Here is a 71,933-nt window from a genome sequence, read left to right as displayed (position 1 = left end):
CCCTTCATCCACACTCCCAATGGGACCTACACCTTCCCATTCACTCCCATCATCCATACACTCAATGCGACCTCACCGCTTCCCATTCACTCCCACTGTCCACGCTCCCATTGGATCCACACCCCTCCCCATTCACTCCCATTGTCCACACCCCAATGGGACCCACACCTTCCCATTCACTCCCACCGTCCACACTCCCAATGAGACCTCACCCCTTCCCATTCACTCCCATGGTCCATACATCCAATGGGACCCACCACTTCCCATTCACTCCCATCATCCATACACTCAATGCGACCTCACCGCTTCCCATTCACTCCCACTGTCCACGCTCCCATTGGATCCACACCCCTTCCCATTCACTCCCATCATCCACAGTCCAATAGGACCCACCCCTTCCCATTTACTCCCATCATCCATAATCCCAATAAAACCCACCGCTTCCCATTCACTCCCCCCGTCCACACCCCAATGGGTCCCACCCCTACCCATTCAATCCCACCTTCCACACTTCCAATGGGACCAACCACTTCCCATTCACTCCCATCATCCACACTCCCAATGAGACCTCACCCCTTCCCATTCACTCCCATGGTCCATACATCCAATGGGACCCACCCCTTCCCATTCACTCACATTATCCACACCCTTTGAAAGCTCACCCCTTCCCATTTACTCCCATCATAGACACTCCCAATGTGACCTCACCCCTTCCCATTCACTCCTACCATCCACACTCCCAATTGGACCTCATCCCTTCCCATTCACACCCACTGTCCACACTCCCAATGGGACCCATCCCTTTTCATTCACTCCCACTGTCCACACTCACAATGGGACCTCACCCCGTCCCATTCACTCCCATCATCCACACTCCCAATGGGACCCACCCCTTCCCATTCACTCCCACTGTCCACACTCCGAATGGGACCCACCCCTTCCCCTTCACTCCCACTGTCCACAATCCCAATGCGACCTCACCGCTTCCCATTCACTCCCACTGTCCACGCTCCCATTGGATCGTCACCCCATCCCATTCACTCCCATCATCCACAGTCCAATAGGACCCACCCCTTCCCATTCACTTCCATAATCCACACTCCCAATGGGACCTCACCCCTTCCCATTCACTTCCACCATCCACACTCCCAATGGGACCTCATCCCTTCCCATTCACTCCCACTGTCCACACACCCAATGGGATCCACCCCTTCCCATTCACTCCCATCATCCATACTCCCAATGGGACCTCACCCCTTCTCATTCACTCCCACCATCCACACTCCCAATTGGACCTCACCTCTTCGCATTCACTCCCATCATCCACACTCCCAATGGAACCCACCCCTTCCCATTCACTCCTACTGTCCACACCCCAATCGGACCTCACCACTTCCCATTCTCTCCCAACTTCCACACTTCCAATGGGAGCAACCCCTTCCCATTCACTCCCATCATCCACACTCCCAATGAGACCTGACCACTACCCATTCACTCCCATGGTCCATACACCCAATGGGACCCACCCCTTTCCATTCACTCCCATCATCCATACTCTCAATGGGACCCACACCTTCCCATTCACTCCCACCGTCCACACTCCCAATGGGACCCACACCTTCCCATTCACTCCCTCGGTCCATACTTCCAATGGGACCTCACCCCTTCTCATTCACTCCCACCATCCACACTCCCAATCGGACCTCACCCCTTCCCTTTTACTCCCGTCATCCACACTTCCAATGGAACCCACCCCTTCCCATTCACTCCTACTGTCCACACCCCAATCGGACCTCACCACTTCTCATTTACTCCCACCTTCCACACTTCCAATGGGAGCAACACCTTCCCATTCACTCCCATCATCCACACTCCCAATGAGACCTCACCCCTTCCCATTCACTTCCATGTTCCATACACCCAATGGGACCCACCCATTCCCATTCACTCCCATCATCCACATCCCATTGAGAGCTCACCCCTTCCCATTCACTCCCATCATCCACAATCCCAATGGGACCTCACCCCTTCGCATTCACTCCCACCAACCACACTCCCAATGAGACCTATACCTTCCCACTCACTCCCATGTTCCATACACCCAATGGGACCCACCCCTTCCAATTCACTCCCATCATACACACCCCATTGAGAGCTCACCCCTTCCCATTCACTCCCATCATCCACACTCCCAATGGGACCTCATCCATTCCCATTCAATCCCACTGTCCACACTCCCAATGGGACCCACCCCGTCCCATTCACTCCCACCAACCACACTCCCAATGAGACCTATACCTTCCCACTCACTCCCATGTTCCATACACCCAATGGGACCCACCCCTTCCCATTTACTCCCATCATACACACCCCATTGAGAGCTCACCCCTTCCCATCCACTCCACCTTCCACACTCCGAATGAGACCTTACCCGTTCCCATCCACTCCCACCGTCCACAGCCCAATCGGACTCACGCCTTCCCACTCACTCCCATGGTCTATACTCCTAATGGGACCTCACCACTTCACATTTACTCCCACTGTCCATAGTCCCAATGGGACCCACACCTTCCCACTCACTCCCACTATCCACACTCCCAACGGGACCTCACCACTTCCCATTCACTCCCACCATCCACACTCCCAATGGGACCCACCCTTTCCCATTCACTCCCATTGTCCACACTCCCAATGGGACCTACACCTTTCTATTCACTCCGATCATCCACACTCCCAATGGAACCCACACCTTCCCATTCACTCCTTCTGTCCACACCCCAATCGGACCTCACCACTTCCCATTCTCTCCCACTTTCCACACTTCCAATGGGAGCAACCCCTTCCCATTCAGTCCCATCATCCACAATCCCAATCAGACCTCACCCCTTCCCATTCACTCCCATGTTCCATACTCCCAATGGCACCTCACCCCTTCTCATTCACTCCCACTGTCCACATTCCCAATGGAACCCAACCCGTCCCATTCACTCCCATCATCCACAATCCCAATGGGATCTCACCCCTTCCCATTCACTCCCACCAACCACACTCCCAATGAGACCTATACCTACCTACTCACTCCCATGTTCCATACACCCAATGGGACACACCCCTTCCCATCATCCACACTCCCAATGGGACCTCATCCCTTCCCATTCACTCCTACTGTCCACACCCCAATCGGACCTCACCACTTCCCATTCACTCCCACCTTCCACACTCCCAATGAGACCTCACCCCTTCCCATTCACTCCCATGTTCCATACACCCAATAGGACCCACTCACTCCCATTCACTCCCATCATCCACATCCCATTGAGAGCTCACCCGTTCCCATTCACTCCGATCGTCCACACTCCCAATGGGACCTCATCCCTTCCCATTCACTCCCACTGTCCACACTCCCAATGTATCCCACCCCGTCCCATTCACTCCCATTATCCACAATCCCAATGGGACCTCACCCCTTCCCATTCACTCCCACCAACCACACTCCCAATGAGACCTATACATTCCCACTCACTACCATGTTCTATACACCCAATGGGACCCACCCCTTCCCATTCACTCCCATCATCCACACCCCATTGAGAGCTCATCCTTTCCCATTCACTCCCATCATCCATACTCTCAATGGGATCCACCCCTTCCCATTCACTCCCACCATCCGCACTCCCAATAGGACCCACCCCTTTTCATTCACTCCCATTGTCCACACTCCCAATGGGACCTCACCCCTTCCCTTTCGTTCCCACCATCCACACTCCAAATGGATCCTCACCCCTTCCCATTCACTCCCACTGTCCACACTCACAATGGGACCTCACCCCTTCCCATTAACTCCCACTGTCCACACGCCAATCGGACCTCACCACTTCCCATTCACTCCCATTGCCCACACACCAATGGACCCACACCTTCCCATTCACTCCCACCATCCACACTCCCAATGGGACTCACACCTTCCCACTCACTCCCATGGTGCATACTCCCAATGGAACTCATCCCTTCCCATTCACTCCCACTGTCCATACTCCGAATGGGACCCACCCCTTCCCATTCACTCACACTTTCCACAATCCCAATGCGACCTCACCGCTTCCCATTCACTCCCACCGTCCACGCTCCCATTGGATCCTCACCCCTTCCTAATCACTCCCATCATCCACAGTGCAATAGGACCCACCCCTTCCCATTCACTCCCATCATCCATACTCCCAAAAAAACCCACCCCTTCCCATTCACTCCCACCGTCCACACCCCAATGGGTCCCACCCCTACCCATTCACTCCCACCTTCCACACTTCCAATGGGACTAACCCCTTCCCATTCACTCCCATCATCCACACTCCCAATGAGACCTCACCCCCTCCCATTCACTCCCACTATCCACACTCCCAATGGGACCTCATCCCTTCACATTCACTCCCACTGTCCACACTCCCAATGGGATCCACCCCTTCCCATTCACTCCCACCGTCCACACTCCCAATCGGACCTCACCCCATCCCATTCACTCCCATCATCCACACTCCCAATGGAACCCACCCCTTCCCATTCACTCCTGCTGTCCACACCCCAATCGGACCTCACCACTTCCCATTCACTCCCACTGTCCATACCCCCAATGGCACCTCACCCCTTCTCATTCACTCCCACTGTCCATACTCCCAATGGGACTTCACCCCTTCCCATTCTATCCACCTTCCACACTCTCAATGGGACCTCACCCCTTCCCATTCACTCCCACTATCCACACTCCCAACGGGACCTCACCACTTCCTATTCACTCCCACATTCCGCACTCCCAATAGGATCCACCCCTTTTCATTCACTCCCATTGTCCACACTCCCAATGGGACCTCACCCCTTCCCATTCGTTCCCACCATCCACACTCCAAATGGATCCTCACCCCTTCCCATTCACTCCCACTGTCCACACTCACAATGGGACCTCAACCCTTCCCATTCGTTCCCACCATCCACACTCCAAATGGATCCTCACCCCTTCCCATTCACTCCCACTGTCCACACTCACAATGGGACCTCACCCCTTCCCATTCAGTCCCATCATCCACACTCCCAATCAGACCTCACCCCTTCCCATTCACTCCCATGTTCCATACTCCCAATGGCACCTCACCCCTTCTCATTCACTCCCACTGTCCACATTCCCAATGGAACCCAACCCGTCCCATTCACTCCCATCATCCACAATCCCAATGGGATCTCACCCCTTCCCATTCACTCCCACCAACCACACTCCCAATGAGACCTATACCTACCTACTCACTCCCATGTTCCATACACCCAATGGGACACACCCCTTCCCATCATCCACACTCCCAATGGGACCTCATCCCTTCCCATTCACTCCTACTGTCCACACCCCAATCGGACCTCACCACATCCCATTCACTCCCACCTTCCACACTCCCAATGAGACCTCACCCCTTCCCATTCACTCCCATGTTCCATACACCCAATAGGACCCACCCACTCCCATTCACTCCCATCATCCACATCCCATTGAGAGCTCACCCGTTCCCATTCACTCCGATCGTCCACACTCCCAATGGGACCTCATCCCTTCCCATTCACTCCCACTGTCCACACTCCCAATGTATCCCACCCCGTCCCATTCACTCCCATCATCCACACTCCCAATGGGTCCTCACCCCTTCCCATTCACTCCCACCAACCACACTCCCAATGAGACCTATACATTCCCACTCACTACCATGTTCTATACACCCAATGGGACCCACCCCTTCCCATTCACTCCCATCGTCCACACCCCATTGAGAGCTCATCCTTTCCCATTCACTCCCATCATCCATAATCTCAATGGGATCCACCCCTTCCCATTCACTCCCACCATCCGCACTCCCAATAGGACCCACCCCTTTTCATTCACTCCCATTGTCCACACTCCCAATGGGACCTCACCCCTTCCCATTCATTCCCACCATCCACACTCCAAATGGATCCTCACCCCTTCCCATTCACTCCCACTGTCCACACTCACAATGGGACCTCACCCCTTCCCATTAACTCCCACTGTCCACACCCCAATCGGACCTCACCACTTCCCATTCACTCCCATTGCCCACACACCAATGGACCCACACCTTCCCATTCACTCCCACCATCCACACTCCCAATGGGACTCACACCTTCCCACTCACTCCCATGGTGCATACTCCCAATGGAACTCATCCCTTCCCATTCACTCCCACTGTCCATACTCCGAATGGGACCCACCCCATCCCATTCACTCACACTTTCCACAATCCCAATGCGACCTCACCACTTCCCATTCACTCCCACCGTCCACGCTCCCATTGGATCCTCACCCCTTCCTAATCACTCCCATCATCCACAGTGCAATAGGACCCACCCCTTCCCATTCACTCCCATCATCCATACTCCCAAAAAAACCCACCCCTTCCCATTCACTCCCACCGTCCACACCCCAATGGGTCCCACCCCTACCCATTCACTCCCACCTTCCACACTTCCAATGGGACTAACCCCTTCCCATTCACTCCCATCATCCACACTCCCAATGAGACCTCACCCCCTCCCATTCACTCCCACTATCCACACTCCCAATGGGACCTCATCCCTTCACATTCACTCCCACTGTCCACACTCCCAATCGGACCTCACCCCATCCCATTCACTCCCATCATCCACACTCCCAATGGAACCCACCCCTTCCCATTCACTCCTGCTGTCCAAACCCCAATCGGACCTCACCACTTCCCATTCACTCCCACTGTCCATACCCCCAATGGCACCTCACCCCTTCTCATTCACTCCCACTGTCCATACTCCCAATGGGACTTCACCCCTTCCCATTCTATCCACCTTCCACACTCTCAATGGGACCTCACCCCTTCCCATTCACTCCCACTATCCACACTCCCAACGGGACCTCACCACTTCCCATTCACTCCCACATTCCGCACTCCCAATAGGACCCACCCCTTTTCATTCACTCCCATTGTCCACACTCCCAATGGGACCTCACCCCTTCCCATTCGTTCCCACCATCCACACTCCAAATGGATCCTCACCCCTTCCCATTCACTCCCACTGTCCACACTCACAATGGGATCTCAACCCTTCCCATTCGTTCCCACCATCCACACTCCAAATGGATCCTCACCCCTTCCCATTCACTCCCACTGTCCACACTCACAATGGGACCTCACCCCTTCCCATTCACTCCCACTGTCCACACCCCAATCGGACCTCACCACTTCCCATTCACTCCCATTGCCCACACACCAATGGACCCACACCTTCCCATTCGCTCCCACCATCCACACTCCCAATGGGACTCACACCTTCCCACTCACTCCCATGGTGCATACTCCCAATGGAACTCATCCCTTCCCATTCACTCCCACTGTCCACACTCCGAATGGGACCCACCCCTTCCCATTCACTCACACTTTCCACAATCCCAATGCGACCTCACCGCTTCCCATTCACTCCCACTGTCCACGCTCCCATTGGATCCTCACCCCTTCCTAATCACTCCCATCATCCACAGTCCAATAGGACCCACCCCTTCCCATTCACTCCCATCATCCATAGTCCAATAGGACCCACCCCTTCCCATGCACTCCCATCATCCACACTTCCAATGGAACCCACCCCTTCCCATTCACTCCTACTGCCCACACCCCAATCGGACCTCACCACTTCCCATTCACTCCCACCTTCCATACTTCCAACGGGACCAACCCCTTCACATTCACTCCCATCATCCACACTCCCAATGAGACCTCACCCCTTCCCATTCACTCCCATGTTCTATACACCCAATGGGACCCACCCCTTCCCATTCACTCCCATCATTCACACCCCATTGAGAGCTCACCCCTTCCCATTCACTCCCATCATCCACACTCCCAATGGGACCTCGCCCCTTCTCATTCACTCCCATTGTCCACACTCCCAATGGGACCTCACCCCTTCCCATTCACTCCCACCATCCACACTCCCAATGGGATCCACCCCTTCCCATTCACTCCCACTGTCCACACTTACAAACGGACCCACCCCTTCCCATTCACTCCCACCGTCCACACTCCCAATGGGACCCACCCCTTTCCATTCACTCCCACCGTCCACAGACCAATGGGATTCATACTGGAGAGAGAGGTGGAGCGAGGTGTCTGTAAGAGTAGCAGTAAAGAGTAAGATGAGTGAGTGACGGAGAGAGAGGAAGGACGAATGAAAAAGGAGAGGGGAAAGTGACAAGGAGAAGTCAAATCAATAGTTGGTGTAAGTTGAGGAGAGAAGAGAAGAGGAAGAGGGAAAGGATGGAGGGGAGAGGTGGTTGGAGGGAAGTGGAGGCAAGGGAAAATAAGTGGGGTATGGAGGGAGGGAGGAAGAGGTAAAGGAATAGAGGAGGCGGGAAGGGAGAAGAGGAAGTTTGGGAGGGATGGAGGGGAGAGGAGAAAGGAAGGGAGAAGTGGAGGAGTAGGGGATTGGAGGGGAGAGGAAGAGAGGATAGAGAAGTGGAGTATGGTAAATGAAGGGATGGGGAGAAGAGGAAGGGCAGGGAGAGGGAAGGGGATGGAGGGGAGAGGAGGAGGGATGGGGAGGAGGCATGGTAAGTGGTGATGGAGGGTGGAGGGGAAAGGAGAAGAGGAGGGACAAAGGGAAAAAGGAGACCAAGAGGTCTAATGAGGTTTTTTTTGTCGCAGGATCCACCGCAAAGGAAAAATCGAAAGGGGAAGTAGTTCTTACCGAATCGCCCTACCAGGTAGGTTTGGAGAAATAAGCTTAATGTCCGTGTCCATGGTGTCCTCAATGCCCTCCGGTCCTCACAGCCCTCACCGTCTGTAACCCCCTCCAGTCCCTGCACCTCCCCACGAACCCCTCTGACTTCTTCTCCCCTCCCTGTCTCTCTGATTGCCTATGCTGACTAAGAGAGGAGAGGTGAGATAGTCCCCGGTTCCTGGGACCAGTTGTACAGAATGTCGTCAACACCGTGATTTATTGTCACACAGACATCTGTGGGATTGCACTGTGCTCCATCTCCAGTTGCAGGTATTGGGCAAGTATTGAGGTGGTCACAGAGACGGGGAGGGGTGTAGGGACTGGAGGGGGTCACAGAGACGGGGAGGGGTGTCGGGGCTGGAGGATGTCACAGAGATGGGGAGGGGTGTAGGGACTGGAGGGGGTCACAGAGACAGGGAGGGGTGTAGGGACTGGAGGGGGTCACAGAGATGGGGAGGGGTGTCGGGGCCTGAGAGGGTCACAGAGACAGGGAGGGGTGTAGGGGCCTGAGGGGGGTCACAGAGAAAGGGAGGGGTGTAGGGACTGGAGGGGGTCACAGAGATGGGGAGGGGTGTAGGGAATGGAGGGGCTCACAGAGATGGGGAGGGGTGTAGTGGCTGGAGGGTGTCACAGAGAAAGGGAGGGGTGTCGGGGCTGGAGTGTGTCACAGAGACGGGGAGGGGTGTAGTGGCTGGAGGGTGTCACAGAGATGGGGAGGGGTGTAGGGACTGGAGGGGGTCACAGATACGGGCAGGAGTGTATTTCTCAGATTGTGCTGTGTCAGGGGGTCTGTATTTCTACACCCTTTACCTCCTCTCCTCACCCACCCCCCACAGGAACTGCAAGTCAGTGACCTGGGAGTGTACAGCGATCTCAAAACATGCAGATGAGGCTGACAGCTACGTCACCCTGGAGTGTCTCCTGGTACCCGATGTGGTCTCTTTCCCTCTGCCACACCTGTCTCTTCATGAGGCTGCACCGGAAAACCGTCCATTCCACCTCCCTCCGCCCGCGGGGTGGTGCAGTGGGGATGACCTGTGTGTCGCTCACCCCCGGAGATGTAACGTCCTGGTTTAATACTCAAGGTGATGTAATATCCTTTCTGTACTACACATCTGATGATGTAATATTCTGTGTTTAATACTCACGGTGAGGTAAATACCCTGTGTTTAATGCTCCCAGTGATGTAATATCCTGTCTGTAATACACTCACACTGACGTAACATTACATACTCCTGATGGTGTAAAATCCTGGGTGTAATGCTCCCAGTGATGTGATATTCAGCATGTAACAACCTCCTAGTGATGTAATATCCTATATGTAATACACACAGTGATGTAATGTCCTCTGTAACACACATCAGATGATGAAATATTGTGTTTGTAATGTTCCCATCCTGTATGCCACAATCTCTATGGAATATCCTCTTTGACATGTGCTTCCAGTGATGTAATACCCTGTGTGTAACACATTTGCAGTGGTGTAATACCCACACCATTTGCAGCGATGTATTCTACACTGTGCAGTACCCAGTCTTCCTGTACGCACCACACACTGCTCTCCCACCTGGCCCTTGCCTTTCATTTCTGCGACAGTACCTGGAAATTCACTCGTTCAGTATTTTGGTGATAAAAAGCTTCTGCAGATGATTCTGACTGAGTTATTTCTGAATAGAGAGCGCCGAACAAAGGAAGCTCCACATTCCCCATCTCCCTGCTTTTTTTATGCAGAGGGGGCGGTGAGGAGGAACACTGTGGGAGGGATTGAGGAGGGAGCGCTGTGTGAGGGGGCACTACACTTGTTTCCCTGCCCCTCCCCTATCATGCCTGACTGTCTCTCTCGCTTTTTCACCTCCCTCCCCCACACAGCTCAGCCCTGGCACCCTGGAACAAAACCACATCCTGTGGTCACTCTTTGGACACGGTGAGATGGGAAACAGTGGCTCACACTTGCCTATTGACCTACTTAGCTGACATTTCCTCTTCCTGTCTGTTCCACTTCATGCTCCCCTTAGCAGTTTGGCCAAGTGCAGCTGTCTGACTCAGCAAAGGACTCAGACATCTCCCCATTGCCCCAGATCCCAGGCGCTCCATCCAACGAAGCCCTGGTCCCTTCGTACATCTCCCGCACTAGTATGCTGTGTTTGGTGTTCACAAAGCAACCTCCTCTCTGCTGGAGGGACCCGAGGACATCATGAAGCTGGAAAGGGGGCAGGAAAGATTCACCAGGATGTTACCGGGACTGGAGGGTGAGCGTTATAAAGGGAGATTGGACTGGCTGGGATTATACAGGTTTTATAAAGATCACCCTCAGCCTTGCTGGAGTGAAGGAGGCTGAGGAGTCACCTTATAGAGGTTTATAAAACCATGAGGGGTGGTGACCAGTTTAAGGTGAGAGGGGAAAGATTTAAAGGGATGATATTTTTCACCCAGAGGTTGGTCTGCATATGGGTCAAGCTGCCAGAGGAAGTGGTTGAGGCAGCTACGTTAGCACCATTAAATTTGGACAGGTACATGAACAGGAAAGTTTTGAGGGATGTGGGGCAAATGCTGGCAAATGGGACTAACTTGAGTGGAGAATCCTGGCTGACAAAGGGCCTGGTATGTGCTGTAGTGCCCCCTTCCCTTATGGCAGCAGGGAGACTAGAACATGTTCCGGCTGGTGGGAGTATATGTTCACTTTACAACTGTACAAGACAATGGTGAGACTGCAGTTGGAGTACTGTGTGCAGTTCTGCTCGCCCAGGTACAAGGATGTCATTAAGCTGGAGGGGGTGCAGGAATGTGTCATCAGATGCTCTTCATATGACAAGCCCTTCAATCCTGAAATCATTTTCATGAACCTCATTTGATCCCTCTTCAGTTTCAGCACGTTTTTTAAGATGAGGTGTTCAAAACTGCTCGCAATACTCCGTGAGGCCTCACGAGTGCTTCCCAAAGTCCCAACATTACATCCTTACTTTTATACACTAGACCTCTTGGAATGAATGCTAACATTGCATTTGCCTTCCTCACCACCGACTCAACTTACAAATTAGCCTTTAGGGAATCCTGCCCAAGGATTCCAAGACCCTTTGCATCTCAGTTTTTAAAAATTTCCTCTCCATTTAGAAGATCATCAACTCTTTCATTTCTTCTACCAAAGTGCATGACCACACACTTCCCAACATTGTATTCCATCGGCCATTTCCCTAATCTGTCCTGCTGTAGCCTCTCTACTACTTGATCGTCCACCCAACTTCATATTGTCTGCAAACCTTGCAACAAGCCATCAGTTCCATCATCCAAATCATTGACAGAAGAATCCGCCCCAACACAGATCCCTGTGGAAACCACTGGGTGCCAACCAGAAAAAGCTCCTTTATTCCTACTCTTTACTTCCTGCCAATCAGCTACTGCTTTATCCATGCTAGAGTCTTCCCTGAACTCGATCATATTATGATCACTTTCCCCTAAGGGTTCTTTTACCTTAAGCTCTCTAATCAATTCTGGTTTATTGCACAACACCCAGTCCAGAATAGCTGATCATCTAGTGGGATCAACCACGAGTTGCTCAAAAAGCCATCTTGTAGGCATTCACCATCTGCAGAATTCCTGTTGTTTTTCATAGGCATTCTACAAATTCCCCCCTCTGGAATCCAGCACCAACCTGATTTTCCCCAATCTACCTACCTATTGAAGTCCCCCATGACTATTGTAACATTGCCTTTTTGGCATGCATTTTCTGTCTCCCATTGTAATTTGAAGGCCAAATCCTTCCTACTGTTTGGGGGTCTGTGTACAATTCCATTAGTCTTTTCACCCTTGCAGTTCCTTAGCTCTATCCCACAATGATTCAGCATCTTCCAACCCAGTGTCATCTCCAATGACTTGATTTCATTTTTTACCAATGGAGCAACACCACCCTGTCTGCCTTCCTGCCTGTCCTTTCAACCCACCTATAATCTTTCCCAGCTATGATTCAACGATGCCTACAGCATATCTGCAATGATACTGCAAGTTCATCGACCTTATTCTGTATACTGCACGCATTCAAATATAACATTTCCAGTCCTATATTCACCCTTTTCAGTTTGTCTGCCTTTTATGTTGCAACACATCCTGTTGACTGTAATTTTACTCTATCAGCAGCCTCCTCATGTTCAGCACTATTACCGGCCTTCTCCATAATACTTCTTGCATTGAAATACAGGCAGCTCAGAACACTAGTTGCGACATGCTCAAATTTTAGATTCCTAACTCTGTCTGAGGTCTTACCAACATCTGTCTCTGTAACCTCTCCACTAACTGTTCTAGCACTCTGGTTCCCATCCCCCTACAACTCTAGTTTAAACCCCACCTTGCAGCACTAACAAACCTTCCCACTAGGATATCAGTCCACCTCCAGTTCAGGTGCAAATCCTCCCTTCTGTACAGGTTCTACCTTCTCTGGAAGAGAGCCCAATGATCCAAATATCTTCTGCCCTCCCTCCTAAACCAACTCCTCAGCCATATATTAAACTGTATAATCTTTCTAGTTCTGGCATCATTAGCACATGGCATGGGTAGCAATCATGAGATCACAACCTCAGAAGTCCTGCCCTTTAATTTAGCACCTAACTCCCTATGCAGAACCTCATCACTTGCCCTACCCATGTCATTGGTACCTACTTCTGGCTGTTCCCACTTAAGAATGCTGAGGACTCAGAATGAGACATTCCAGACCCTGGCTCCTGGGAGGTAACTTACCATCCAGGAATCTCATTCTGGCCCACAGAACCTCTGCCCATTCCCCTATCACCACAGCATGCCTCTTCTTCCTCCTTCCCTACTGAGTCACAGAGCCAGGGACTTTCCTCCGTTAGGTCATCCATCTCCAAGTCCTGGCAGTGAGTTCCAGGCAGCCACAGCTATTTGTGGGATAAATGTTCCCCTCTCTCAACTTCAATTCATGCTCTCAAGTATTAGAAATTTCAAAGGAAAAAGATACCGACTGTCTACTCTTATCTATGCCTCCCATAATCTTATAAACCACTCAGGTCTCAGCTTCCAGAGAAAACAACCCAAGTTTGCCTAAATCCAATAGCTCATGCCCTCTAATCCAGACAGCATCCTGGTGAACCTCTTCAAAGTCCCCACATCCTTCAACCAGAATTGCACACGGTCCTCCAAGTGTGGTGTGACCAGCTGCAAACGTGACTTCCTGACTCTTGCACTGAGTGCTTCAACCGATGAAGGTGTGGGTGCTGCACGCAACGGAGAGTGTGAGAGAGACCAGCCGTCCACTCCGTTTGTGCCTCTCGCACTATTACAAACTTCTATCAGCTCTCTGCTGCTCGAGAGTAAAGAATCCCAATTAGTCCAAACTCTGCCAACACCTCATACCTTCTAACCCAGGCAGCACAGGTTAGAATGGCCGAACCCACTGGATTTGCCCCACACACGTCACACAGACAGCAACAAAACCTGACAAATTCCCTCTGCACCTCACCCTGGCCTTCCAGGGTCACAAGATCACCCAGTTACACAGCACAGCTGATCAAGGAGTCCATATAATGTATTTGCCCGTGCCTGGCCCTTATTCTGCAAAACCTTTCCTGCCAAACAACCCGTCCAAGAGTGTTTTAAATAACAGAACAGAGTGTTACAGCTGCACAGAAAGTGCAGAACAGGAAGAACAGCAAGGGGTGAGAGAGCTCTGCGGGAGGAAGGACGGAGAGTGAGGGAGCTCTGGAGCAGGAGTAGGGGGAGTGAGGGAGCTCTGCAGTGGGGGAGGGGGAGTGAGGGAGCTCTGCAGGAGGAACAGCAAGGGGTGAGAGAGTTCTGCGGGAGGAAGGACGGAGAGTGAGGGAGCTCTGGAGCAGGAGCAGGGGGAGTGAGGGAGCTCTGCAGTAGGGGGAGGGGGAGTGAGGGAGCTCTGCAGTAGGGGGCGGGGGAGTGAGGGAGCTCTGCAGTAGGGGTGGGGAGGAGTGAGGGAGCTCTGCAGGAGGAACAGCAAGGGGTGAGGGAGCAGCAAGTTGTGAGGGAGGTCTGAAGGATAGACAGTGAGTTGTGAGGGAGCTCTGCAGGAATGGTGAGGAGTGAGGGAGCTTTATAGGAGGGCTGTGGAGAGTGAAGGAGTGTAACATGGGGAAGGGAAAAAAGAGTAAGCTCTGCAGGGGACTGCGAGGGAGCTCCCTAGGAGGGGCAGCGAGGAGGAAGCTCTGCAGGAGGGGCAGAGAGGAGTGAGGAGGACACAAGTGTGGCATCATCCTCCTCTGCGGGAAAGGTGTTGAGGGAGGCCAGTGGCTGTGGGAGGAGTACTGATGAGGGCTGGAGGGAGTGCCCTGCTGTGTGAGGGTCAGCGAGGAGGAAGGGTAAGCCATCGCAGAGGGCTTCTGATGAAGGAGGGAGCACCCAGGAGGATGGTTGAGGGAGAGACAAGGTGAACTCCCGCAGTGTGCCACTTGCTCCTGGACTGGGTTGGGCCAAAACTGGCTCAGTCAATCAGGAGGAAGGATGCCCCCCCCCCCCACTGTCCCACCAACCCTTGTGCACTGGGATCTTGCTGTGCCTCAGGAAATCCCTTCTATCTCTACAGATGGGGTCCCGACAGATGCAGGTTGCCAAGTGAACACCTCCCCAGCGAATTCTGCACCCCCCCCATCCCGCTCTGCTTGTCCACGCTCCCGCATGGGACAGAAAGGAGTTTAAAGGGTCAGCCCCTCTTCCTCCTCTGACATACCAGTTTCTTTCTTCCTCTCCCCCCCCAACCCCATCACTCTTGACCTCTTCTTCACCCTCAAACCCCTCCCGTTATCCTCCAACTATTCCCCCTCCTACTCTCCAACTTGGTTACCCTTCACCCTCGTTACCCTCCCTATCTCCTTCACCCTCATTCCTCCGCCCCACAGTTACCCTCCTCTACTTCACAGGTCACCTCACCTCCCTCCTCTGCCCACTCAATAGACGAGACTTGACAGAGCTGGTGACTGCTTTATTGAACACCGACACTACTGCGGGAATCGCGACTCCTTCCCGGAGGAACCGGCTGCTGCTGATCGGAGTCTCTCGGCACCGGACACATCATTCTGAACACGACGGGTGGGCGGCGACACAGGACGAGACAAGACGAGGGGTAGCGCGGCTGTGTGCGAGGTTGTTGAGGAGAGGGGAAGGAGCGTCCAGTTGTGTAACGGGGAGACCCGTGCTCACGGTCTAATCTACGGCCAATTCGGCGCTTTGGAGAGCGGAGAGTGGCAGGTTCCCGTCCCGTCCCCACTCCCCCCGCCTCTCCTCTTCTCGAGGGGTCGGAGGCTGCTCAATCCTCCTTGCTGAACATGTAGGTCAGGAGGTCAGCCACCCGGTTGCTGTAGGCAAACTCGTTGTCGTACCTGGGGGGGGGGTGGGGGGGAGAGAAGAGAGGGGGAAAGGGAGGGAGGGGGGAGTAACAAAAGTCAGTCAGTGGTTAAAATGTCCCTGTCCCAGAATGGGTGGGTGAAGGGGTTCATTATGAGGAGCAAGAGGTCCAGAGCTGTTCAGGCAACTCCGGGGGCTGCCTCAGACAGGGCTCAAGGGGTCCTTCAGGCAGGGGTTCAACCACCTCGGACAGGGATCAAGGGTCACAGGCACCTGCTCCCCCCCCCAAAAGGCTGGGGTCAAGGGTCATTTTTGCCACTCCAGTCAGGGGGTCAAGAGTTATTCAGTCAACACACACAAAATGCTGGAGGAACTCAGCAGGCCATGGAAAAAGAGTACAGTCGACGTTTCAGGCTGAGACCCTTCAGCACGACTGGAAAAAAAAGGTGAGGAATTTAGTCCCCAGTTAGAGGTCAAAGATAACTTGGGCCCCTGGGACACCTCAGCCAAGGGTCAGTCAGGCCCCATCAGACGAGGAGTTCACAGACTGTCCAAGTCCCTCAAGGGTCAAGGGACTTTGAGGTCTCTGACCTAGACCTCAATGGATAAGCAGAGGTCAGTCACACAGGCCCTTGACGCAGGGGGCAAGGGTTATCCTGGTCCCAGGGTCAGAGGTGAAAGGGTCACTCGGCCAATCTGCCGTGGACTCACCAGGAGATGAGCTTCACAAAGTTGTCGTTGAGTGAGATTCCAGCGCCAGCGTCGAAGATGGAGGAGTGGGGGTCTCCCACGAAGTCGCTGGACACCACCTGTGGGCAGAAACTCACCGTGAAATGTCCCATTGCCCGTATAAGTCTCACCCCCTAATCCCCTCAAACCTTCTCACTGCTGCCACCGAAGTCCTCTTCCAGGGGCAACCTGAAAACAGCCCCTCCCACAATCAGTCCCATTGACCCAAACAGACAGCAGGCCCACATCCCTCCCCAGGGCAGAGGGAAGGCGGGATCCAAATCCCTCAGAAGTCTGAGGTGACCCAGGTCGGGGACACAGTGAGGGATCCCGGAATGGACTGGCACTGGTGAAGACGGCACACGAGATACCCGACTTTGTCAGCTGTGGTTTGGATTTTCAAGGACTCTACAACTCATTTTCTCACTATTTGTTGCTTATTTATTTATTTATGTATTTCTCATTTTGTATTTGCAGTTTGTCGTCTCTTGCCCACTGGGTGTTGTCTATCCTGCTCAGTGCGGTCTCCCACTGATTCTATCGTGTTGCCTCTTTTTACTGTGAATGCTCGCAGGAAAACGAGAATCTGGGTTGTATATGGTGACATACATTTACATGACTTAGAACTTTAAAGTTTTGGTGCAAAGTTATGGATTTAAGCCCAGACTTTGTTCTGCCATTCAATCCTGGCTGATTTTTCCCCCTACCCCACCTTTCTCCCACCTTATATTGTAATCCTTAACCTCCCTTACTAATCACGAATCTATCCACGTCCACTTCAAACACAGCCACTGACCGGGGTTCAACTGCCCTCTGCAGCAACCCTCCAACTGAATGAATTTCCTCCTCGTCTCTGTTCCCCCTTCTTTCCTGAGGCTGTGCCCTCCGATCTGAAGCTCTCCTGCTTTAGGAGACATCCTCTCAACATCTGCTCGATCCAGGCCGTTGAATCCCCGGGTGGGTTTCGGTGAGATTCTCCATCGGTGAGACTCACCCCACCTGTCTGAACTCCACGCCCAGGGACACCAAACATTCATCGTATGCCAAGCCCTTCATCCTGGGATTGTTTTCGTGAACCTCTCCGGGGCCAGTACGTCCTTCCTCAGACACAGGACTCGAGAGTGGCCTGACCAGGGCCTTATACAGGCTGAGCATTACATCCTCCCTTTTACATTCTCGTCCTCCATAATGAATGCTAACACTGCATTCGCCTTCCTTACTACAGACATGCTGTAACACACTGGTCAGGGCACAGCTGGGGTTTATAACTTTTCCCCAGGGTCAAATTTCCAATACAGGAGATCACATATTTAAGGTGAGAGGGGAAGTTCAAAGGAGGTGTGTGAACAAGTTTTTTTTTACGAATAATGATGGGTGGCCGGAACGTACTCTCAGGGGTGGTGTGCTGGAAGAGGCTTTTAAAAGGCTCTTCAATGGGCACATGAATAGAGTCATGGAGAAGTACAGCACAGAAACAGGCCCTTCGGCCCATCTAGCTCATGTTGAACCACTTACACTGCCGACTCCTATTGACCTGCACCTTCACAACTCTCCCATCCATGTCCAATCTTCACTTAAACATTGAAATCGAGCTCGCATGCACCACTTGCGATGGCAGCCCGTTCCACACTCTCACGGCCCTCTGAGTGAACTAATTTCCCCTTAAACATTTTACCTCTCACCCTTAACCCATGCCCTCTAGACATAGTCCCATAGAAACTCAGTGGAAAAAGCCTATTTGCATTTACTCTATCTATACCCCTCATAATTTTGTATACCTCTATTAAATCTCCCCTCAATCTTCTACGTTCCAAGGAGTGAAGTCCCAACCTATTCAATCTTTCCTTATAACTCAGGTCCTCCAGACCCAACAATATCCTTGCAAATTTTCTCTGTCCTCTTTTAACCTTATTTACATCTTTTCTGTGGGTAGGTGAGCAAAACTCCACACAATAATCCAAATTAGGCCTCACCAACTTCAGCAAAACATCCCATCTCTTGTACTCAACATTTTGCTTTAAGGAGGCCAATGTGCCAAAAGCCTTCTTTATGGCCCTACCTGTGATGCCACTTTTAATGGATTATGGACCTGTATTCCCAGATCCCTTTGTTCTACCGCACTCCTCAGTGCCCCACCATTTGCTGTGTAAGACCAACCTTGGTTGGTCCTACTGAAGTGGAACACCTCACACTTGTCTGCATCAAATTCCATCGCCATGTTTTAGCCCATTTTTCCAGCTGGTCCAGATCCTGTTGGAAGCCACAATTGTTCTTCCTTGCCATCCACAACACCCTGATGTCACCTACAGATCTGCTGATCTAGTTAACCGCATTATCATCCAGACTGTTGATGTCGATGACAAACAGCAACAGCCCCAGCAGGAAATGGAGAGATATGGGCCATGTGCAGGGAGAAGGGCATTTAGTTTAATTCACATTGTGTTTAGCACAGACACGATGGGCCGAAGGGCCAGATCCTGTGCTGCACTGTTTCAGACTTCCATCAAGGCAGAAGATTTCACACCAGGAGGCTGATAAACTGGGTCAGCAGAGACACGGCCTGCTTCTGCACTGTACGGCTGTGCGGGAGTGTAGGTCAGATGACAAGGACAATGTCTCTAGCAAGAGGGGGTGGAGGGAGGATATAGGGCAGGGGGAGGGGGAACTGCCAACGCCCCCACCCCTCCACACACCCACCAGTTCCACACTTTCTGAGGTGGAGCATGAACCTGCGCCCAAGTTGTCTCATCCAGCTACCGAAGGCTGGCTCAGAACAATTGAGGGGCTGATCGGACAGGCAGAGACCTGTTTGATTTCCACCCCTCCCCCGTGATTCTGGACTTCCCTCTCCCCTCAAAGGATGGGACATTCCCAACCCTCCCTGCCTCCCCCCACCCACACACACCTGGTGGTCTGTGTACCCCAGGATGCCCTTCAGTGAGCCCTCGGACGCTGTCTTCACCGCCTCCTTGATCTCCGCGTAGGAGGCAGGCTTGGCCAGGCGGCAGGTGAGATCCACGACGGAGACATCCGCCACGGGAACGCGGAACGCCATTCCGGTCAACTTCCTGGTGGTGGGAGGGCGGGGGAAGCAAAGAGAGAAGGAAAATTACAGAGAGAGAGTGCATTACTATTAGTCCACCGTCTAGAGGTTAGCAGTGTGATGGACCACCCCCCACCTCTCTGGGCAGAGTTAGTCCATGCACTCCACATCCACCACATTTGCTGTCCCCCATCTACAAGGCACCACTGAGGGGTATAACAGAACACTCCCCATTTCTCATGGCTCCAACATCTCTCGGAGGACAGAGCAACCTGCTCGATCGGCACCCCATCCTGCCCCCCCCAAACACTCCCTCCCTCCACCGGTTCACAGTGGCTGCAGTGAGCACCACCTACAGAACAGACCGCGGTTACTCACCTGGACGACGCCAGCATCCCCTTCCGAAACCTACCGAATATTGAAAGGTCTAGATAGAGTGGGCATGGAGAGGATGTTTCCCATAGTGGGGGAAATCTGGGACCAGAGGGCACAGCCTCTGAATGAAGATATGTCCCTTTGGAACAGAGATGGAGAGACATTTCTTTAGCCAGAGGATGGTTAGTCACTCCCTGTTTCAGTCAACAATGAAGCCCTCGTTGTCTGTCCTGGGCCATCTTCTCCATTGTGCCCCAGGTGTGGTTCAGGGTCCTCATTTCTGCCCCTAAGGTACAGTGTTAAGTTGTCTTGGTCTCCTACACTTCCGCCGTCCCTCAGGAGTCCAGAGAGGTTCTGTCTTGATGAAGGAGCTGGCCTCCCTTCTCATCAATCCAAACTTTTCCTCATGATGATTGTGGCCATGTCCTCTCGGTGACACTGAAGAAGTATGGTGTACTTGCAGATCTTTCTTGGCCAGAAAATACAGAGGATCTTCCGGAGGCTCGTGCTGTGGAATGATGACACCTTGGAAAGGTCACTCTCTGTCTTGGGTCAGCATTCTGACCTGTACAAGAGTGTTGGGCATGTGGCCAAGTGGTTAAGGCGTTCGTCTAGTGATCTGAAGGTCGCTAGTTCGAGCCTCAGCTGTGGCAGCGTGTTTGTGTCCTTGAGCAAGGCACTTAATCACACATTGCTCTGGTGTCTGTGCGAGGAGTGGGGCCCCACACAGACTTCCAATCTGCGCCTTGTAAGGCATGAAAATGCCCGACGCAGGCTTCTCATGGTCTGAGTCGATGTTCCCTCCCAAGAGTGTGGACAGAACACAGCCCTGGTGCAGCTTCACCTTTGGATGCTGTAATTGGTTGATCCCCCTATGTCGCTCATTGATCTGAAGATGTCTCTAGCTTTGCTGAGTGTGCACTGGATGTCTTCCTTGTTCCTACCATCTTGCCGAAAGATGCTGCCCAGGTAGTTGAATCTGCTGGTGTTGGGTAAGTCGATGCAATGTGCCTTGACAGGAGAGGGAGACTCCACACTGAGGGTCAAGATCTCAGTCTTTCTCTGGCTGACCTGTCCAACCTGTCTATCAAGATTTTTCTTTTGTGTGGAGGTTGTGTGGGGGGTGGAACCTGTGGAATTCACTGCCACAGATGGCTGTGAAAGCCGAGTTAGAGTATATTCAAAGTGAAGGTTGACACGCTCCTGATTAGTCAGGGTGGCAAAGGTTACGGGGTGAATGGGGTTGACAGGGATAATCAATCAGCCATGATCAACTGGCAGACCAGACTGGATGGGCAGAATAGTCTATAATAGTCAAGGGGGCGGTGGGGTGAGCGAAAGTGAGGTCTCTGCCCCACGGGGGAGGGGAGCAGGAGTTGGCAATGGGGTGGGAGAGCGGAGGCGTGGTGCAGGGTGGGGGGACCCCTAATGCAGAGAGAAGATGCATCTGGGTGTCCTGCGTGGTGTGTCTCTACAGTGAAGATGGGGACATAGGAAGGAGGAGAAGGGAAGTGGGTCGCAATGGGAAGCGGGGGAGCTGTGGATGGCGTATTTACGGATTGAGTAAATGTGAGTCAGTCTCGATTGAGGAAATAAAACCTGCACACAATTTAACTTCCAACTGATACTGTACTCTGTGGTTAGCAAAACCAATTATTCTGACTCTATCCCATTGAACCTACACAAGGAAAGAATGTGCTACTGACACCTTCCCCACATCCCCACACAGAAACCCCCCCCCCACCCCCCCCTCTCCCCCCCATCCCTCCTTTTCAGTCCTGACGAAGGGTCTCAGTCCGAAATGTTGATCCAATAGGTGCTGCCTGACCTGCTGAGCTCCTCCGGCATTTTGTGTGTGAAGTTCAGGACAGATCTGAGCAGTCGCTTAACCTTCTGGTTAGTTGTATACTCAAGGAATCACCCTCCAACACTGTAACAACAGGGGTGTGTCTCAGGTCCCTGGAGTTTCTACTCAGTGACTTTCGGAACAGAACCAGTATTGAATATCCAAAGGGGTTCTCCCAGTTGGGATGTGCTATCACTGTAAGTAAGCAATTCTGTACATGTACATGACTACATCACAAATATTAAAGTTAAGTAGATGATGATAGCAATTGAACCTGTGGTTCACTGTTCATTGCTATCTTTCTGTTGAACAAGTATAAAGCATCCTGTCAGAAGAGTGAGATTCTCCTGGAATCGCTCTCTCCTGGAGCTTAACTGTGTGAATAAAGACTTTTATATTTCCCAGTTACAGCTTCCATCTTTTATATTTCCAAGTTACAGCTTCCATGTGGCTCAGTTTGTCATCTCCACCAGCTCCAAAGGGATTCTACCACATCTTTACCTCTCTCCCCCACCCCTGGCTTTCTACAGGGATTGCTCCCTCTGTGATTCACTTGTCCATTCTCTCCTCCCTACGAATTTCCCTCCCGACACTTGCCCATACACTTCCTCCCTCACCTCTATTCGGAGCCCCAAACAGTCCTTCCAGGTGAGGTGACACTTCGCCTGCTAATCTGCTCGGGTTGCCTATTGCGTCCGCTGCTTCTGGTGTGGGGGCCCCCCCCCCACTTTAGTGAGACCCATCGTTGTAAATTGGGGGACCGCTTTGTCGAGAACCTCCGCTCACTCTGCCAAAACTGGAACATCCCCGTGGCCAAACGTTTTCATTCCGATTCACATTACCATTTTGACACATCCATCCTTGGCCTCCTCTTGTGCCACAGTGACGCCAGCTTTATAGTCCATTTGGGTAGCCTTCTACCCGATGGCATGAATACTGATTTCTCCTTCCGATATAAATAAATCCCTCCCATTCCCTGTTTGTCTATTCCCCAATCTAGCCTCTTACCTCTTCTCACCTCCCTCCGGATCCCCTTCTCCAGCTCTTTCTCCAATGATCCACTCTCCCCTCTGATCAGATTCTTAGCAACATAGAAAACCCACAGCACAATACAGGCCCTTCGGCCCACAAAGCTGTGCCGAACATGTCCTTACCTTAGAAATTACTTAGAGTTACTCATAGCCCTCTATTTTTCTAAGCTCCATGTACCGATCCAGGAGTCTCTTCAAAGACCCTATCGTACCCACCTCCACCACCGTCGCCGACAGCCCATTCCACGCACTCACCACTCTCTGCATAAAAACCTGACATCTCCTCTGTACCTACTTCCAAGCATCTTAAACCTGTGCCCTCTTGTGTTAGCCATTTCAGACCTGGGAAAAAGCTTCTGACTATCCACACTCCAAGGAAAAAAGATCAAATTCACTAAACCTGTTCTCATAAAGCGTGCTCCCCAATCCAGGCAACATCCTTGTAAATCTCCTCGGCACCCTTTCTATAGTTTCCACATCCTTCCTGTAGTGAGGTGACCAGAAATGAGCACAGTACTCCAGGTGGGGTCTGACCAGCGTCCTCTATAGCTGCAACATTACCTCTTGGCTCTTAAACTCAATCCCACGGTTGGTGAAGGCCAATACACCGTATGCCTTCTTAACCACAGAGTCAACCTGCACAGCAACCTTGAGTGTCCTAAGGCCTCGGACCCCAAGATCCCTCTGATCCTCCACACTGCCAAGAGTTTTACCATCAGCACCATATTCTGTCATCATACTTGACCCACCAAAATGAACCACTTCACATTTATCTGGGTTGAACTCCATCTGCCACTTCTCAGCCCATTTTTGCATTCTATCAATGTCCCGCTGTAACCTCTGACAGCCCTCCACACTATCCACAACACCCCCAACCTTTGTGTCATCAGCAAATTTACTAACCCATCCCTCCACTTCTTCAGCCAGGTCATTTACAAAAATCACGAAGAGTAAGGGTCCCAGAACAGATCCCTGAGGCACACCACTGGTCACCGACCACCATGCAAAATATGATCCGTTTACAACCACTCTTTGCCTTCTGTGGGCAAGCCAGTTCTGGATCCACAAAGCAAAATCCCCTCGGATTCCATGCCTCTTTACTTTCTCAATAAGCCTTGCATGGGGTATCTTGTCAAATGCCTTGCTGAAATCCATATACAGTACATCTACTGCTCTACCTTCATCAATGTGTTTAGTCACATCCTCAAAAAATTCAATCAGGCTCGTAAGGCATGACCTGCCTTTGACAAAGCCATGCTGACTATTCCTAATCATATTATGTCTCTCCAAATGTTCATAAACCCTGCCTCTCAGGATCTTCTCCATCAACTTACCAACCACTGAAGTAAGACTCACTGGTCTATAATTTCCTGGGATATCTTTACTCCCTTTCTTGAATAATGGAACAACATCCATCAGGTCCTGGTGACTTATCCAACTTGATGCTTTCCAAAAGCTCCTGCACCTCCTCTTTCTTAATATCTACATGCTCAAGCTTTTCAGTCCGTTGTAAGTCATCCCTACAATCGCCAGGATCCTTTTCTGGAGTGAATACTGAAGCAAGGTACTCATTAAGTACCTCAGCTATCTCCTCCAGTTCCATACAGACTTTTTCACTGTCACACTTGATTGGTCCTATTCTCTCACGTCTTATCCTCTTGCTCTTCACATACTTGTAGAATGCCTTGGGGTTTTCCTTAATCCTGTCTGCCAAGGCCTTGTCATGGCCCCTTCTGGCTCTCCTAATTTCTTCCTTAAGCTCCTTCCTGCTAGCCTTATAATCTTCTAGCTCTCTATCATTACCTAGCTTTTTGAACCTTTCGTAAGCTCTTTTCTTCTTGACTAGATTTACAACAGCCTTTGTACACCACGGTTCCTGTACCCCACCATCCTTTCCCTGTCTCATTGGAACATACCTATGCAGAACTCCAGACAAATATCCCCTGAACATTTGCCACATTTCTTCCGTACATTTCTTTGAGAACATCCGTTTCCAATTTATGCTTCCAAGTTCTTACCTGATAGCCTCATATTTCCCCTTACTCCAATTAAATGCTTTCCCAACTTGTCTGTTCCTATCCTTCTCCAATGCTATGGCAAAGGAGATAGAATTGTGATCACTATCTCCAAAGTGCTCTCCCACTGAGAGATCTGACACCTTCATTTCCCTATACCAGATCAAGTACAGCCTCTCTTCCTGTAGGCTTATCTACATATTGTGTCAAGAAACCATCCTGAATACACCTAACAAACTTCACCCCATCTGAACCCCTCACTCTGGGGACATGCCAATCGATATTTGGGAAATTAAAATCTCCCACCATGATAACCCTGTTATTATTACACCTTTCTAGAATCTGTCTCCCTATCTGCTCCTCGATGTCCCTGTTACTATTGGGTGGTCTATAAAAAACACCCAGTAGAGTTATTGACCTCTTCCTGTTCCTAACTTCCACCCACAGAGACTCCGTAGACAATCCCTGCATGTCTTCCTCCTTTCCTGCAGCTGTGACGCTATCTCTGATCGACAGTGCCACGCCCTCACCTTTTTTGCCTCCCTCCCTGTCCTAAAACATCTAAAGCCTGGCACTCTAAGTAACCATTCCTGCCCTCGAGCCATCCAAGTCTCTGTAACGGCCACAACATCATAGCTCCAAGTACTGATCCACACTCTAAGCTCATCTGCTTTGTTCATAGTACTCCTTGCATTAAAATAGACACATCTCAATCCACCAGTCTGAGCCCGTCCTTTCTCGATCACCTGCCTATCCTCCCTCTCGCACTGTCTCCAAGCTTTCTCTATCTGTGAGCCACCTGCCTCTTCAGTTTTTTTTTTAATCTTTATTGTTCATTGTCTGGTTGTGTTTTTTGGTGCTGCATTGGATTCTGAGCAATGTTTATTTAATTCTCCTTTACGCTTGATTTGATAATTATGCAGATAAAACAGCCTGGCAGCTTACCCATTGAGCTGGGGGATGACCTTGCCCACCGCCTTTGCAGCGCCCGTCGAGGCCGGGATGATGTTCTGGTGGGCACCTCGGCCATCACGCCATGCCTTGGCGGAGGGCCCGTCCACTGTCTTCTGTGTGGCGGTGTAGGCGTGCACAGTGGTCTGTTCGAGGAAGGAGAGACTGCACGTCACTGGGGTCAAGGAGGCCGAGAGCTTCGAGTCCTTTGGAGCAGCCCAGCCCGGTCCAACCAGAGAGCTCAGTGATATGGAGTCACGACAGCAACCTCCCCCACATTGTCAAAATCAAAAGGGCTAGTTATTGGCTGTAGCAAAGGGTGAGGTGTGTACTTAATCCTGTCTACGTCAACGGGCTCAACGTTTCAAGTTTCTTGGAGAGAACATTACCAACAGCCTGTCCTGGTCCAAACCCCATGGACACCACAGCCAAGGAAGCTCACCAACGCCACTACTTCCTCAGAAGAAATAAGACATGTCCTCGTTGACTCTCGGTGCAATGCAGCACAGAAAAAGTTGCCCCTTGAGTTTCTATTACCTCTCACCTTAAACCAGTACCCTTCAGTTCTTGATGCCTTAACCCTGGTATCTTTCAGCAGGGTGACCAAAGCTGAACTCAGTGCTCCAAATACAGCCCCACCAACGTCTTGTGCAACTGCAACGTGGTGGCTCAGCTCCTGTAGTCATTGACCTGAGTGACAAACGAGGGCCAGCGTGCCAAACGTGTCCTTCACCAACCCGTCTACTTGCGACACCAATGATACGGAGTTATGTACTCCTAGGTCACACTGGCCTGTAGCACTGCCTCGATCCCTACCGCTCAATCTGAAAGTCTGACCTGATACATCTTCACAAAATGCAACACCGTGTATTTATCCACATTGAATTTTGTTGGCCTGTGTCTACATTTTGAAGGAAGCGTGCTGTTGTTCTTCCAAGTCTCTCTGTTCTACAACAGTCCACCAGGAGCTACTGTTCACATAGAAATATAGAAAATCTACAACACAATACAGGCCGTTCGGCCCACAAAGCTGTGCCAAACATGTCCCTACCTTAGAACTATCTAGGCTTACCCATAGCTCTCTATTTTTCTAAGCTCCATGTATCCATCCAGGAGTCTCTTAAAAGACCCTGTCGTATCCGCCTCCACCACTGCCAGCGGCCCATTCCACACGCTCACCACTCTCTGCGTAAAAAACTTACCCCTGACATCTCCTCTGTACCTACTTCCAAGCACCTTAAAACTGTGCCCTCTCGCGCCAGCCATTTCAGCCCTAGGGACAAGCCTCTGACTATCCACATGATCAATGCCTCTCAATATCTTGTACACCTCTATCAGGTCACTGTGACAGAACGTCCCCTATTTGTGTTCACAAAGAGAACGTTTAACAATGACACCAGGACTGGTGGTGTGGTGCACAGCGAAGAGAGCTTGTCTGAGATTATAATGAGATTGAGGTCAGCTGAGGAAATGGGCCAAGGAAAGGCTGATGGGAATTTATGGATCGAGATCTGCTGGGAAAAGTGGGTCAGGGAATTTAACACAGACAAATGTGAGGCGTTACAGTTTGGAAATTTCAACCAGGGCGAGGCCTGGGATGCACTTGTTGTACAACAGCGACACCTAGTGGTAGGAGTACTCAGTTCTCCAAACGTGGTGACACAAATATTAGAGGGTGAAGGTGGCATTTGGCAGGTTGGCTTTCATCAGCCAGGGAGCAGAGTATAGGGGTAGGGACGTCATGTTACAAGACATTGGTACGGTTACTAAGTTTGCCAATAACACCAAAATTGATGACATGGCAGTCGGCAAAGAAAGTTGTCCAAGGTTACATAACGCCCTGGGAAAGGTTTCACTGCTAATGTAATGGTTTTTCTGTAGTAGCAATGTTTGGATCATGACTAGGGATAATGGGGGCTTTGGAATGTGTGCCGTCCAGTGAAGGGAGTGTTTTCTCCCTGCCATGTGCCCGAGACCGAGGTGATCTGGGTCTTGTGTTCGGTCGAAGACGGGGACAGAAGACACCAGGACGGAGTGGATTTGGAGTGGGGCCGGGAGTTGACGAAGCCCGGGGAAATCGAATGGAGGACCAACGGAAGGGAAACCGTGAGCTCCAACAATGCGCACAATAGACCGTTCCATTAAAATGGGCCCTTCTCTTTTTGTTTTTCTTTACTAACCGTTTAGTCAAATTAAGAATTATGAAGCTAAATTGTTTAATTGCACATGGTGTACTGTTTGTTATTTCGTAGTACAGATGAGTAACAGGGTAACACATATATAACCACGTAACAATTACAGCACGGAAACAGGCCATCTCGGTCCTTCCAGTCCGTGCTGAACTCTTACTCTCACCTAGTCCCACCGACCTGCACTCAGCCCATAACCCTCCATTCCTTTCCTGTCCATATAGCTATCCAATATAACTTTAAACGACAACATCGAACCTGCCTCAACCACTTCTGCTGGAAGCTCGTTCCACACAGCCACCACTCTCTGAGTAAAGAAGTTCCCCCTCATGTTACCCCTAAACTTTTGCCCTTTAACTCTCAACTCATGTCCTCCTGTTTGAATCTCCCCTACTCCCAATGGAAAAAGCCATCACGGAGCATCCGCACAAACAGGAGGTTTTGGACCTCAATCTCACACATTTGGTGGGGCCAGAGACTGCCTTCCCCAGACTTGCACAGCCCATAGAACCAGACGGTTACAATTACAACTAGGGGAGAGGGCCAACAACAGCAGGTAGCTTAACTCGGACAAGAACGTGTTGTTTTGTTGCACTTTGGCAAGTTAAACCAGGGCAGGACTTACACATGGTCCTGGAGGGTGTCGTACATGTGGTGATGAAAGCGGACAGGGCGGTGAAGAAAGGGCCTGGCACGCTGGCTTTCATCAGTTAGGGCACTGAGTACAGGGGTTGAGATGTCAGGCTACAGCTGCACAAGACAACGGTGAGACCGCACTTGGAGTAGTGTGTGCGGTTCTGGTCACTCAGCGACAGGGAGGATGTCATTGAGCTGGGGAGGGTGCAGGGAAGATTCACCAGGACATTACCGGGACTGGAAGGTGAGAATTATGAGGAGAGACTGGACAGACAGGCTGGGACTGTTTTCCCTGGAGTGGGGGTGGAGGGAGGAGGAAGAACCCGAGGTGTTGACAAACTCACCATCAGACCTTCCACAATTCCGAAGTTATCCTCGATCACCTTTGCTAGGGGAGCCAGGCAGTTGGTGGTACAGGAGGCGTTGCTGCAGGTGGAGAGAGAGAGAGAGAGAGAGGGAGAGAGAGAGTGAATATCGACAGGGAGAGCCCAAGCTTATGTGTGTACAAGAGCAAAAGAGAAGTTGTGGGGGGGGGGGAGTGGGTGGGCGGGGGGGGTCAGGAGGGAGAGTGGGTCACGAGGGAGCATTCATGCATGGGGGGGGCAGGAGAGAGCACGCATGAGCCACTGAGGGGGGCAGGAGAGACAGTGCACGTGCCGCTGAGAGGGGAGCGGGGCGGGTAAGAGAGTGCACAGGTTGGCGGGGGGAAGAGACTAAACATTTACTATAAGAGAGAGACTCGACCTCACAATCTATCTCACCTTATTGTCTGGCTGTCCTGCTCTTTGTCTGTAACTGTAACACTCTGTTCCCACCTGTACTCCCCCCGGTGTGCCGATGTCTGACTGAACACTAGAGCTTTTCTCTGCATGTGTGACAGTACCTTACCAGTTGCAGTTGCACCTGTCCCTGCTCGGCCTCACCTGACCACACTCATGGTGCTTGGGTCATATTTCTCCTCGTTGACCCCCATGACGAACATGGGGGCGTCTGGGGAAGGAGCCGTCACCACCACACGCTTACCTCCGCCCTGCAGATGCAGCTGAAACGCAAGACAGATGCGATTAAGAGGGACCTTCATTGCAGCCTCTCTTCGGTCTCGAGCCTTTCTCTGACCAAAGATTCAAATACACCGAGCTTCTTGGGGAAGAAAATTGCAGAAATTTCCTATCCCACAGCACAGAAACAGAGCCTTTGGCCTAACTGGTCCACGCCAGCCACAATGCACGTCAACGTTTACACCATTTTCCCACTATCCCTCTAAACCTTTCCTATCAAATATCTTCTAAACAATGCTAATGTACACACCTCACCCACTTTACCAAATCCTGAGGACTTTCTACATGGGCACAATTGAGAGCATTGTGACTGACTGCATCACTGCCTGGTATGGGAACTGTACCTCCCTCAATCGCAGGGCTCTGCAGAGAGAGATGCGGACAGCTCAGTGCATCTGTAGATGTGAACTTCCCACTATTCAGAATATTTACAGCGACAGGGCCCAAAGGATCATTGGAGACCCAAGCCACCCCAACCGCAAACTGTTCCAGCTGCTACCATCCGGGAAACGACACCGCAGCATAAAAGCCAGGACCAAGAGTCTCTGCGAGGCCCTGGAGAAGATGTTTTGACTTAGAAACATAGAAAACTTACAGCACAATACAGGCCCTTCGGCCCACAATGCTGTGCCGAACATGTACTTACTTTAGAAATTACCTAGGGTTACCCATTACCCTCTATTTTTATAAGCTCCATGTACCTATCCAGGAGTCTCTTAAAAGACTCTATTGTATCTTCCTCCACCACTGTTGCCGGCAGCCCATTCCATGCACTCACCACTCCATCCGTAAAAAAACTTACCCGACATCTCCTCTGTACCCACTTCCAAGCACCTTAAAAACTGTGCCCTCGTGTTAGCCATTTCAGCCCTGGGAAAAAGCCTCTGACTATCCACACGATCAATGCCTCTCATCATTTTATACACCTCTATCAGGTCACCTCTCATCCTCTGTTGCTCCAAGGAGAAAAGGCCGAGTTCATTCAGCTTATTTTCATAAGGCATGCTCCCCAACCCAGGCAACATCCTTGTAAATCTCCTCTGCACCCTTTCTAGGGTTTCCACATCCTTCCTGTAGTGAGGTGACCAGAACTGAGCATAATACTCCAGGTGGGGTCTAACCAGGATCCTATATAGCTGTAACATTACCTCTCGGCTCCTAAACTCTATCCCACGGTCGATGAAGCCCAATGCACCGTATGCCTTCTTAACCACAGAGTCAACCTGCGCAGCTGCTTTGAGTGTCCTGTGGACTCAGACCCCAAGATCGCCTCTGATCCTCTACACTGCCAAGAGTCTTACCTTTAATACTATATTCTGCCATCATATTTGACCTACCAAAATGAACCTCCTCAGACTTAACTGGGTTGAACTCCATCTGTCACTTCTCAGCCCAGTTTTGCATCCTATCGATGTCTCGCTGTGACCTCTGACAGCCCTCCACACTATCCACTACACCCCCAACCTTAGTATCATCAGCAAATTTACTAACCCATCCCTCCACTTCCTCATCCAGGTCATTTATAAAAATCACGAAGAGATAGGGTCCCAGAACAGATCCCTGAGGCACCCCACCTGTCATCGACAGTTTAGAGGGATATGGGCCAGGGCCAAACACGGGCAAATAGGTCTAGCTTGGGTGGGAACCTTGGACCCAATGGGCCAACGTGTCCGTTTCTGTGCTGTGGACAGTGATAAACCAATGAACAAGTCTACACACATGCGTAGGAAAGGCCATCTAGAAGCACAAGTAGGAAAGCCATGACACAGGAGGCTAACTCATTACACCTATTGTTCCACACCAATACAACCCCCCTTCCCCAACGGGGGCCTCCGCCTACTCACTGAAGCCTTCTCCACGCTGAGGAAGACACCAGTGGACTCAACGATGTACAGTGCCCCGGATTCGGCCCACGGGATCTCTGCTGGCTTCATGCTGCAAGAGGAAGGCAGGATGTTGAGACATAGTGCACCATTTCCAAATGGCTGATCTGCCCCACCCCGGGACTGGCCAGCCTCGAACGTACCAGAGCCCGCCCAGGGAAAACGTGCGAGAGATATTCACTCCCGGGGCCAGGGGCCTCATCTTTTCTTTTTTGCCAAGTTTGACTCTCTAAACACAGCAATGTCACTGGGAAAGAACAAATTGTTGTTTCAGAATCAGTTGAACTTCTTTGTTTAGCTTCATGTTGTAAACGGGAGCCAGTCTTCAGTTCTTAATGTAAATGGCAATTAGTAATCAGTTTGAAATTGAAAGAACAATTTTGCAAACAAATGCACTGCCCAGGATGTTAGCTCACAACACCCAGACTGACCTCTCAGGAGTTGGAGTGCAAGACAATGGGCTATTTCGTTGGGCTTGTTTCAGACCAGATAAGCTGGCTATATTCAGTTCAAGGAAGCTTGCAGATCAGATGGATAATATTACTTAGAGCATTAAATGGGTGATCTATTAATAGCTGGGAAGTTTGTATGCTCAGTGTCAGCTTCAGAACATTAATAGTGGATCAGGGGACTGCATCTCCAAGGAGCTTCGAGACCATTTGTGTAAAAAGGACATCTGAAGAAATATCATGTATGTGTGAAGGCAGAAAAATAGTATAAATGTAGACAGGGATTAGTTAAAGAATGTCAAAAAATTATAGGAATGAGGGGTGGACCAAACCAATCCTCAGAGGCATCAGAAGTGAAGAGGGTGAGCAGTTTCAAGTTCCTGGGTGTCAAGATCTCTGAAGACCTAACCTGGTCCCAACATATCGATGCAGTTATAAAGAAGGGAAGACAGTGGCTATACTTCATTAGGAGTTTGAAGAGATTTGGTATGTCAACAAATATATTCAAAGATTTCTAGAGATATACTGTGGAGAGCATTCTGACAGGCTGCGTCACTGTCTGATATGGGGGGGGGGGGCTGCTGCTGCACAGGACTGAAAGAAGCTGCAGAGGGTTGTAAATTTAGTCAGCTCTATTGTTGGTACCAGCCTACAAAGTATCCAGGACATCTTTAGGGAGCGGTGTCTCAGAAAGGCAGCGTCCATTAAGGACCCCCGGCACCCAGGGCATGCCCATTTCTCACTGTTACCATCAGGTAGGAGATACAGAAGCCTGAAGGCACACACTCAGCAATTCAGGAACAGCTTCTTCCCCTCTGCCATCCGATTCATAAATGGACATTGAACCCTTGGACACTACCTCACTTTTTAAATGTATATTATTTGTTTTTGCATGTTTTAAAATCTACTCAATATACGTACATTGTAATCGGTTTATCTTCTATATTATGTATTGTATTGAACTGCTGCTGCTAGGTTAACGAATTTTACAACACTTGCCTGATTCTGATTGTGAACTAGAATCCATTCCTCTGCCTTTGCTTTCTACAATGTACCATTCATTTGTCTGCAATTCGTTGCCATGTCTCTTCACCTGACAGGAATTGTACCTTCTATTTTGGAAATCCTTTGTTTTTTTTAGAAACTGTAATTTGGAATTTTTTAAAAGATAGAAATGGTCTGAGTTTTAGATGTGCTTTAAGAGTTTTGTCTGGATTTCAACATGTGTCACTAAAGACAACAGAACTGTGTTGTCTTTGGTAGGGAGAGGGCACCCAGCATTGAAATGGTGGGCACTGGCTGCTAAACTCACACTGGAGGATGAAGAGGGTAGTGTTTGGAAGAGTAGGTGACTCCAGTGAAACTTCCCTTTGTGGCTATCTATCTATATCCAATAGGGCCTAAGGTATTCATTTGGATTTACACCTTCGCAGTCAGTAAACCCCATATCATTGCACATAAATAGCTTTCTCTCCTTAATTATGGTTCTGGCAAGGAAGTGTTCACCAATGGAATTGAGGTGGTGGATGGGGTGGGGGTGGGGGTGGGAAATGGGGAAGATGACCATTTGAGGAGATTACTTGCAAGGCAAGGATTAAGAAGATATCCGACAGAGACAGCATACAGACACTGTACAGTCAATACACGCTGAACTCTGCTCTCGCGAACCCAGCTGCCATTCACACAGCCTGGGAGCCAAGGTCGCCAGGCAGACTAGGATGAGGTAAGGATACTGACAAAGAATAAGAACAGAAGAAACAGGAACAGGCTCGACAGCCCCACCAATCCACAAGATCATGGCTGATCTGGCATTAACTCCACTCCACCTACCTGCCTTTCCCCCAGAACCTTAACTCCCCTGATCTGCAGAAACCCATCTCACTGTGCCTTAAATACAAATGTTTGTGTATTTAATGATGTCACCTCCACTGCTTCTCTGGGCAAAGAATTACACAGATTCACTACTTTCTGGTGTAAGCAGTTCCTCCTCATCTCCATCCAAAATCTATTCCCCCAAATCTTGACACTTTATCCTAGTTCCAGTAGCACCCACATTTCTCTTTGTCTCTCTCATTTATGCCTTTCATGATTGTTTCCATAAGATTCCATCTCATTCTTCTGAATTATAGAACACTCATTTGCATTTGGATAATTATTTTACTAACTCTATGGTGTTATTAACTTTTCACTCCTAGTTTCTATTGGTTATTAATGCCCATTATGATTTTGCCTATATAGGAAAATAACATGATTCAGGAGTGTATAAAGTTTCAGTTGGATCAGTACCTGTGCAAGAATTTATAACTTCTGAGCTAAAGTTTCAGAACACTTTGGTGACAGAGGGTGAAGAGTTCACCTCATGTGCAAGGAAATGCCTCAGTCAAGGAAGTTCACTAACCCCCCCACCTCCTCAGAAGGCTAACGAAATGTGGCGTGTTCCTCCTGACCCTCACCAATTGTTATCAACGCACCCCAGGAAGCATCCTATCTGGATGCATCACGGCTTGGTACGGCAACTGCTCCGCCCGTGACCACAAGAGACCGCAGAGAGTTGTGGACACATCATGGAAACCAGCCTCCCCTCCATGGGCTCTGACTACATTTCCTGCTGCTTCAGTAAAGCAGCCAGCATAACCAAAGACCTCACCCACTCCGGACATTTTCTCTTCTCCCCCCTCCCATCCGGCAGGAGATTCGAAATCCTGAAAGCACGTCCCACCAGGCTCACGGAGAGCTTCTACCCCACGGTTACCTTGAATGGACCTTTTGTTCAATGATTGGAGCCTTGACCTCACAATTAGCCTCATTACGATCTTTATCTGCTCTGCACTCTTTAGGGTAGCTTTTACTTTTTATTCTGCATTGTTATTGCCTTGCCTCGTTCTACCTGTGGAATGATCTGACAAGTCCCTATTGTGATTCTGTCCACCTCTATCAAGTCTCTCCTCAGCCCCCTCCACTCCAAGGAGAACAGACCCAGCCTCCACCCATCTCTCCTTGCCCATCACAGGCAGTGTCTCCTGTGCACCCTCTCCCTGCACTGTGGTGACCAGATTCACGTGCAGTAGCCAGCGTTGATGGAAGTTGTAACCACATCCCCCGGCTCCTGCTTTCAGTGACTCGACTAATGAAGGCAAGTGTCCTATCTTATCTACCTTTAGGGATCCCTGACCGTGTACACCAAGGTCCCTCTGTCGCTCAGCCTCTACCATTCATTTCTTATGGATCACTCTTACCATCCAACTGGAGACACCATGGTCAAGAAAGCTCACCAGAACTTCTACTTCCTCAGGAGGTTAAGGAAAATCATCAGGTAGACCCTCAGAAAATTTTAAACCATAGAAGGCATCTTATCTGGATACATCCCGGATTGGTATGGCAACGGCTCTGCCTGTGACTGCAGAGAGTTGTGAACACAGCTCTGCACATCACGTGAACTAGCTTCCCCAACACCGACTCTGTCTACACTTCCTGTTGCCCCCAGAAAAGCAGCTAGCATAACCAGAGACCCCTCCCACCCTGGACATTCTCTCTCTCCACCCCCACCTCCCCACTGGGCAGGAGACACAAAAGCCTGAAAGCACGTCCCACCAGACTCAAGGACAGCTTCTACCCTGTTGTCAGACAATCCAGATAGACTCTTGATCTCCCAAGCTACCTCGTCGTGCCTCTTGTACCTTACTATCTGCCTGCAGTGCACTTCTTCTGTAACACTTTACTCTGCATTCTGTTTGTCCATTTGTACCATCTCAATGTACAGAGTGACACACAAACAAAAGCTTTCCATTGTATCTCAGTCCACAAAATCACAATAACCCAATTCTCACTATTCTTCCTCTCAAAGTCCATCACCTCACAATTTATCTGGAAGGCTGCTCAATCAATCTAGTCAATCAGTAATGTCCTTCTTCACCTATCCCTGTCTATTCCCCGTTAACCACACTCTAAGGGTAAATTGTTTCTTACCACTTCTTTTGCGGGGGGGGGCGGGGGATGTGAGGGGAAACTGGAGCACCCAGGAGAAACCCACAGGGTCACAGGAAGAACGTGCGAACTCCACACAGACTGTGCCGCAGGTCGGGATCAAACCTGAATCTCTGAATCCAGGAGATCACGCTTCTACCCCCTGCGCCACTGGGCTAATCTCGGTGCGCGGTGTCATCGCCACTGGACTCGAAAAGCTCACACTCACTCCTCAACCACACTTCATTTTTACCTGTGCACCAGGAGAACAGCGTGGGCCCCCCCCCCATCACCACACCGCTTTGACGTACGAACAAAAAAATGCCATTTCGCACAGATTTGACTCACAGTTACAGATACTGGCTATTTGGTAAACTGTTTACGTTGACATTCCTTACTTGCAAGATCAATCGCCACTCACAATGCAGGTGTTAAAAGTCCATGGAGCTACAAGCTGACAACGATGATACTTTGTGAAGTAATTGGCCCTCAGTTAGTGTCACTTCTTGTCTCTGTAGGTGAAGTGGCTCTGTAGCCTGCAATGCAAAGACCTCCCTTGCCTGGGCAGTCTGCACTCCATCCTCGCCTCGACATTATGTTAACCCCTACCTTACCACAACTTCCACAGTGAGATTAGGACACTTCGTTAAGATACTTCTCGAGGAGGATGGGGTTCTGTCGAAGACCCTGATCGAGAGCGACACTCACACTTGGGTTCTCTGCAGCAATGGGACCCGCTCCCGGGACTCACTGATCGGCTGCTTTTCAATATCCTGAGGATGCAGCCCAGAAGGCAAGAACACCTTCGAGGTGCTGATGCCTTGCGGCCCTGGGAACAAGCAGATTCCACACCAGTGCCACCAACTGAAGCGTCGCGGGGGGAAATGGGATATCGGGAACGCAGATCAGCTGTTGGGGGCTTGGTGAACTCTCTTTCAGATTCTCGAGTCGGAGTACTCGGGGGGTAGGGGAAGGAAGCGACGTGGTAGACATTAACACCATAAAGCAGCGAGCATTTTGTTTGTCCTGTTAAGTCTCCCCTCTCTGTCCCTTAGGGGAGGGGGAGGGTCATTGCTCTGCTTTTGCGTGGGAGGGGGCAGTAGGGAGGTCTTTAGGGTTCAAGTATTTGAACTGTCACTCATTCTTTGGGGCACTCTTCTGTTTTTGTGGATGTCTGTGAAGAAAAAGAATTTTAACTTGTATATTGTATACATTCTCTGATATTAAAAGGAACCATTGAAGTGAAAAGTCATTAAAGACAGGGCAGAGCCGGCTGAATAAGTTCAGGAGTGAGATGAACTTGACAATTCTTTCCAAGTGACCACCTGCCAGTGGTTTTATATTCTGCTGAACTCTACTTGCGGTGATAAATTTGTTGAGATGATCGTATTATTAAATAAAGCTTTGCCTCTCTGGCATTACCAACACATTCCGGGGTCAGTGACAAGATACGTGTGGCAAACCCATGAATTCAATCATCGTGTCTCAGTCAGAGGCCAGCCTCTGGGATCTAGCTGTGCACAGGACTGACGAGGAGGGAAATAACCCGTCGTAACTGGGGATTTGGGAGGTGGTGGCGGAGGGAATGGAAACAGGTAGGTCTATCTCCCACCTTTGTGGGCCCCCCTCTCCCTGTCTCATCCTCCACACCCCCCCCCACGCTGCCTTTGTCTCCCTCTCACCCCTCTCTCCTCCCATTTCTCCCTACTTCCTTTCCCCAACCCCTGTCATTGTTTACCCACACAGAACTCTTTCAGTAGTTTTTACATTTGTTTCTGCATTACTGTTTTACACACAAAGCGCTGGGGGATCTCAGCAGCTCAGGCAGCCTCCACAAGAGGGGATAAACAGTTGACATTGAGCACTGAGAAGGGTCTCAGCTTGAAATTTCAACTGTTTATTCGCCTCCGTAGACGCTGCCTGACCAGCTGAGTTCCTCCAGCACTTTGTGTGTGTGTTGCTCTGGATCCCCAGCAGCTTCAGAATCTGTCATTCGTTACTGTTTTTCCTTGTTCCACATCCATGCACCGTGTAACGATCCGATCTGTATGAACAGGGTGCAAGACGAGCTTCTCACCGTACGTGTGACAACAATAAACCAGTTCCCTCCTCTCCCTCGTCCCTCCCTCCTCGTTCCTTCAGTGCCGGTCTCCCACGAATCCAGCTCCACTCCACTCCCCATCTCTTCCCACTCTCTCCAATCCATCCGCAGGCCCTGCCTCAGCGCCACACAGTTACAGCTCGGGGGATCAGTGTTGGGAATTTGTACTCCCTCCCAGTGGAATGTGTGGGTTTCCTCCGGGTGCTCCGGTTTCTTCCCACAGTAGAAAGGTTAACTGGTCACTGTAAATTCTCCTGTGCCTAGGTCAGGGTTAAATCGATGGGCCTCTGGTACTGCAGCTTGAAGGGCCCAATTCTGCACTGAATCTCTAAATCACAAAATCTGTCCATCACGGTCCCGAATGAACCCAGTGACTGCACCTCGGGGGGGCGGGGGGGATATCCAAGGGATTTAATGAGATTCCGTCTCATTCTTCCGAGCAAACAGAGAGACAATGGTGCGAGGGGAGTGTAGGGTCACTGATGTCAGGTTCCTATTCACAAGGGGCAGTGGAGCGGAGGCAGTGCGGCGGGGGGGGGGAGGCGGTGGAACTGATGTCAGGCGCAGCCATGTGGACAGACCGCTGATCAAAGAGCCGGGATCACGGAGGTTGTGGGAATTGGAACCGCAGCACAAGGTTACTCTCTCCATCACCGTCCATTTCCACCCCCCCCCCACACCTCACTCTTCCTGCCCCACGCCTTCCCTTTCTCCCCCACCAGAATGAGGGGGAAACTGAGTGGAGCGGATGTTTCCTGTAGTGGTGGAGTGCGAGACCAGAGGCCACAGTCTCAGAACTGGAGGGCGTCCCGCTAGCCAGAGGGTAATCTGCGGAATTCATTGCCAGAGACGCTGTGGTGGCCAAGTCATTGGGTCTGTTTGAAGTTGAGGTTGATAGCTTTTGATTAGCAAGGGTGTCAAAGGTTACAGGGAGAAAGCAGCAGAATGGGGTTCAGAGGTCTAGTAACTCAGCCATATTGGGATAGCAGGGCAGATTCTATGAGCCGAATGGCCTAATTTGGCTCCGATGTCTTATGGTCTTCCTCCCAACTTCCGCTCCCTCTCCCCCCTAACCTTCTCCTTCCTCCCCTCTTTCCTTTTCACTTCCCTCACCCTCTTCCCTGCTCCAAACCCCCGCGGGGTGGGGGAGGAGTTGCAGTTCCTGGTGGACACTATCAAATAGCCTCCCTCCCCACCAGCCACACCTCCTCCCCCCAGGGGGAGGGGAGGAAATGTGGTACTTTCACCAGACCCCCTCCCTCACCACGGCCCCTCAACGGAGGGAAGGAGGTGCAATGCTTCATGACAGTGGTGGCGGCTGGAGGTTTGGGAAGGGGATGAGGCATCTGAGGACAGGCCTCTTGGCAGTGGCGCCCCCGGAGGCCGGAGGAGAGAGGGAGGCTACAGTGTCACCCCCACTCCCCCACTCCCCCAAAGCCCTGGAGGAAGGAATCCAGCAATGGCAGCCCCTAGAGGCCTGGAGGAGGGAGGCAGGAAGGAGCCCCCTCCCCCACCCACTACCCCCAGAGGCTGGGAGGAGGGAGGGAAAGACAGACCACCCCCCAGAACCCTTGACCCCCATCCCACACACCCACGTACGCACCACTGGAAGACGCAGATGGGGTTCCCGTCCACCACCAGCTTGCCGTCCTCGACCTGCACATCGCCACGGTAACGGCCATGAGTGGAGTCGTACTTGAACATGTAAGCCTGGAGGAAAGGGGAGAAGGGAGATGGCGGGAGAGGGTGAGGGGAGAGAGGAGGACAAAGCACCCCTTATTCCCACTCCCATCCAGTAGCTATGAATGACCCGACCCCAAATTCCACCAGCCGTTTGGAATGAAAGATACAAAAGGCCAGTGACCGTAAAATGAAACGCCATCATAGACAGTGACAACAGCCACTGGGATTTGCAGGGAATTCCGATCCAAGGGGGAGTGGTGCAAGGAAGAGTGAACAGCTTACTCCAGATAAGCCCAAGGGGATTCACCTTGGGAAAAACAAACGAGGGGAGGACGTTCCCAGTAAACGACAGGGCCCTGGGGCGCGTGGTAGAACAGAAAGGCCTAGGGGTCCAGGTAGATGGTTTCCTGGATGAAGAGTCACAGGTAGGCAGGGTGGTGAAACTGTTTGGCACACTGGCCTTCATCAGCACAGGGGTCGGGACGTCGCTTTACAGCTGTACAAGACGTTGGTGAGACCGCACTGGGGGTATTGTGTGTAGTTCTGTCATTAAGATGGAGAGGGTGCAGGAAAGATTCACGAGGACGCTGCCAGAGCTCGAGGGACTCAGTTATTGAGAGGATAAGCAGGCTGGGTCTTCATTTTTCAGAATGCAGGAGACTGAGAGAGACCTTGTAGGTGTATAAAATCCCGGGCGGGGGCAGAAGGTTAATACACTCAGTCTTTTTCCCAAAATTGGGGAAACAAAAACCAGAGGGCAGAGTTTTTCTTTAAACTCCAGAGGCAACTTCTTCACCCAGAGGACGGTCTGTGTGTGATGAGCTGCCAGAGGGGTGAGACAGGTACAGTAACAACATTCAGGTAGGTATGTGGATAGGACAGGTTTCGAGGGACGTGGGCCAAACGCGGACAAGTGGGACCGGCTCAGATGGGGAGCTTGGTCAGAGTGGGCCAGTTGGACCGAAAGGCCCGTTTCTGATTCTCTGACCCCCTTTGCCAGCTTACCCATCAGATCCTGGGGAGTCCAGGAACCAGCAACACCTCACTTGGCTGGGACATCCAGAAGGTCCCAATGAGTTCAACCCAACACCAGGGTGAGGATGGGGGTCGAATGTGTCCCTTGCCCGATCAGATCATCCCCACCCCCACTCACCATGTAGTTGAGGTCGATAAACGGGTCGTTCACCGCCACCACTTTGATTCCCTTCTCCAGACAGGCACGGAGAACGAGGCGTCCGATACGTCCAAATCTATGGGGCGGGGAGAGGAGGTCGGAAACAGAAACATGAGGCCAAATATCACCTTCACCCCACCAATCCTGTGGAGATCCCACCCCATTCTCATCTGCCATGCTCCCCCTCCCACGTGAAGATCCCTCCCACACCCCCTTGACAAGATCCGTCCCTCACCCAATCCCCATGGAGATCCCCCGCCACCCCGGCTCCCAGACGAAGATCCCTCCCCACGCACCCCATTGAGGTCCTTCCCCGCGGAGAGGAGATCCCACTGCAGATTCAGATACCCTCCACACCTGCAGGGATCCCTGGGTAGGCGGGGCGAGAGGGCGGTCAGAGAGAAGGACCCCCTCTGGGGGAGCTCCCTCTTGGGGTAGGGAGCCTCCTTACCCATTGATTCCGACTGACAGCTCTGCCATGTTGGACGGGTGATGAGAGACGACAGCCAGAAAATCCTGAGGAGGGTAGGAGATAAAAACACTTTGAGAGACGAGGACAGCGAGGATCCCGGAGTGAGTCTGTGCTGCGCAGAGGGGTGGGGCGGGCTTTCTCCCAAGGAAATCCCCACGACCCACACGGGCCTCATCTCAGACTCCCCACCTCCTAGATATTCACCCATTTGTCACTCTGCACCCCCCCAACACCCTCAGGGGCACAGAATTCCCCGGATTTCACTGGCCCGAGAGGGGAAATTTCTACACAATTCAGATTCAAAACAATTGACCCTCAATCTAGTAGATTTGTCCAGTTGTACACGACTCTCCCAATAACGAGAATATCTTAGTATCAAACCCAGTTCATCACGCGTAAAGCACCCCCCCCCACCCCCCATCCACTGAGCACATCTAGATAGAGTGCTGTCACAGGAAAGCAGCATCCATCATCAGGGACCCCCACCACCCAGGACATGCTCTCTTCTCACTGCTGCCATCAGGAAGGAGGTACAGGAGCCTCAGGACCCACACCACCAGCTTCAGGAACAGTTATTACCCCTCAAACCATCAGGCTCTTGAAGCAGTGAAGACAACTTCACTCGCCCCATCACCGAACCGTTCCCACAAACTATGGACTCACTTTCAAGGACTCTTCATCTCGTGTCCTTGATATTATTTAATTTTCTTTTGAATTTGCAGTTTGCACAATTTGTCCATTCTGTTGGGTGCAGCTTTTCATTGATTCTATTGTGCTTCTTGGATTAACTGTGGAAATGAATCTCCAAGTTGTATATGGTGACATATATACACTTTGATAATAAAGTTGTTTTGAACTTCGCCTATCCCCTAGATCTTGTATGCTTGAATAAGGTCATCGTTCTTGTACACTCCAAGGAAATCAATATTGTACAAAAGCCCGAGAAATAAAAATGTCTAAATGTAAAGTGAAAATTTCGATATAGGAAGTGTTTAAGGCTTTTGAAAAGTACTGTATTTGTCAGTGTGGAGTGGAGAGTGAGTTTGTAAATGTGGCGGGTGCAAAGGGTGCAGGGAATGGTGAGGGTGGAGCTCTGCGGAGGGGTCTGGGACAGGTGGCACAGGTGCAGACACACACCCAGCCCGGAGACAGCACACAAGGTCATTTACTTCTAAATAATCGGTTTATTTATCATCACAGAACGTCTCTCTGGTGCTTCCCACTCCCTCCCCTCTCCCTTCCCCCTTTTCCCAACCATGGTTCCCCTCCCCACTCTCAGTCAACATCAGAGTCAGGTTTAACATTGCTCACATGTATATTGAAATCTTTTGCAGCAGCAGTACAACGCCCAAAATTACTGCAGCACTGTGCCAGTCTGGGGCACCTTAGTTACCTATATGTGCCTAAAACGTTTTGACAGTATTGCAACCGTCTCCTTTCTTGACAGAACAACCCCTTCTAAACTCCAACCCCTCCCCGACTAAGACCAAGATGCCCTCTGCCTTCCCAACTATTGCTGGATGCGCTGAGTTCCAGTCCCATACCTGGGGTCATCCTATAATGAGTAATGAGATTGCCCCCCCCGCCCCAACCCTGAATGCACAAATCAGAATAACTCATCACAATCCCGGGGTTAACATCGTTCACACCTGGGGGAAGGGGAGAAGCCAGCCAGCACAGATCAGAATAACTCATCACAATCCCGGGGTTAACATCGTTCACACCTTGGGGAAGGGGAGGGGCTGGCCAGCACAGATCAGAATAACTCATCACAATCCCGGGGTTAACATCATTCACACCTGGGGGAAGGGGAGAAGCCAGCCAGCACAGATCAGAATAACTCATCACAATCCCGGGGTTAACATCGTTCACACCTGGGGGAAGGGGAGGGGCTGGCCAGCACAGCCAGTAGAGCTGCTGCCTTCTGACTCCGGACACCCGGGTTCAATCCCGGGAACTGGTTTGTGAATTCCCCTGGGGGATCATTCCCTCACACATCCCCGATGCCGGGTGGGTCGGGGGAGGTGTGTGTTAATTGTCCATCGTGAATTTCCCCCCTCCCACACCCCGAAGGGTAGAATCTGGGGGGGAGGGGGAGTTGGTGGAATGGAAAGGGATTGCTGTAAGCGGGTAGCTAATGGGAAGGCAAATGTAATGTTAGCATCCATTTCAAGAGGACTGGTTATCTTCATCTCCCTAAATGCATAACATACGTACTGGTCAGACTGCACTTGGAGTATCAGGAGTCGTTGTCCTGGAGGAGAATGAGAGGGGGGATAGGTGGTATTTATCTCTGAAAGCACGTGCTGCCATTTGCAAGGGTCCAGGCAGCTCTGAGTAGAATCATCCTGGGCATGAAGGGGTTAATGTACAAGGACATTTGATGGCTCCGGGTTATGTACTTGCTGGAGTTTAGAGAACGAGAACCCTACTAGATACTGATAGGCCTCGGGAGAGTGGAGGTGGAGAGGATGTTTCCAATAGCAGGGTGTCCAGCACCAGAGGGCACAGCTTCAGAATTCAAGGACATTCCTTAGTATGATGAGGAGAGAGCGGGGATTCTGTGGAATTCCCAGACGGCTGTGGAGGCCATGTCATTGGTTCTATCTAAGACGAGAGGTTTATAGGTTCTTGATTAGTCAGACATCAAAGGTCACCAGGGGAAGGCTGGAGAATGGGGCTGAGGGGGAAAATAAATCAGCCATAATCAGACTCGATGGGCTGAATCTCTAATTCTGCTCCTACATCTCACAGTCTCAGTCTCCATGGGGCTGAAAGTGGATACAGTACAATGTAGCCCCTGCTTTGGGGGGGAGGGAGAGGGGTAGATACTGAGAATCAGAGGAACTGATACAGGATACACTGTATTGGAGACACGGGGGGGGGTGGGCAGTGTGTAGCCAGATGGAGGGGGAGGGAGAGACAGAGTCAGACACAGACACACAAACAAAAATTAGCTGGTTGAGTGATAATTCAATAACAACCTTGCACTCAATGTCAGTAAGAGTGATTGTGGACGTGAGGAATGGGAAGTCGGGGGAACACACACACACACTGGACCTCATCGAGGGTGAGCAGCTTCACGTTCCTGGGTGTCACCTCCTCTGAGGGTCCACCCTGGACCCAACATATTGATGCAATTTACAACGACGGTAGCTATATTTCATTCGGAGTTTGGGGAGACTTGTCGCGTCACCGAAGACGCGCGAATTGCGCCGTGGAGATTTTTCTGGTTGCATCACCGTCGGTGCGGAGGGGCCACTACACAGGATCGGGAATAAAAAGCCGCAGAAGGTTGCAAACACAGCTCCGTCACGGGTACCGGACTCCCGGGCATCAAGGACACCTTCAAAAGGCAATGCCTCAAAAAAAGATGCGGCATCCATCATTAAGGTCCCCCAGTACCTAGGACGTGCCCTCTACGATCAAGGGGAGATACATCAACAACGGGCTGCCGCTAAGCAAACATATTTCACCTCTTATGCTATTAACCCTGACTCTGAAGGCAGAGGGACTGACAACCCGGCTGATCTCTCTCTCTCTCTGCGGTGACCTAGTTCCCCCGCCGCAATCCAATCGCTACTCCCGGGGGAGGGAGGGAGGGAGCGGATTTAGGGCGAGCCGGCGGCTGCAGCTGGTGTTTCGGGAACATCTCCACCCCCCACCGTTCCGAATCATCGGCGGGGCAGGGGCTCCGTGGGGCAAAAATAAAACACAAACAGCGACACAGGTGTCCCGCAGCGCCAGTTGTTATGCAACAGCAGGACAAACCGCCCACTCGTCACCCCGATTTACAGCCGCCCTCCGCGACTCTCCACCCCTGCAGATCTCCCCAACACCACCCCCTCCCACTTCTGTACCCCCTCCCCCCGTAATCCTTTCCTGCCGCAGCTCCTGCAATACGGCCGTCCCATCCCTTGCCCCGCGTCTCCCCACCCCCCGAGTCAGTGCACTGATGCTCGGCCTTTCCACGCACGCACACAGTAACCCAGTGTGGCACCCACCACCCTCCCGTGGGCATTTCTCACAGCGCTGCGTGCCCCCCACCTCCTCCCTCACTTATGCATCCCTCTTCTACCCCACAACTCCCCCCTTGCGTGGACCCTGCGATGCATTCAGCCGCCAATGCAATACAACGTAGCCACCCTCAATCGGATGCATCGCCTCCACCCCGGTGCATCCCCCCGCCCCCGACACACACACCTGCCAGATGCCGCAGTCTCAATAAACCTCTGCTCCCGGACCACTCTTTTTATAGCCCGTGACGTCACGTTACCCGGCGACGGTGCGTCAGAGCATTCCAGAAACTTTTGGCGGGGAGTGCGCTACTACGCCTGCGCAGGGCCCCAGGAGCTCGCCGGGAGATGTAGTTTCTGTACTTCCTCCCCCAACACTGCAGCCTGGGGTAGATTTCTGCCGCAGAACTCGTGTGTGTGGCTAAGATCAAGACAACACCTCACGACATATGTCAGTGATAATAACCCTTTCCTATAGTGTTGTGAATGTGACAGTGCGTGCCTATATGATATAGGCCGATACATTATTGATGCCAAAGGAAATTACAGTGTCACTGTAGCATTACAAGTGCACTAATTTTACAAATATTAGAACAGAATTGAGAAACAATTAAAAAAAAGCTATTTCGAACAGACTAACAGGAGGGGGTCATCACTTCCCCAGCTATAGGTTGACTCAGTATAGAGCCTAATGGCCGAGGGTAAGAATAACCTTATATTGCGCTCTTTGATCTTACTCTATTCCGAAACATGTTCCTCTGTCCAGCCAAGGTAGCATGCAGACTGTAAGAAATATTGCCCAGAACTGCCAGGATTTTCCATAGGGTCCTTTGTTCGACCACAGCCTCCACCGTGTCCGGTTTGACTCCGGTAAGAGACCCAGCCTTTCTAATCAGTTTATCGAGTCTGGTGGCATCACCCGTGTTGATGCCATTGCCCCAGCACACCATGTGTGGAAGGTTGTCCTGGCGACAACAGACTGGGAGGATATGTGAAGATGATGCCCACATACTCCAAAGGTCCGCTGTCTCCTCAGGAAGTAGAGGGGACTCTGGCCCTTCTTGTACACAGCCTCTGTGTTGGTGCTCCACTCAAATCTGTCATCCAGGAGCACCCCCAGGTACTTGTAGGTCCCCGCCACATCCACATCCACATCCACGTCGTCACCATCAATAGTAACAGGGAGCAATGCAGACTTAGTCCTCCTAAAGTCCATCACCATCTCCTTTCTCTTACTGATGTTGAGCTGCGGATGATTCAGCTTGCACCATTTGACAAAGTCCTCCACCAGAGCCCTGTATTCATCCTCCCATCCTCCCTTTACGCACCCAACTATTCAGAGAATTTCCGCAGCTGACATGACTCAGTGTTATATCTAAAGTCAAGATGTACAGGAAGGGAGGCAATACAATTCCCTGTGGGGCCACAGTGCTGCTGATAGCCATGTCTGGCACACAGCTCTGTGGTCCGCCAGTCAGGTAGTCCATTATCCTGCACTAAATGGAGCTTTTCTTCCGGCAACGAGGGCAGTATGGTATGGAAGGGCAGGGGGGAGAGGGAGAGAAGGGGTGGGAGGAATGTGAGAGAGCAGGAGGGGGAAGGTGGAGACCAGCAGTGCTGGAGAGAGTGGGGTGGAGAGTGGGAGATTGGGGGTGGTGAGGGAGAGGGGGAGGGGGAGGGAACTTGGGGGTGGTGACGGAGAGGAGTGGTGAGAGAGAGGAGGAGGGTGAGAGAGGGGAAGGGTGAGAGAGATGAGGGGAGGGGGAGAGAGGGGTGAGGGGGAGAGGGAGGGTTTGGTCGGAGGGTGGGGAAGGAAGGGGAGAGAGAGTGGTGGGAGGAATGTGAGAGAGCGGGAGGGGGAAGGTGGAGACCAGGAGTGGTGGAGAGAGTGGGGTGGAGAGTGGGAGATTGGGGTGGTGAGGGAGAGGGGGAGGGTGAGGGAGATTGGGGGTGCTGAGGGAGAGGGGGAGGGTGAGGGAGATCGGGGGTGGTGAGGGAGAGGGGAGGGGTGAGGGAGATTGGGGGTGGTGACGGAGAGGAGTGGTGAGAGAGAGGGGGAGGGGTGCGAGAGGGGAAGGCTGAGAGAGGGAAAGGGTGAGAGAGATGAGGGGAGGGGAGAGAGATGAGGGGAGGGGAGAGAGATGAGGGGAGGGGGAGAGAGAAGGGTGAGGGGGGAGAGGGAGGGTTTGGTGGGAGGGTGAGGGAGGAAGGGGGAGAGAGAGTGGTGGGAGGAATGTGAGAGAGCGGGAGGGGGAAGGTGGAGACCTGGAGTGGTGGAGAGTGGGAGATTGGGGGTGGTGAGGGAGAGGGGGAGGGTGAGGGAGATTTGGGGTGGTGAGGGAGAGGGGGAGGGGTGAGGGAGATTGGGGTGGTGACGGAGAGGAGTGGTGAGAGAGAGGGGGAGGGTGAGAGAGGGGAAGGGTGAGAGAGATGAGGGGAGGGGGAGAGAGAAGGGTGAGGGGGAGAGGGAGGGTTTGGTGGGAGGATGGGGGAGGAAGGGGGAGAGAGAGTGGTGGGAGGAATGTGAGAGAGCTGGAGGGGGAAGGTGGAGACCAGGAATGGTGGAGAGAGTGGGGTGGAGAGTGGGAGATTGGGGGTGGTGAGGGAGAGGGGAAGGGTGAGGGAGATTGGGGATGGCGAAGGAGAGGAGTGGTGAGGGAGGGGGAGGGGTGAGAGAGAGGGAAGGGGTGAGAGAGATGGGGAGGGGAGAGATGAGGGGAGGGGAGAGAGATGAGGGGAGGGGGAGAGTGAGGGGTGAGGGGAAGGGGAGAGTGAGGGGTGAGGGGGAGAGGGAGGGCTGGGGTAGGGTGGGGTGGAATGTGAGAGTGCAGGAGGAGGAAGGTGGAGTCTAGGAGTTGTGGAGAGTGGGAGATTGGGGTTGGTGAGGGAGAACAGGAGGGGGGACAGGGGAAGAGAGCGAGAGGGAGGATGGGGAGGAAAGCGAGAGGGAGGACGGGGAGGAGAGCGAGGGGTGATGGGGAGGAGAGTGAGAGGGGATAGGGAAGGAGAGAGGGGAAGGATAGAGAGGGAGAGGCATTGTTCTTGAGTAGAGAACAAATTATTTGCTTATCTGTCTTTAAATTTATCTCTTTCCCTTTCAGAAATTTTAAAAACTCATAAGGCAGAATAAATTTCTCAATTCTGGGTTAAACTTGAGGAAAGCACACACAGATTTAATATTCAACTGAAATAAGATGATTTCTTTCCTTGCTCTTCATGCTTGTTAAACAGGAAAAGTCTTGCTCACGCACGTAAGAAGTTGAAAACTGCAGGAAAATGTTCGCTGCTTTCCTAAGGATGGCAGGATACGCATCTTTCACAGAAATCCAGAATTTGTCCAGGAGCCGATTAGTAAATCTCATCTTGAGTGCATGATCAAAGTGCAGCTCACAAAGTTCTTCCTCTTCTCTCAAAGTCAAATTCTCAGGCTGAGCAGAAGATTCGGAGAAAGGGTCCTTCACCCAGTTATACACTTGTGTCGAATTTGAGGAAAAATACTGTTCAATTTTGTTCTGCAGTACTTCCAGGTGGTTTTCACTCAGACTCAAGACTTTCTGATCCTTTCTCACTCTCAAGCCCAAGCAGCAGTTGTAGCATTTTAATTTTTCCAAAGATTCAGTTTCCTTTTAAATCCAAGGATCTTGTCATTTCAAGTCAAAAAATTTTCTCCTGCACCTTGCAGAGACTTGTTCAACTGGTTCATATGATGAAAAATGTCTGTTAGGTAGGCTAGTTTCTGCAGCCGTTCTTCATCTTCAAAGCATTTAACAAAATCTGGCTACTATTTTCTTGAAAATCCTCCTGCAATTCAGCTTTCAGCTCAAACACCCTGTTGAGAACTCTTCCTCTGCTAAACCACCCGATTTCTGTGTGTTACAGGAGATTGGTGTGCTCTTTGTCCAGGTTTTCACACAGTTTTTAAAACATTCTCAAGTGTACTGGTCTTAAAAGTACTAAATAACTTGTTTCTCCTACTTTTTTACTGACTGACTTTATTTTCAAAAGCTTTAATCTGTTTGTTTTGAGATTTGTTTAAAATAATCAGCACTTTTACATGTCATATGGCTGTGATTTTTGGTTAAGTGTCTTTTCAATTTTGCTGGAGCCATTGCTGCATTTGTAAGTTGTTTGCCACAGACTAGGCACAATGGAATAAGACAACTTTGCTCACCAGTCCATGATAAGTAGCTTTCATTACGGGTTGTTCATTCCCAGAAGTTGGTCGGCAGTGCTTAAGGGGAAGTTCTTCTTCGTCTTCTTGGTCTTGTTTTACGACGGTTGGCACCCAACTTAATGGTGCATTACCGTCACCTCCTATATCCCGCTTCCAATGTCCTTCCGTCAAGCCCTCTCTTCGGCGTCTCCTTACCTCAGAAGGGGAAGTTGGAGGTGGGGGGTAATTCGGGAGGGAGAGCTGACGTCACAGCCCAAATTGGGCGAGTCTATTCAATGCTCGGAAAACGCACCACGTCCCTCATCAGCCTACCATCCTCCCCTCTGTGCAATACAGTGTTCACCAATGATCGACCACCTCCCCTATCTCGCATCAAAACCTGAGAATAAACTCAAGCAAGTAAACACGGTCTTACTGCGCACTGCCAAACTGGGCTGAGAGATCTCTGATGGGGCTGCTTGGTCACCGTGAGCGGCAGCATCCCGCGTTGCGCGAAGTTCAAAAAACTGTGTTTTTTAATCACGATCTCTCGCGGAAGCCCGGTTGAGAAACCCCGGACTAGCTGTTGTAAATTAACACACTCCTGGGGTCAGACACAGAATGAGGTTCCCTCCACACCGTCCTATCACTTGTGTCCATGCAACGTGCAGAGAAGAGATAAGCGGCGGTTGCTGTTACCACCGTACCCACCCATGAACATGTGACAGCCTCTGCCAATACAGATCTGTTTAGAACTGTCCCACCCTCTGGAGCTAGTGGGGCTTCTTGTCCGTCCGAGGCACAGCAAGTGTGGGTGAGACTGAGCATCTTGGTCAGGCCTTGCTGTGGAATTAGAGGGCCGCTCCCCACCTGTGGCCAAGATGGTGTTGTGGGGTCCTGCCCAGTTCCTCATGCTGTTCGTTCCCCTTTTGACGGGAGCAGGTAAGTTTCTGTGGCCTAGGAGTGTGTGATGGGACAGTGTGGAGGGAGCTTCACTTTGTGTCTGACCCCGGGAGTGTATGATGGGACGGTGTGGAGGGAGCTTCACTCTGTCTCTGACCCTTTTTTTTTTACAAAATTCTTTATTACAAATGTCGGTGCTATACAATATTTACAAACCCAGTGACTAACATATTTACTACACTACAAACAGACAATACATCTTAAACCAATATATTGCCATCCTCATCAATGATGGCATTTACACCCCGCGGAGCCCAACGGTCCCGGAACACCTCTACGGTCGCCGTGGACTGTGCGTATTCCTTTTCAATGTTCACCCGGGCACGAACATACCCCCTAAACATAGCCAGGCAGTCCGCCCGGGGAGGACCTCCTGCCACCCTTTTCCAGGAGCCACGGATGGCAATTTTCGCCAGCCCCAGGAGCAAGTTGACAAGGACATCCTCATCCCTCTGTGCCCCCCTCCTTACTGGATGACCATATATAAATAGGGTGGGACTGAAATGCAACCAGAAGGCGAGAAGCAGCCCACGCAAAAACGCGAAAAGGGGCTGCAGCCTCACACACTCCACGTACATGTGGTACACGGTCTCCTCCAGCCCGCAGAAGTGACACGCGGCTGGGAGATCCGTGTACAGACTAAAGAACTTATTGCAGGGCACCGCTTTATGCAGCACCCTCCAGCCGAAATCCCCAAGGTGCATGGGGAGGACTCCCTTGTAAAGGGACTTCCATTGGGGACCCCCCTCACCTCCAGGTGGAAAGACCGACCGCCATGGCATGTCGGGACGGTGGACAAAGGCTAGGAAGTGGAGGGTGTGGAGCAGCAGCCCATAAAGGTACCTCCTGCCTGCATCCCTGAATGGGATTGTGGGTGTCGATGAAAGACGGCTCAAGTTGTGTGGATTCGTCTCTCGGGTAAGGCTGCGGGGCCTGGGCCTGACGAGCAGCTCAGCTTGAGTCGATCCACACACCTGAGCCGCACCAACATCCGCTGAGGCAGGGCAAGGGTCGGCCAGGACCCCGCCCTCTGCCAGAGGAGGGGATTCCCGGCCTGAGGCAACCATGTTCCAGACTCTCAGTAGGTCCTGATAGAAGCCGGGCAGCCTCTGCAAAGCAGCACGGCTGACGCCTGCCGGTGGTAGCTGCATATCTTCGTGAAGGCAGCAGCCCCTCCGGAGGAAGAAAGTCGCCAACACGTGCCACCTGGGAGGGCGCTCGGCGTACAGGAATCTCTGCAGAGTCCTGAGGCGGAGAGCCGCCAGTCGTGTGCGTACACACACCAGCGACTGTCCGCCCTCTCCTACTGGGAGACTCAGAACCGCTGCAGAGACCCAGTGTTTCCTGTTTCCCCAGAAGAAGTCCACCAGCTTCCTCTGCATTCTCGCAACAAAAGGGGCAGGGGGGGCCAAGGTGACCATCCGGTACCACAACATGGAGGCCACCAGCTGGTTTATGACCACCACCCTGCCTCGATAGGAAAGCACCCTGAGAAGGCCTGACCAGCGCCCTAGCCGGGCCATGACCTTTGTCTCCAGGTCCTGCCAGTTCGCCAGCCAGGTCTCCCCAGAAGGACTCAGGTAGACTCCCAGATAGAGAAGACGTCTGGTGCTCCACTCAAAAGCTCTCATCTCCTCCGGCAGGGAGTCCACCTGCCACTGGCCTACTAAGAGTCCGGAACATTTCGCCCAGTTGATCCTGGCGGAGGATGCCGCCGAGAAAACATCTTGGCACTCGCGCATCCTCCGCAGGTCACAGGGGTCTGTCATCATGAGGAGTACGTCATCGGCGTAGGCCGAGAGGACGACCCTCATGTCCGGTTCGCGCAGAACCAGACCTGTCAGCCTTCGCCGAAGAAGGCCGAGGAATGGCTCGACACAGATCGCATACAGTTGACCGGACATGGGGCACCCTTGACGCACTCCTCTTCGGAAGTGGATAGGTCCTGTCAGTGATCCGTTGATCTTAACTAGGCACTCTGCGGCAGAGTACAGGAGCCGAACTCGGGCCACAAAGTGTGGTCCGAGCCCAAAAGCCTGCAGGGTGCCCAGCAGGAAACTGTGGTCCACCCGGTCAAACGCCTTCTCCTGGTCAAGAGAAAGAAACGCTGCCGGGGTCCCAGTCTCCTGGAGCAGGTGGATCAGGTCCCGTACTAGGTGGACATTGTCCTGGATGGAGCGGCCCGGGACCGTGTAAGATTGGTCAGGATGGACCACCTGTCCAATTACCGAACCCAGACGGTTGGCCATTGCCCGGGCGAAGATCTTGTAGTCCGCGCACAAGAGGGAGACCGGCCGCCAGTTCTTTAGCAGGCGGAGGTCTCCCTTCTTGGGCAGTAGGACCACAACAGCTCTTCGCCATGAGAGGGGCATTTCTCCGGTGGCTAGGCTCTCCCCTAGGACAAGGCTGTAATCATCCCCCAGGACATCCCAAAAAGCCTGATAAAACTCAACACTCAGTCCATCCAAACCAGGGGACTTGCCCCTCCGGAGTTGCCGAAGGGCAGTGGACAGCTCCTCCCGAGTCAGGGGGGCATCCAGACGCACTGCATCCTCTGGACTGACCTTAGGCAAATCCTTCCAGACCTCATTGCACGCCTCCGCATTTGACGGATCAGGCGAGAATAAGGACCGATAGAATGAACGGACCTCGTTGTTAATTCCATCAGGGTCCGTGATGGAGGAGCCATCGGCAGCCAGCAATTCCACTAGCTGCTTTTGAACTCCCCGCCACCTCTCCAACGAGTAGAAGAAGGGTGAGCCACGGTCCAAATCCTGCAGCATTTGGATCCGTGACCTCACGTACGCACCTCGGGACTGCTGAAGCTGCAAGTCCCTTAGTGCGTCCTTCTTCTCCTGGTATTCCTGCCACAGCTGCTGGTCTCCAGTGGTCGGACCGAGGCGGGACTCCAGGTCAAGCAACGCTCTCTCAAGCCGCTCAATCTCAGAGCCCCGCCCTTTGGTCGACCCCCTAGTGTACTCCCGACATAAAAACCGGATGTGGGCTTTGCCCACATCCCACCATAGCCGTAGGGAGCAGAACTCTCTCCGCCTCTCCTTCCAGGAGACCCAGAACGCTCGGAACGAATCCCGGAAACGGCTGTCCTCCAGCAGCCGGTTGTTAAAATGCCAATACCCGGATCCCACCCGAGGGTGTAGTGGAATAAATTCCGTCCACACAAGGTGATGATCCGAGCACGACACTGGCCGCATGGAGGACGCCGACACGCGGGAGGCGTAGGCCCGAGAGATGTAAATGCGGTCTATCCTGGAACCTCCTTCTCTAGACCTTCTCGAGAAGGCGCTAGAGTTGGGGTGAAAATTCCGCCAGCTGTCCACCAAGTCAAAGGAGCCGACTAGCTCCTTTAACTTTTTTGCTGATGCTGGGTCGCGTTGGAGGCCCGAACGGTCCTCCGCCTCGAGGGTACAATTGAAATCTCCCCCGAGGATTACGCAGTCCCCAGGATCGATGGAGCTCAGCAGGGTGGACAGTTGACAGAATAGGCGCGTCTGCATCACACCGCGCCTGGGAGCGTACACATTGATAAAATGCAATGGTACGCCATCCAGGCGCACAACCAGGTGGAGCAGACGGCCGGGCACAACGTCTTGGACTCTTTCAACTACTGGCTGGAAGGTCGGGGCCAACAGGATCGCCACCCCGCTAGAAATGGAGCTGAGGTGGCTCATGTAGACCCCGCCCTGCCACTCCAGGAGCCAAGCAGACTCGTCCCCAGGGATGGTATGGGTTTCCTGCAGGAAACTCACCGTAGACCGCCCATCCCTGAGGACTGAGAGATTGTTATGCCTGCGAAGAGGACCCCTGCTGCCGTTTACATTGAGACTAGCTATGGTAAGCTTCATGGCGGGAACACACTAGGTCTCAGCAGCTGCGCCCATTTCGGTGAGAGCGGAGGCGCCTTCCACCACACTGTCCGGAAAGAAAGCAAGGATACCTTTTGCTTTCCGGGCTCGAGCGGTACCAGCAACACCCTGTGACCCACCATCCCCCGTAGGAGCGAGGCTGCTTCTCCCTCTGATGTCCCTTACTAGGTCATCCAGGAAAGATTTTAGTTGCCGTCTGTCGTTCCCCACCACCGCATTCCTCTTTCCCTTTCGTCTGAGGATGACTCGCAGGGACCTCACCAGCCTCGGCATGCTGGGCCAGCGAAGCGAGGCTAGCTGAGGCCGGTGCTTGGCACCCTCAGAGGTGAGAATGAAATGCTTAATTTCCTCTACAGGTATCAATGGGGATTTCTCAGGAGGGGTGAGGATGTCCATTGTTTCACTATCGAAAGAGTCCCCCTCCAACCCGTCACTGCAGACAGAATCCCCATCGGCCTCCCCGCATGTTCCAATAGATGGCTGCGCCTGCGACCCACACAGCGCAGCGGGCACCTCGCTCTTACCTGCCTTCTCCACCGTCGCATCAGCCTCATCCACATTTGCGACAGTGGAGAGACAATCCCCAGGGACTCCCTGCAAGTCATTTATTGCTGGGGTCGATGTGCACAGAATATCGTCCTCCCTAGGGGGCAGGCATAGAGGGGAACCCGGCACCTTTGGTCCAAGGGATTCATAAGCCGCCTGGTGCTGAGAATGAGAGAGCTTTGCCTCGTCTCCTCTTACACTATTCGGTACACTGGCCTCCAGAGAGGCGCTGACTTGTAGGTCCTGGGTGGAGGCCTCCAGGGCTGCCTCGTTTGTGCAAACAGGCCTATCACAAGCTTTTTGCACAACCACACCATCTACCCCAGGACTGGTGGCTACATCTGAGGACTCAGGTTTAGAACCAACCCCTACCCGGATTCCCACCCCTTCCTGGGACTCCCCCGCATCTACATCCCCTGCCCTCTTGCGGGAACGTTCCCTTCTCCTCTTCACGCTGGAGGAGCACACAGGTGCAGGCTTCACCGATGGGGCGGCGCCTTCTGTTTCCATCGCCCCGTCTGCTTGCGCACCTCCCCGAGCCCCACGCTCCACTTCAGACGAAATGGGTGTGAGCTCTGCGGCCTCAAAGGCCCGCTTCTTACTATGTTTGGATTTCCCCTTTGCCTTCTTACTCCGCACAGACTCCACCCCGTCCCCCACCTGAACTACAGGGAGAGGAGCAGGGACCGACCCAACCGTAGAAGTAGGGACAGGGGTAGGGGTAGGGGCAGGGTGAGGGGCTGGGGCAGGATCACGGGCGGGGGCAGGGTCAGATGCAGGCGCAGGCGCAGGCGCACGCGCAGGAGTAGGATCAGGGGCAGAGGTAGCTGCGGCACTGGTGCCCGAAGTGGGCTCCCTCGGGTTCCGGGCGGCAGGACAGTCCCTCCGAAAGTGCCCCACCTCCCTGCACGCATGGCACCGTGGGCGCTCGGAGCTCCAGTACACCTGATAATCTACTCCCTCGTGCCGGACAGTAAAGCGGCCCTCAACATCGTCCTCCCTTTCCAGCTGCATGAAAACCTGACGCCGGAAAGAGATTACGGTGCGGAGGGTGCGTCTCTTAAATTTGTGTCGGATGGCAGTAATCTCCGACCTTACTTGCCCTAAACGGGCCAGTGGGGGAAGCAAGTCCTCATTTGGAATGAAAGGCTTAACATGCCCAAGCACGATACGTTGCGTGGGGGCCGTCACCAGCTCCATAGGTAAAAAGATGTTGTCCACCGTGACTCCCCTGCTTAGGGCCCGGTGCACTAGCTCTTCATTCACCAGATAGAACACCGCCTTTCCGAACTCCTTCTCGGTGGCCAGAATACCACCTTTCCCCACAAGGTCCTCCATTGCCTCCGTACACTTTTCTAGTGTCATTCCAGGGCGCAAAATACATTGCACCCCACGTTCCACCTTCACCGACCGAAACAGGGCGTTGTCCGAGGCCGGGGAGGCAGCCGCCCTTGCGTAACTCCCCGAAGGCCCGCGACTCCCTGGAGACCGGTCCGGCATGCTGGCGCTCTTTCCAGTCCGAGAATTTTGCGGCGGTGCCAGTTAGAAGTCCTGGAGCGAGTCGAATAACTGGCCGGGAAAGTTTGCAGTCGACAGTTCCTCGCTGGCTCGGCGCCAGGAAAGGCTCCGTCGGACTTGCAGAGACCCAGGCCGGGAGAGGCCGAAACGTCCTTCCAGATGCTCCGGCACCGGCACCGACACCGGACGAAAAATCAGGAAAACAATGGAGGAGGAACGTTGCCCCGATGTCAATGGGGGGAAAACGACGGCGTTTGCCTCCGGTTTTGGAGCGAACCGGCTTACTGGCGAGTTGCCAGCGGCCGCAGCTGGGAGCTACGCAGTAAGCAGCCGCCAACAAACCCAGTCCAAACCGGCAGCAAAAACTCCACACCGAGCTTCCACGCCAACGCCGTCACTCACTCAGTTGTCCAAGAGACTTTTAGAGCCACCTCCAAAGTATTCCACGAACTTTATCCAGTAGTTTTCCTTCGATTTCTCCCAGCTCAGTCAGCACAGCTCCTCTCTGTGTCTGACCCTGGGAGTGTGTGATGGGCCAGTGTGGAGGGAGCTTCACTCTGTGTCTGACCCCGGGAGTGTGTGATGGGACGGTGTGGAGGGAGCTTCACTCTGTGTCTGACCCCGGGAGTGTGTGATGGGACGGTGTGGAGGGAGCTTCACTCTGTGTCTGCCCCCGGGAGTGTGTGATGGGACAGTGTGGAGGGAGCTTCACTCTGTGTCTGACCCCGGGAGTGTGTGATGGGACGGTGTGGAGGGAGCTTCACTCTGTGTCTGACCCTGGGAGTGTGTGATGGGACAGTGTGGAGGGAGCTTCACTCAGTGTCTGACCCCGGGAATGTGTGATGGGATGGTGTGGAGGGAGCTTCACTCTGTGTCTGACCCCGGGAGTGTGTGAGGGGACAGTGTGGAGGGAGCCTCACTCTGTGTCTGATCCCAGGCCAAAGGGCCCGAGTATATACTGTACCACCCTACAGTGATCTGACTCTATTGCTTTGAAGATTGGGTTGATTTACTAAAACATGTTGTCATTAGCATTATATCCAGCTCTTTATCTCTTTCACCCATCAACTTCCCAGCTCTTTGCTTCACCCCCTCCCCCCTCGCAATTTCAAGTATCACCTACCACCAGCTACTTCCTCTCCTCCCCTATCTTCTTACATTGACTTCTCCCTTCCTTTCCAGTCCTGAATAAGAATCTTGGCCCAAATTGTTGACTGTTCACTCTTTTCCAAAGACGCTGCCTGGCCTGCTGAATTCCTCTCACATTTTGTGTGTGTTGCTTGGATTTCCAGCATCTGCAGATTTTCTTGTGGTTGTGTCATCAACATTATTTCCCTCCCAGCATTACTTAACCAATTCAATTGAGCATCGAGATCTACTGCCCTTCAAACCAACTTGTCTCTGCTGACCAAAGTCCTGCTCCCATTTGCTCGTTTGTCCCATATCCCTCCGAATCTTTCCTATCCACGTACCCTATCCAAATGATTTTTAAATGTTGTTAATGTTCCTGTGCAAACTACTTCCTCTAGCAGTTCGTTCCATATACTCACAACCATCTTTGTGTAATGCTTACCCTTTTAAACCTTTGCCCCTCACCTTTAACCTGTGCCCTCTAGATTTAGACTCCCCTACCCTGAGGGAAAGACCGTGAGCATCTGCCTTGTCTCTGCCCCTCATGGTTTTATAAAGCTCTATAAGGTCACCCCTCAGCCTCCTTCACTCCAGGGAAAACAGTCCCAGCCTGTCCAGTCTCTCCATATAACTCAAACCCTCCAATCCAGGTGACATCCTGGTGAATCTTTCCTGCACTCTCTCCAGTTTCATGACACCCTTCCTATGCTGCACACAATACTCCCAGTGCAGTCTCGCCAGCACATTTGACATGATAGCCCAACTCTTTATGACTGACCTAGTCTCTTGTACATGTTTAGACAATCTTTACACCAAGTGGCCACTGAGTGTATGTTTGTGGTTTTCAGCTGGAGTAGCCAGGTTCAGAGTGTTATGAATTCAGAGATGCTCTTCTGCACACCACTGTTGCAATGTGTGGTTATTTGAGTTACTGTCACCTTTTACATAGTTTAAATCAATCCAACTATTCTCCCCTGACCTCTCTCATTAACAGAACTACTGCTCACTGTTTTTTTTAATGTTTTTCATACCATCCTGTGTAAACTCCCATTTCCGAGATACCCGACCACCCTGTCTGGCACCAACAGTCATTCCTAAATCAAAAGTCACCCAGATCACACTTGTTCCCTGTTCTGATGTTTGATCTGAACAACAACTGAACCTCTTGACCATGTCTGCGTGCGTCTATGCATTGAGTTGCTGCCACATGATTGGCTGATTAGATATTGGCATTAGCGCATGTACTGGTGTACAGAATAAAGTGGCCAGAAATGAACTCTGAACTCCAACACCCTGAGCTGTAATAGTGTCGCGATACTAAATACTGGGGCAACACACATCTGGTTGGCTGCCGGTTACCAATGGAGTGCCACAGGGGTTGGTGTTGGGACTGCTACTTTTTACGATTTATGTCCATGATTTGGACTACGGGATTAATGAATTTGTGGCTAAATTTGCGGATGATACAAAGATAGGTGGAGGAACAGGTTGTGTTGAGGAAACAGAGAGCCTGCAGAGAGACTTAGATAATTTAGGGGAATGGGCAAAGAAGTGGCAAATGAAATACAATGTTCGAAGGTGTATGGTGGAAGAAATAAATGGGCATACTATTAATTAGATGAGGAGAGAATTCAAAATGCAGAGATGCAAAGGGACTTGCGAGTCCTTGTGCAAGATATCCTAAAGGTTAACCTCCAGGTTGAGTCGGTGGTGAAGAAGGCAAATGCAATGTTGGCATTCATTTCTAGAGGTATAGAATAAAGTGCAGGGATGTGATGTTGAGGCTCTATAAGGCACTTGTGAGACCACACTTGGAGTGTGTATTGTGTATAGTTTTGGGTTCCTTATTTTAGAAAGGATATACTGACATTGGAGAGGATTCAGAGAAGATTCATGAGAATGATTCTAGGAATGAAAAGGTTACTGTATGAGGAACGTCTGGCATCTCTTGAGCCGTATCGGGAGAATGAGGGGGGGGATCTCATAGAAACATTCCAAATTTTAAAAGGCCTGAACAGATTAGATATGGCAAGATATGGCATGAACAGATTAGATATTTCCCATGGTAGGGTAGTCTAGGACAAGAGGATGTGACTTCAGGGATGAAGGATGTCTATTTAAAACACAGTTGTGGAGAAATTAGTCAGAGGGTGGTAAATCTATGGAATTTGTGGAGGCCAAGTCATTGGGTGTATTTAAGGCAGAGATAGACAGGTTCTTGATTAGTCAGGGCATCATAGGGTATGGGGAGAAGGCAGGGGAGTCGGGATAACTGAAAGATTTGGATCAGCCCAAGATTGAATGGTGGAGCAGACTCGATGGGCCGAATGGCCTACTTCTGTTCCTGTATCTTATGGTCTTATCGTCTTAATGAACACATCAGAGACTAACCCAAACAAAGTTAAAATGTTCCTATCCTCATCTAGGATGACCCCTGTGATTCCAACGGTGCAGGAATACCTCTGTGGTACCCATGGACACCACATGTTCGTATCCTTGGTTACCCAGGCCTGAACCCCTAGAACATCACCAGGCAGTCATCCCAGGCAGTCATCCCAGTCAGAATCTTTGCTGCCATACCCAGGACTCACAGATAGATAACTTAGCCAGCTCCAGCAGCGAGCGCTAGGACATACCCCTGCCTCCCTGCAACCGCCCCCCGACCCCGTAAGTAGATGACAAGAGTTGAAATGGGTGGGGCCAGGAGGAGCCAATACTGCAGATGTGTGAATAGGGAATAGGAGGTATGGGTTGCACATACCATGTATATACAGTCGCATGCAAAAGTTTGGGCACCCCTGGTCAAAATTTCTGTTACTGTGAATAGCTAAGCGAGTAAAAGATGACCTGATTTCCAAAAGGCATACAGTTAAAGATGACACATTTCTTTAATATTTTAAGCAAGAAAACTTTTTTATTTCTGTGGTAAACCATGTATATATGTTGTAACTCGGTTACCTGTCTGGACACACCCCTCTGCTGACTGCCCCTGTGGCTCCTCCCACAGAGTCCTGTATAAAGGTGTTCGCCTTGCCCCTCCCCCTCAGTCCGGGGGCAGACACTCACTGTGGAGGTCGTATTGTACAGTGAATAAAAGCCTTTCAGTATTTTACCAAACCTCAGTCTTTTGGAGTAATTGAAGGTGCTTCAATTTTATCCGCTGTACGTTTTAAAACATGGAACAGGCTCTGAGACCAGACAAATTAGACCTTGATCCGCAAATGCCTGACGCTGGAAACGCTTTCGAACTCTGGCTGGCCTGCTTCGAAGCGTATCTAGAGGAGATTAAAGCGACCGACCCCATAGTGAAGCGCAGAGTTCTACTCTCCAGGGTCAGTCCGCGGGTCTATTCGCTGATCAGAGACCAGCCGAGCTATGACGGCGCGATGAACGCACTCAAAAGACAATACCTGCGGCCGATAGACAGCGTCTATGCTCGGCACCGTTTAGCGACACGGTAACAATGCCCCGGGGAATCGAGTGCTGAGTTTGTCCGGGCCCTACGGACACTTGTGCGAGCCTGCAATTGCCAGGAGCTGACGGAGGCGCAGCATGCAGAGCTCCTAGTGACAGACGCCTTCATCACGGGGACCAGATCAGTGTACGTGCGCCAGCAGCTGCTGGAAAAAGCTGATCTTACCCTAAGTCCGGCGATGGAGCTGGCTGATACGTTGGAGGCCGCTCTGCATAACTCCGAGGCTCTCCAGGCACGCCATCCCCCGATGGCCTCGTGGGTGCCGCAGACCCCACAACCCGCCGGCGAATCGACCTCGGCTGCAGCCAGTCCTGAGTCCGCGAAGTACTACTTCTGCGGACTGGAGAAGCACCCCCGGAAACGCTGCCCGGCCCGACAAGCTACCTGCTCCAGCTGCAGAAAGAAGGGCCACTTCGCCAAGGTCTGTAAGTCAAAACCGCGAGCGGGATCGAGCAGCGCCGCGTGCGAGAGGTGGGGGTCGCCATCTTGCCTGCCGCCACCTTCCCTGCACGCCACCACCACGTGCGAGACATGGGGGTGGCCATCTTGGTCGGCGCCACCTCCCACCGCCTACGACCAACGGGTGCTCACGGGGCCACCCCACCACGCCGGACCAAGACAGCGACCCCACCCTGGCTTCCGTGACCCTCGACCAAAGCGCTCCCCACCAGCTCGCAAGGTCAATGATGGACATCCTGGTGGAGGGGCACAGGACAAGCTGCCTGTTTGACACGGGCAGCACGGAGAGTTTTATCCACCCGGACACGGTGCAGCATTGTGGACTCATGATACGGCCGGTAAGTCGGAGGGTCACCATGGCCTCCAGGTCGCATACAACAGACATCCGGGGGGGGTTGTGTAGCGACACTAGTGGTGCAGGGCACAGAATATCGGGACTTTACGTTACTGGTCTTGCCTCAACTGTGTGCCCCTGTGCTGTTGGGGTTGGACTTCCAGAGCCACCTGAAAAGCGTGACAATGAAGTATGATGGGCCCCTCCCGCTAATTACTGTCGTAAATCCCCTGTTTTGTAGAGATATGTCACGTGCCCCGCTACTGACCACACACACACCGACCCGCGCATCCCACCCAACACCATACCAACTGCCACACTACCGACACCACTTGCGGCCTCTCCACCCTCAGGATCCCTCCCCCACCGCTGTTCGCCAACCTGACCCCCAACTGTAAACCTGTGGCAACTAAAAGCAGGAGGTACAGCGCAGGGGACAGAGCTTTCATTAAGTCGGAGGTGCAGCGGCTGCTCAGGGAGGGGGTCACTTGGGCAAGCACAAGTCCTTGGAGGGCGCAGGTGATGGTTGTTCGGAACGGGGAGAAGAATAGGATGGTCGTGGACTATAGCCAGACCATCAATAGGTTCACGCAGCTCGACGCGTACCCTCTACCCCGCATCGCAGATATGGTCAATCAGATAGCACGGTACAAGGTGTACTCGACCATAGACCTAAAATCCGCTTACCATCAGCTCCCCATCCGCCGGGAGGACTGCCCTTACACTGCCTTCGAGGCGGCTGGCAGGCTTTATCAATTCCTGCGCGTCCCCTTCGGTGTCACGAATGGTGTATCTGTCTTCCGGAGGGCAATGAACCGGATGGTGGACCAGTGCCAACTGAAGGCCACGTTCCCATATCTGGATAACATCACCATCTGCGGTCACGACCAGCAGGATCACGACAACAACCTCCAAAAATTTCTCCAAGCGGCCAAATCTTTCAACCTCACCTATAACAAGGACAAGTGTGTATTTGGGACCACCCGACTTGCTATCCTTGGGTGTGTCGTGGAGAATGGAGTCATTGGCCCTGACCCCGACTGTATGCGCCCCTTGTTGGAACTCCCTCTTCCCAATACCCTCAGAGCCCTCAAAAGGTGCCTGGGCTTCTTTTCATATTACGCCCAATGGGTCTCTAACTATGCGGAGAAGGCCTGCCCCCTGGTCAAGTCCACCACATTCCCCCTCTCAGCTGAGGCCCGCACGGCCTTCAGCCGCATAAAAGGGGACATTGCCAAAGCAGCAATGCATGTGGTGGATGAGGCCATTCCCTTCCAAGTAGAGAGTGACGCCTCCGACTTTGCGCTGGCTGCTACCCTCAACCAGGCGGGAATACCAGTGGCGTTCTTCTCCCGTACCCTTCAAGGCCCTGAAATTCGGCACTCTGCGGTAGAGAAAGAGGCCCAGGCCATAGTGGAAGCTATAAGGCACTGGAGGCACAATCTTGCCGGCAAAAGGTTCACCCTGCTAACTGACCAGCGCTCAGTCGCGTTCATGTTTAATAATCAGCAGCGGAGTAAATTCAAAAATGATAAAATTCTGAGGTGGAGAATCAAACTCTCCACCTACAACTATGACATCATGTACAGGCCTGGGAAGCTCAACGAGCCCTCCGATGCCCTATCCTAGGGAACATGTGCCAGCGCGCAGATCGACCGGCTATACGCCCTACATGTAGATCTTTGCCACCCGGGGATCACCGGGCTTTTCCACTTCGTGAAAGCCTGGAACCTGCCTTACTCCCTTGAGGAGATCAGGATGATGACCAGGGACTGCCAAGTCTGCGCAGAGTGCAAACCGCACTTCTACCGACTCAAAAAGGCACCACTCATCAAGGCCACCCGCCCTTTTGAGCGACTGAGTGTTGACCTTAAGAGCCCCCTTCCCTCCACCGACCGCAACGTGTACTTTCTTAACGTAATTGACGAGTACTCGCGGTTCCCCTTCGCCATCCCCTGCCCCGACACCACTACCACGTCAGTTATAAAAGCCCTGCACAAGCTCTTCACTCTGTTCGGATACCCATGCTATATCCACAGTGACAGAGGGTCCTCATTTATGAGTGACGAGCTGCGCCAATATCTACTGGCTAGGGTAATTGCAACCAGTAGGAACACGAGCTATAATCCCCGGGGGAATGGACAGGTGGAGAAGGAGAATGCCACGGTGTGGAAAGCCACACTCTTAGCCCTCAGGTCAAAGGGATTGCCGGGCTCCCGCTGGCAGGAGGTCCTTCCCGAGGCACTCCACTCCATCCGCTCCCTGTTATGCACGGTCACCAATGCCACCCCTCATGAGCGACTCTTTTCTTTTCCCAGAAAATCGACCACTGGAACCACCCTACCAACTTGGCTGACGTCCCCGGGGCCAGTGCTGCTCCGGAAACATGCGAGGAGCAATAAATACTCCCTGATAGTCGGGAGGGTTCACTTACTTCATGCGAACCCCCAGTATGCCTACATGGTTTTACCTGATGGGCAGGAGGACATGGTCTCCATCCGCGACCTGGCGCCCGCAGGAGCTCCGGGCCCCTACCCCGAACACTCCGTGGTGACTATTAATCCCGTATCCACCAATGTATGTACCTACGAGACACCGTGCACCCCAAACCCTATACAGACACCACACGACACTCCCATACCGGGCGCGACGCACACGCACGAGGGATTACCGACGCCTAACGTGCTGACACCTGAAGTCAGGCCGGAGCCAGCACAACCGCCATCGCCGGTGCTACGTAGATCACAGTGACGGACTCGACCGCCTGATAGACTTAACCTGTAAATATATTTGTAAATATTGTCAGTCACTTCACCCATCCAGGAATCGTTCTAACTGTTTTTTTCCACAATCCATTACGCAGGGTCCTCAGAACCGACTCAGGTGATGACAGTTACCACGCAGGATACACGAGCAGCAGGTGAGAGGTATTGGGCGAATTGTCTCTCTCACAGTGACTCGTCCGGTCTTGTAGAATCCTCCCCTTCGTTATAACCCCGACTGGTGACTACACCCCTCCCCATCGCTGTAACTCCCACCGTCTCCTACATCTCTCCCCATTAGTATGATCTCCTCCCACCCTACACCCTTCCCCGTCTCGGTGACCCACCTCACCCTCTACGGTCCTTTGCATTGCTGTGATACCCCTCTGGTCCCTACGCCTCTCCCTGTCCCCCTCTGGTCCCTACACTTCTCCCTGCCCTTTCTGGTCCCTACAACTCTCCCTGTCCCCCTCTGGTCCCTACGCCTCTTCCTGTCCCCCTCTGGTCTCTACGCCTCTCCCTGCCCTTTCTGGTCCCTACGCCTCTCCCTGTCCCCCTCTGGTCCCTACACTTCTCCCTGCCCTTTCTGGTCCCTACAACTCTCCCTGCCCCCTCTGGTCTCTACGCCTCTCCCTGTCCCCCTCTGGTCCCTACACTTCTCCCTGCCCTTTCTGGTCCCTACAACTCTCCCTGCCCCCTCTGGTCTCTACGCCTCTCCCTGTCCCCCTCTGGTCCCTACACTTCTCCCTGCCCTTTCTGGTCCCTACAACTCTCCCTGCCCCCTCTGGTCTCTACGCCTCTTCCTGTCCCCCTCTGGTCTCTACGCCTCTCCCTGTCCCCCTCTGGTCTCTACGCCTCTCCCTGTCCCCCTCTGGTCCCTACACTTCTCCCTGCCCTTTCTGGTCCCTACAACTCTCCCTGCCCCCTCTGGTCTCTACGCCTCTTCCTGTCCCCCTCTGGTCTCTACGCCTCTCCCTGTCCCCCTCTGGTCTCTACGCCTCTCCCTGTCCCCCTCTGGTCCCTACACTTCTCCCTGCCCTTTCTGGTCCCTACAACTCTCCCTGCCCCCTCTGGTCTGTACGCCTCTCCCTGTCCCCCTCTGGTCCCTACACTTCTCCCTGCCCTTTCTGGTCCCTACAACTCTCCCTGCCCCCTCTGGTCTCTACGCCTCTTCCTGTCCCCCTCTGGTCTCTACGCCTCTCCCTGTCCCCCTCTGGTCCCTGCGACTCTCCCTGTCCCCCTCTGGTCCCTACACTTCTCCCTGCCCTTTCTGGTCCCTACAACTCTCCCTGCCCCCTCTGGTCTCTACGCCTCTTCCTGTCCCCCTCTGGTCTCTACGCCTCTCCCTGTCCCCCTCTGGTCCCTGCGACTCTCCTGGTCTCCCTCTAGTCCCTACGCCTCTCCCTGACCCCCTCTGGTCCCTACGCCTCTCCCTGTCCCCCTCTGGTCCCTACGCCTCTCCCTGTCCCCCTCTGGTCCCTACACTTCTCCCTGCCCTTTCTGGTCCCTACAACTCTCCCTGCCCCCTCTGGTCTCTACGCCTCTTCCTGTCCCCCTCTGGTCTCTACGCCTCTCCCTGTCCCCCTCTGGTCCCTGCGACTCTCCCTGTCCCCCTCTGGTCCCTGCGACTCTCCCTGTCCCCCTCTGGTCCCTACACTTCTCCCTGCCCTTTCTGGTCCCTACAACTCTCCCTGCCCCCTCTGGTCTCTACGCCTCTTCCTGTCCCCCTCTGGTCTCTACGCCTCTCCCTGTCCCCCTCTGGTCCCTGCGACTCTCCTGGTCTCCCTCTAGTCCCTACGCCTCTCCCTGACCCCCTCTGGTCTCTACGCCTCTTCCTGTCCCCCTCTGGTCCCTATGCCTCTCCCTGTCCCCTTCTGGTTCCATTAACTCCCCCTGTCTTCCTCTGGTCCCTACACCTCCCCCGGTCCCCCTCTGGTCCCTACGCCTCCCCCTGTCCCCCTCTGGTCTCTACGCCTCTCCCTGTCCCCCTCTGGTCTCTACGCCTCTCCCTGTCTCCCTCTTGTCACTACAACTCTCCTGGTCTCTCTCTGGTCCCTATGCCTTCCCCTGTCCCCCTCTGGTCCCTACGCCTCCCCCTGTCCCCATCTGGTCCACACGCCTCTCCCTGCCACCCTCTAGTCCCTACGTCTCTCTCTGTCTCCCTCTGGTCCCTACGTCTCTCTCTGTCTCCCTCTGGTCTCTACGCCTCTCTCTGTCTCCCTCTGGTCCCTACGCCTCTCCGGGTCTTCCTCTGGTCCCTACACTTCTCCTGGTCTCCCTCTGGTCCCTATGCCTCTCCCTGACCCCCTCTGGTCCCTACACTTCTCCCTGTCTCTGTCCCCCTCTGGTCCCTACACCTCTCCCTTCCTCTGGCCTTTCCGGTCCATAAACTCCTTGCTGTTTCTGAGACCCGACACCCCTCCGCGCCTCTATAACCATCCCTGCCCTGTGCCCCTCCATGTCTCTCTGACCTTCCTCTGGTTCCTGCTCTCCTCGACTCCGTGACCCCCTCTGGTGATGACACTCCTTCCTGTCTCTGTGAAAAACCCTCTGGTCCCTACACCCCTCCCCATCCATGTGGCACAGTTCGGCTACGACACACCTCCCCGTCTCTGTGACTCCTTCCAGCCCCTACACTCCTCACTGTCTCTGTGACCACCGATGTACCCTAAACCCCTCCCCATCTCTGTGACACCCACCATCTCCTACACCTCCATTACTATGACCCCCTCCCACCCTACACTCTTCCCCGTCTTGGTGACCCACCTCACCCTCTACACTCCTTTGCATTGCTCTGATACCCCTCTGGTCCCTACCCCTCTCCCTGCCCCCCTCCAGTCCCTAGGCCTCTCCCTGTCTCTGAACCCCTCTGGTCCCTACGACTCTTCCTGTCCCCCTCTGGTCCTTGCGACTTTCCCGGTCACCCTCTGGTCCTTACGTCTCTCCCCGGCTCCCTCTGATTCCTACGCCTCTCCCTGTTGCCCTCTGGTCCCTACGCCTCTCCTTGTCTCCCTCTGGTCCATACGCATCTCCCTGCCCCCCTGGTCCCTATGCCTTTCCCTCTCCCCCTCCGGTGCCTATGCCTCTCCCTGTCCCCCTCTGGTTCCTACGCCTCTCTCTGTCCCCCTCTGGTCCTTACGCCTCTCCCTGTCCCCCTCTAGTCCCTACGCCTCTTCCTGTCCCCCTCTCGTCCTTGCGTCTCTCCCTGTCTCCTTCTGATTCCTATGCCTCCCCCTGTCCTCCTCTGGTCCCTACGCCTCCCCCTGTCCCCCTCTGGTCCCTACGCCTCTCTCTGTCCCCCTCTGGTCCTTACGCCTCTCGCTGCCCCCCTCTAGTCCTTAAGCCTCTCCCTGTCCCCCTCTGGACCCTACGCCTCTCCCTGCCCCCCTCTAGACCCTACATCTCTCCCGGTCTCCCTCTGGTCCCTATGCCTCTGCCTGACCCCGTCTGGTCCCTACACTTCACCCTGTCTCTGTCCTCCTCTGGTCCCTACACCTCTCCCTTCCTCTGGCCTTTCTGGTCCATAAACTCCTTGCTGTTTTTGAGACCCGACTCCTCTCCGCGCCTCTATAACCATCGCTGCCCTGTGCCCCTCCATGTCTCTCTGACCTTCCTCTGGTTCCTCCACTCCTCATCTCCGTGACCCCCTCTGGTGATGACACTCCTCCCCGTCTCTGTGAAAAACCCTCTGGTCCCTACACCCCTCCCCATCCATGTGGCACAGTTCGGCTACGACACACCTCCCCGTCTCTGTGACTCCTTCCAGCCCCTACACCCCTCACTGTCTCTGTGACCACCTCTGGTGATGACACACCTCCCCGTCTCTGTGACTCCTTCCAGCCCCTACACTCCTCGCTGTCTCTGTGACCACCTCTGTACCCTACACCCCTCCCCATCTCTGTGACACACTCCGGACCCTACACCCCTCCACATCTCTGTCACACTCTCTGGACCCTACACTTTCTGTCTCTGCTATCCCCTCCTACCTAACAACCCCAACCTTCCCTCAGCAAGAACTGAACATTTTCCAGACACATCCAGGGATCGTTCTAACTGTTTTTTTCCACAACCCATTACACAGGGTCCTCAGAACCGACTCAGGTGACGACAGTTACCACGCAGGATACACGAGCAGCAGGTGAGAGGTATTGGGAGGCTCATCTCTCCCACAGTGAATAGTCCGGTCTTGTATAATCCTCCCCTTCGTTACAATCCCCACCGGTGACTACACCGTCTCCATCTCTGTAACACCCACCGTCTCCTACACCTCTCCCCATTACTATGACCCCCTCCCACCCTACACCCTTCCCCGTCTCTGTGACCCACCTCACCCTCTACACTCCTTCGCATTGCTGTGGTACCCCTCTGGTCCCTATGCCTTTCACTGTCTCTGAGCCCCACTGTCCCTACGCATCTCAATGTCCCCTCTGGTCCCTGCGCATCTCCCTGTCTCCCTCTGGTCCCTACGCATCTCCCTGTCTCCCTCTGGTCCCTACGCCTCTCTCTGTCCCCCTCTGGTCCCTACGCCGCTCCCTGTCTCCCTCTGGTCCCTACGCCGCTCCCTGTCTCCCTCTGGTCCCTACGCCTCTCCCTGTCTCCTTCTGGTCCCTGCGCATCTCCCTGTCCCCTCTGGTCCCTACGCCTCTCCCTGTGTCCCTCTGGTCCCGACGCCTCTCCCTGTCCTCCTCTGGTCCGTACACCTCTTTCTGTCCTCCTCTGGTCCCTACGCCTCTCTCTGACCCCCTCTGGTCCCTACCCCTCTCCCTGTCCCCCCTCTGGTACCAACACCTCCTACTGTCTATCTCTGGTCCCTACGCCTTTCCCTGTCTCCCTCTGGTCCCTACGACTCTCCCGGTCTCCCTGTGGTCCCTACGACACTCCCGGTCTCCCTCTGGTCCCTACGCCTCGCCCTGACCCCCTCTGGTCCCTACTCTTCTCCCTGTCTCTGCCCCCTCTGGTCCCAATGCCTCCCCATGTCCCCCTCTGGTCCCTACGTCTCTCCCGGTCTCCTTGTGGTCCCTACGACTCTCCCAGTCTCCCTCTGGTCCCTACGCGTCTCCCTGTCTCTGCCTCCCTCTGGTCCCTACCCCTCTCCCTGTCCCCCCTCAGGTCCCTATGCCTCTCCCTGTCCCCCTCTGGTTCCAACACCTCTCCCTGTCCCCCTCTGGTCCCTACACCTCTCCCTGTCCCCCTCTGGTCCTTATGTCTCCTCTTGTCCCCCTTTGTTCCCTACGCCCCCTCGTGCCCCTCTCTGGTCCCTATGCCTCTCCCTGAATCCCTCTGGTGCCTACGCCTCTCCCTGTCCCCTCTGGTCCCTACGCTTCTCTCTGTCCCCCTCTGGTCCCTACGCCGCTCCCTGTCTCCCTCTGGTCCCTACGCCTGTCCCTGTCTCCCTCTGGTCCCTACGCCTCTCCCTGTCTCTGAGCCCCACTGTCCCTACACATCTCCCTGTCCCCTCTGGTCCCTACGCATCTCCCTGTCCCCTCTGGTCCCTACGCCTCTCTCTGTCCCCCTCTGGTCCCTACGCCGCTCCCTGTCTCCCTCTGGTCCCTACGCCTGTCCCTGTCTCCCTCTGGTCCCTACGCCTCTCCCTGTCTCTGAGCCCCACTGTCCCTACACATCTCCCTGTCCCCTCTGGTCCCTACGCCTCTCCCTGTGTCTCTCTGGTCCCTACGCCTCTCCCTGTCTCCCTCTGGTCCCTACGCCGCTCCCTGTCTCCCTCTGGTCCCTACGCATCTCCCTGTCCCCTCTGGTCCCTGCGCATCTCCCTGTCTCCCTCTGGTCCCTACGCCTCTCTCTGTCCCCCTCTGGTCCCTACGCCGCTCCCTGTCTCCCTCTGGTCCCTACGCCGCTCCCTGTCTCCCTCTGGTCCCTACGCCTCTCCCTGTCTCCTTCTGGTCCCTGCGCATCTCCCTGTCCCCTCTGGTCCCTACGCCTCTCCCTGTGTCCCTCTGGTCCCGACGCCTCTCCCTGTCCTCCTCTGGTCCGTACACCTCTTTCTGTCCTCCTCTGGTCCCTACGCCTCTCTCTGACCCCCTCTGGTCCCTACCCCTCTCCCTGTCCCCCCTCTGGTACCAACACCTCCTACTGTCTATCTCTGGTCCCTACGCCTTTCCCTGTCTCCCTCTGGTCCCTACGACTCTCCCGGTCTCCCTGTGGTCCCTACGACACTCCCGGTCTCCCTCTGGTCCCTACGCCTCGCCCTGACCCCCTCTGGTCCCTACTCTTCTCCCTGTCTCTGCCCCCTCTGGTCCCAATGCCTCCCCATGTCCCCCTCTGGTCCCTACGTCTCTCCCGGTCTCCTTGTGGTCCCTACGACTCTCCCAGTCTCCCTCTGGTCCCTACGCGTCTCCCTGTCTCTGCCTCCCCCTGGTCCCTACCCCTCTCCCTGTCCCCCCTCAGGTCCCTATGCCTCTCCCTGTCCCCCTCTGGTTCCAACACCTCTCCCTGTCCCCCTCTGGTCCCTACACCTCTCCCTGTCCCCCTCTGGTCCTTATGTCTCCTCTTGTCCCCCTTTGTTCCCTACGCCCCCTCGTGCCCCTCTCTGGTCCCTATGCCTCTCCCTGAATCCCTCTGGTGCCTACGCCTCTCCCTGTCCCTCCCTGGTCCCTACGCCTCTCCTTGTCTCCCTCTGGCCCATACGCATCTCCCTGCCCCCTCTGGTCCCTATGCCTTTCCCTGTCCCCCTCTGGTCCCTACGCCTCTCTCTGTCCCCCTCTGGTCCCTACGCATCTCCCTGTCCCCTCTGGTCCCTACGCATCTCCCTGTCCCCTCTGGTCCCTACGCCTCTCTCTGTCCCCCTCTGGTCCCTACGCCGCTCCCTGTCTCCCTCTGGTCCCTACGCCTGTCCCTGTCTCCCTCTGGTCCCTACGCCTCTCCCTGTCTCTGAGCCCCACTGTCCCTACACATCTCCCTGTCCCCTCTGGTCCCTACGCCTCTCCCTGTGTCTCTCTGGTCCCGACGCCTCTCCCTGTC

At 52.9% G+C, this 71,933-nt stretch overlaps 1 protein-coding gene across 4 annotated transcripts; it reads right to left on the bottom strand.

Annotated features, from left to right (window-relative positions):
* Window positions 1-15,742: 15,742 nt before the first annotated feature.
* gapdhs (glyceraldehyde-3-phosphate dehydrogenase, spermatogenic) lies at window positions 15,743-50,403 on the bottom strand. Of its 4 annotated transcripts, none has more exons than XM_063038936.1 (11): window positions 50,323-50,403; window positions 41,697-41,761; window positions 41,225-41,321; window positions 39,992-40,098; window positions 31,837-31,927; window positions 29,858-29,976; window positions 29,279-29,360; window positions 26,104-26,255; window positions 19,754-19,916; window positions 16,831-16,928; window positions 15,743-16,154 (listed from the first exon to the last, which is right to left on the bottom strand). In XM_063038936.1, the coding sequence occupies exons 1-11, from the start codon at window positions 50,386-50,388 to the stop codon at window positions 16,082-16,084; spliced, it is 1,113 nt and encodes a 370-aa protein (XP_062895006.1). In that variant the 5' UTR covers window positions 50,389-50,403; the 3' UTR covers window positions 15,743-16,081. The 4 variants fall into 4 exon arrangements, with proteins under 4 accessions (XP_062895006.1, XP_062895007.1, XP_062895005.1 ...); XM_063038937.1 differs by lacking the exon at window positions 50,323-50,403 and adding an exon at window positions 49,905-50,249; XM_063038935.1 differs by lacking the exon at window positions 50,323-50,403 and adding an exon at window positions 48,985-49,857.
* Between the last annotated feature and the right edge of the window lie 21,530 nt (window positions 50,404-71,933).

Source organism: Mobula hypostoma (genome assembly GCF_963921235.1).
Source record: "Mobula hypostoma chromosome 8 unlocalized genomic scaffold, sMobHyp1.1 SUPER_8_unloc_1, whole genome shotgun sequence".
Classification (NCBI taxonomy): Eukaryota; Metazoa; Chordata; class Chondrichthyes; order Myliobatiformes; family Myliobatidae; genus Mobula; species Mobula hypostoma.
This window is presented reverse-complemented; position numbering and strand designations above follow the sequence as displayed.

What these genes read in the sequence shown, in the direction of transcription:
- gapdhs (XM_063038935.1), bottom strand. Translation starts at nt 49,095, where the DNA reads ATGAGATTTACTAATCGGCTCCTGGACAAATTCTGGATTTCTGTGAAA. An exon ending in TCAGCGTGGAGAAGGCTTCA is followed by an intron (nt 29,977 to 31,836) that starts GTGAGTAGGCGG and finishes CTTGCGTTTCAG; the next exon opens with CTGCATCTGCAGGGCGGAGG. An exon ending in GAATTGTGGAAGGTCTGATG is followed by an intron (nt 26,256 to 29,278) that starts GTGAGTTTGTCA and finishes TTCCTCGAACAG; the next exon opens with ACCACTGTGCACGCCTACAC.